Source organism: Macaca thibetana, chromosome 10, assembly GCF_024542745.1.
Source record: "Macaca thibetana thibetana isolate TM-01 chromosome 10, ASM2454274v1, whole genome shotgun sequence".
Classification (NCBI taxonomy): Eukaryota; Metazoa; Chordata; class Mammalia; order Primates; family Cercopithecidae; genus Macaca; species Macaca thibetana.
This window is the reverse complement of record NC_065587.1, coordinates 34835689-34906724: the sequence shown is the minus strand read 5'-3', so window position 1 is coordinate 34906724 and position 71036 is coordinate 34835689. Positions and strand designations below refer to the sequence as shown.

At 47.8% G+C, this 71036-nt stretch overlaps 1 protein-coding gene, 2 long non-coding RNA genes and 1 pseudogene across 3 annotated transcripts; 2 read left to right on the top strand and 2 right to left on the bottom strand.

Moving 5' to 3' along the window:
- The first annotated feature begins 21574 nt into the window (after positions 1-21574).
- LOC126929801 (uncharacterized) lies at positions 21575-26710 on the top strand. The gene is made up of 4 exons (XR_007717278.1): positions 21575-21681; positions 23578-23718; positions 24657-24744; positions 24986-26710. It is a non-coding gene; the product is annotated as an uncharacterized LOC126929801 (long non-coding RNA).
- Positions 26711-30346: 3636 nt separating this feature from the next.
- Positions 30347-49547, bottom strand: LOC126964084 (sphingomyelin phosphodiesterase 4-like; annotated as a pseudogene).
- A 1274-nt stretch (positions 49548-50821) lies between these two features.
- Positions 50822-59024, bottom strand: LOC126929646 (tubulin alpha-3 chain). Its single transcript, XM_050746202.1, has 5 exons — positions 58917-59024; positions 56431-56653; positions 55335-55483; positions 54000-54680; positions 50822-51204 (listed from the first exon to the last, which is right to left on the bottom strand). Exons 1-5 carry the CDS (start codon positions 58917-58919, stop codon positions 50908-50910), a joined length of 1353 nt encoding a protein of 450 aa, XP_050602159.1. The 5' UTR covers positions 58920-59024; the 3' UTR covers positions 50822-50907.
- Positions 59025-60714: 1690 nt separating this feature from the next.
- On the top strand, positions 60715-64582 carry LOC126929800 (uncharacterized). Its single transcript, XR_007717277.1, has 4 exons — positions 60715-61106; positions 62515-62632; positions 63487-63604; positions 64271-64582. It is a non-coding gene; the product is annotated as an uncharacterized LOC126929800 (long non-coding RNA).
- Positions 64583-71036: the final 6454 nt, after the last annotated feature.

The following is a 71036-nucleotide window of genomic DNA, read 5'->3' as shown; positions in this document are numbered from 1 at the left end:
GTTGCCCAGGCTGGTCTCAGACTCCTGGATCCAAAATACCTACCTGCCTTGGCCTCCCTAAGTGCTGGAATTACAGGTGTGAGGCACTTGCGCCCGGTCCTGAATATTTCATGTCACTTTTATGTGAACTTTTTTCCCCCCTTAACTGTTAACGGAATACTTGTTTTTCTAGTGGTTTTTGTATCTCTCACGTGAGAATTTTCGTACCTGCTTGGAGCTTAATAGATATTTACTAGTAGGATCTGGTTGGTTAGAATGTTCAATGAATTCATTTTAATGGTTCCCTGGAAGGCTAAATGTAGTTTTATGATTAATCACTGTGATTTTTTAAAAAGTGGTTTTTACATTGGAGCACTGATAGTTTTACAACCTTCACCAACTTTTTCCTTTATATTCAACTTTAGCTTGGAAATTGTGAACACTTTTGCTCCTCTGTATCTGAATATTATGGTTTCTTATTGCAGAGAGAGAACTTTGGGTGGATCTGTGAACTTTGTCTCTAGTGTGTAGGGTGTGTAGGGTAGCTCCAGTGTGTAGGGTAGCTGTCCACTACTGCAGTGCGCTTGAAGAGCAACTACTAGTATTTTCTTGCTGCACTGTATTTGAATTTCTATGGGAAGGTAGTACACATTACATTTTCCCCATTTGGATTTTTGTGAAGGCTGTCCACTTTATTGGCTTATTATTTAAATTTTATGCACAAATATTAAGGTGGGCTATGATCTTATTAGCATTGTTAAAATAACCTCACATTTTCGAGTTTATGATTTTTTTCTCATCAGAATAACAGACTTTCATAAAACAAGTGAAAAAACAAATCCTTTTCTTCAGGTCCAGGTACCACTACATCGACCTGTGTTAATACTGGCCCTAGGCAGAAGTCTGTTGTTAGCGCTACTTTTTGTTCATCCCATTCCCAACTCCTGGCAGAAACGAAAAATACCTTGTTGCTTCTTCACGTCTCCATTTCTGCCTTTTAACTGCCCTAATTCTCTTGGGACCTAGTACCCTCTTATTGTTTCATAGTATATGATCTGGACAGAACTATAGGTTGGTGGAAAAGTAATTGTGTTTTTTGCTATTGTTTTCAATGGCAAAAACTGCAATTACTTTTGCACCAACTTAATATTATCCATGAAGTGTCTGTTATAGTCTCCCGTTTCCCAGCTTCCTATCTCTACTAATACCTACATGTCTTGTGTTATGCATTTGCCTAGAGGCAAATAGGTTTAAAAAATAGTGATAATCTTTGAAGCCAGGGGATCAGATTTTTTTTTTAATTGATGTGACTGTTTGCTTGTGTGTGCACAGAATATTAGACTTCTCTGGTTGGAAAACTGATGGTCACTTCAAGCTAAATATGCCCCCAGCCAAACTCCTGAGGTTATCTTTGATTTGCTCCTTCCAAAATCTTTCTCATTTCAGGTACTGGTATCTATGTCTTTCCAGCGCTGTCCAGAGACTTTTAGCATCACTTTGGACTCTGCCTTCTCCGCCTACCCCTGCCTGCCGAACTCCATATTTAGTCAGCAAATGCTGTCTGCTCTATCTTCCAGATGTGTCCCATGTCCCATTACTTCTGTAAAGATGCTGAATGATTGGGTCCCCACTGCACCTACACACTCTGTGCCTACACCCTCTGCGCCTACCCCTTCTGCACCTACATCACTGCATCTACATCCACTGTACCTACACCCTCAGCACCTACAATCTCTACATCTACATCCACTGCACCTACACCGTCTACACCTCCACCATCTGCACCTACACCATCTGCACCTACACCCTCCGCACCTACAGCCTCTGAACCCACATCCACTGCATGTACGTCATCTGCACCTACTACCTGCTGCACCTGCATCCTCCGCACCTACACCCTCTGAACCTACATCTACTGCATGTACATCATCTGCACCTACTACTTACTACCTGCTGCACCTACATGCTCCGCACCTACACCCCCTGAACCTACATCAACTGCATGTACATCATCTGCACCTACTACCTACTACCTGCTGCACCTACACCCTCTGCATCTACCACACTGTCTTGTTTATGCCACTTAGCCACAGCTGGCTGGCTTACACACACCAAGCATGCTCCTCCTCAGATCCCTTATGCTGGAATATTGGACTCTGGATAACCACATGGCTGTTTCTCTCACTTGTTAAATGTCTCTGCTCAAATACCACCTTATCAGGCCAGGTGCCTGGCTCACACCTGTAATCCCAGCACTTTGGGAGGGCAAGGTGGGAGGATAGCTTGAAGCCAAGAGTTTGAGGCCTGCCTGGGCAACATAGTGAGACCCTACTGCTACAGAATTTTTTAAAAAAATATTAGCCACGCATAGTGGTTCACATTTGTAGTCTCAGATATTTGGAGGGCTAAGATGGGAGGATTGCTTGAGCCCAGGAGTTTAAGGCTGCAGTGAACTACAATCACACCACTGTACTCCAGCCTGGGCAGTAGAGTGAGACAGACCCTGTCTCAAAAAAAAAAAAAAAAAAAAAAATGGGCCAGGTACGGTGGCTCATGCCTATAATACCAGTACTTTGGGAGGCCAAAGCAGGAAAATCACTTGAAGCCAGGAGTTAAACACCAGCCTAGGCAACAAAGTGAGACTATCTCTACCGAAAAAAAATTCAAATCAGCTAGATGCTAGGTAGAAGCACTTGGCTTCTACAGGTAGAAGGATCTCTTCAGCCCAGGAGTCCAAGACTGTAGTGAGCTAGGATTGCAGCACTGCATTCCAGCCTGGTCAACAGAGCAAGACCCTGTCTCTTAAAGAAAGAAAAATCACCTTACCGGAAAGACCTTTCTGACCATTCTATATAAAAATTTTTTATAAAATAAAATCCTGTTCCTCCTTATCCTTTTTGCTCTGCTTTAGTTTTCTTCTTTCTACCCATCTATTTGTTTATTTATTGACTGTATCTCCTGCTTCGAATGTCAGCTCCAGCAGGGCAGGGATTTTTGTCTCCCTCTCTCTCTCTTTTTTTTTTTTTTGTTAATCTGAGGCGAGATTTTGCCGTGTTGCCCAGGCTAGCCTCGAAATCCTGAGCTCAAGTAGTCCTCCTGCATTTGCTTCCCAAAGTTCTGGGATTATAGGTGTGAGCCACCATGCCCTGCCAGTGCTAGAACAGCACCCAGTGCACAGCAGGTGCGTAGTGAATATTTGCTAAATAAATGAATGAATGAAACATCACAAGAAACTGGAAGCATTGGTTCCCCTGGGGAAGGGAACTGGCTGGGGCAAGACTTAACTTTCCACCAGTAATCTTTTTATATGTTTTTGAAGTTTAACAATGGGAATTTTATAAAAACTTTTAAAAAGTAACTTTTTAATAAAAAAGGGAGAACTTGTTAAACAGCATTGAATTCTGCTGGAGAAGTCAAGGTTCAGATTGAAAGAGGTATTTTGAATGTGTAATGTGGAGGCCACTGCACTGTTAACAAGAGCTGTTTCCGGGGAGTAATAGCAGTGACAGCCAGTTAGAGCTGGCTGAGGGTAAGGTGGGGAGGATAAGATGAAGAACAGATCTTTCTCCAGGGATTTGATGTGAAAGCAGGAGAGGAATTGGAGGGGCCTGATGGAGTGGACTGTGGGGACATTGAAATATTTTAATTTTATTTTTATAATTTAAGTTATTGAATAGATAATAAAGTCACCTATTTCCAAATTCACAAATTATAAGGCCTTAGCCATAGACCACCTGTGAATTGCCTGGGCCAAACCAGGCAAAACACTTTATGAAATAATGCTTCAAATGAAATGATTCATGGAGTTCTAGCCCTGAAATTCTCTACTGAGTCATGATTAATTTTGATTTCTAAGTAGTACAGATACTTGTTACATAGATGTGGTTAATAATAATTACTGGAAAGAATTCCATTTGCTTGGCATTATGATTTCACTCCAATACTTAGGTGTACTGATAAGTGCTTACTTCAGCAGCGCAGATATCAAAATTGGAATGAAACAGAAAAGATTAGCATGGCCTACATGAGCAGATTCAGTATATATTCTTTCAAAAATAGGTGACACACATATTTATTAGCCCCAGTGGTAACTTGCAGTGGCCAAAACTGATTTTTTAAATTATAATTTCTTATTACTATTTTGAGACAAAATATTGTTCTTTCACCCAGGCTGGAGTGATGTGGTGTGATCACAGCTCACTGCAGCCTCAAACTTCCCAGGCTCAAGCAATCCTCACAACTCTGCCTCCCTCATAGCTGGGATCACAGGTGCTGGCCGCCATGCCTGGCTAATTAAAAAAAATTTTTTTTCTAGAGTTGGTGTCTCGCCACGTTCCTCAGGCTAGTCTTGAACTCCTGGGCTCAAGCAGTCCTCCTGCCTCAGCCTCCCAAAGTTCTGGGATTACAGGCATGAGCAACTGTGCCCAGGCTATGATTGATTGATTGACTTACTTGAGACCAGGTCTCACTCTGTCATCCAGGCTGGAGTGCAGTGGCATGATCACGGCTCACTACCACCTCAACCTCCTGGGCTCAAGCGATCTTCCCACCTCAGCCTGCTGAGTAGCTGGGACTACAGGCACACGCCACCTTGCTGGGCTAATTGTGTGTGTGTGTGTGTGTGCGTGTGTGTGTGTGTGTGTGTAGAGATGGGGTTTCACCATATTGCATAGGTTGGTCTCAGACTCCTGAGCTCAAGTGATCCACCCGCCTCGGCCTCCCAAAGTGCTGGGATTGCAGGCGGGAGCCAACATGCCTGACCTGATTTAAATGCTAGAACTTAAAACATTAACTGATTAGCTCTTTTCAAAGATAAAATAATGATGGCTTTTCTTATTTATAGTTTTATTTTATTGCCCCAGATTTTCAAGAGTAACCATAGTTTTATCATTAGAAAAACAAAACAAACAAACAAAAAAACACCCTAAACATTAAAAAACTCCTTGGAACGCCATCTGTACTCCTCCATTATGTCATTTTTCTTTTTTTTTTTTTTAATTTATTATTATTATACTTTAAGTTCTAGGGTACATGTGCATAACGTGCAGGTTTGTTACCTATGTATACTTGTGCCATGTTGCTGTGCTGCACCCATCAACTCGTCAGCACCCATCAACTCGTCATTTACATCAGGTATAACTCCCAATGCAATCCCTCCCCCCTCCCCCCTCCCCATGATAGGCCCCGGTGTGTGATGTTCCCCTTCCCGAGTCCAAGTGATCTCATTGTTCAGTTCCCACCTATGAGTGAGAACATGCGGTGTTTGGTTTTCTGTTCTTGTGATAGTTTGCTAAGAATGATGGTTTCCAGCTGCATCCATGTCCCTACAAAGGACACAAACTCATCCTTTTTTATGGCTGCATAGTATTCCATGGTATATATGTGCCACATTTTCTTAATCCAATCTGTCACTGATGGACATTTGGGTTGATTCCAAGTCTTTGCTATTGTGAATAGTGCCGCAATAAACATACGTGTGCATGTGTCTTTATAGCAGCATAATTTATAATCCTTTGGGTATATACCCAGTAATGGGATGGCTGGGTCATATGGTACATCTAGTTCTAGATCCTTGAGGAATCGCCATACTGTTTTCCATAATGGTTGAACTAGTTTACAATCCCACCAACAGTGTAAAAGTCTTCCTATTTCTCCACATCCTCTCCAGCACCTGTTGTTTCCTGACTTTTTAATGATCACCATTCTAACTGGTGTGAGATGGTATCTCATTGTGGTTTTGATTTGCATTTCTCTGATGGCCAGTGACGATGAGCATTTTTTCATGTGTCTGTTGGCTGTATGAATGTCTTCTTTTGAGAAATGTCTGTTCATATCCTTTGCCCACTTTTTGATGGGGTTGTTTGTTTTTTTCTTGTAAATTTGTTTGAGTTCTTTTTAGGTTCTGGATATTAGCCCTTTGTCAGATGAGCAGATTGCAAAAATTTTCTCCCATTCTGTAGGTTGCCTGTTCACTCTGATGGTAGTTTCTTTTGCTGTGCAGAAGCTCTTTAGTTTAATGAGATCCCATTTGTCAATTTTGGCTTTTGCTGCCGTTGCTTTTGGTGTTTTAGACATGAAGTCTTTTCCCATGCCTATGTCCTGAATGGTACCACCTAGGTTTTCCTCTAGGATTTTTATGGTATTAGGTCTAACATTTAAGTCTCTAATCCATCTTGAATTAATTTTCGTATAAGGAGTAAGGAAAGGATCCAGTTTCAGCTTTCTACTTATGGCTAGCCAATTTTCCCAGCACCATTTATTAAATAGGGAATCCTTTCCCCATTTCTTGTTTCTCTCAGGTTTGTCAAAGATCAGATGGCTGTAGATGTGTGGTATTATTTCTGAGGACTCTGTTCTGTTCCATTGGTCTATATCTCTGTTTTGGTACCAGTACCATGCTGTTTTGGTTACTGTAGCCTTTTAGTATAGTTTGAAGTCAGGTAGCGTGATGCCTCCAGCTTTGTTCTTTTGACTTAGGATTGTCTTGGAGATGCGGGCTCTTTTTTGGTTCCATATGAACTTTAAAGCAGTTTTTTCCAATTCTGTGAAGAAACTCATTGGTAGCTTGATGGGGATGGCATTGAATCTATAAATTACCTTGGGCAGTATGGCCATTTGCACGATATTGATTCTTCCTATCCATGAGCATGGTATGTTCTTCCATTTGTTTGTGTCCTCTTTTATTTCACTGAGCAGTGGTTTGTAGTTCTCCTTGAAGAGGTCCTTTACATCCCTTGTAAGTTGGATTCCTAGGTGTTTTATTCTCTTTGAAGCAATTGTGAATGGAAGTTCCTTCATGATTTGGCTCTCTGTTTGTCTGTTACTGGTGTATAAGAATGCTTGTGATTTTTGCACATTAATTTTGTATCCTGAGACTTTGCTGAAGTTGCTTATCAGCTTAAGGAGATTTTGGGCTGAGACAATGGGGTTTTCTAAATATACAATCATGTCATCTGCAAAGAGGGACAATTTGACTTGTTCTTTTCCTAACTGAATACCCTTGATTTCTTTCTCTTGCCTAATTGCCCTAGCCAGAACTTCCAACACTATGTTGAATAGGAGTGGAGAGAGAGGGCATCCCTGTCTTGTGCCAGTTTTCAAAGGGAATTTTTCCAGTTTTTGCCCATTCAGTATGATATTGGCTGTGGGTTTGTCATAAATAGCTCTTATGATTTTGAGGTACGTTCCATCAATACTGAATTTATTGAGCGTTTTTAGCATGAAGGGCTGTTGAATTTTGTCAAAAGCCTTTTCTGCATCTATTGAGATAATCATGTGGTTCTTGTCTTTGGTTCTGTTTATATGCTGGATTATGTTTATTGATTTGCGAATGTCGAACCAGCCTTGCATCCCAGGGATAAAGCCCACTTGATCATGGTGGATAAGCTTTTTGATGTGTTGCTGAATCCGGTTTGCCAGTATTTTATTGAGGATTTTTGCATCGATGTTCATCAGGGATATTGGTCTAAAATTCTCTTTTTTTGTTGTGTCTCTGCCAGACTTTGGTGTCAGGATGATGTTGGCCTCATAAAATGAGTTAGGGAGGATTCCCTCTTTTTCTATTGATTGGAATAGTTTCAGAAGGAATGGTACCAACACCTCCTTGTACCTCTGGTAGAATTCAGCTGTGAATCCATCTGGTCCTGGACTTTTTTTGGTTGGTAGGCTATTAATTATTGCCTCAATTTCAGAGCCTGCTATTGGTCTATTCAGGGATTCAACTTCTTCCTGGTTTAGTCTTGGAAGAGTGTAAGTGTCCAGGAAATTATCCATTTCTTCTAGATTTTCCAGTTTATTTGCGTAGAGGTGTTTATAGTATTCTCTGATGGTAGTTTGTATTTCTGTGGGGTCGGTGGTGATATCCCCTTTATCATTTTTAATTGCGTCGATTTGATTCTTCTCTCTTTTCTTCTTTATTAGTCTTGCTAGTGGTCTGTCAATTTTGTTGATCTTTTCAAAAAACCAACTCCTGGATTCATTGATTTTTTGGAGGGTTTTTTGTGTCTCTATCTCCTTCAGTTCTGCTCTGATCTTAGTTATTTCTTGCCTTCTGCTAGCTTTCGAATGTGTTTGCTCTTGCTTCTCTAGTTCTTTTAATTGCGATGTTAGAGTGTCAATTTTAGATCTTTCCTGCTTTCTCTTGTGGGCATTTAGTGCTATAAATTTCCCTCTACACACTGCTTTAAATGTGTCCCAGAGATTCTGGTATGTTGTATCTTTGTTCTCATTGGTTTCAAAGAACATCTTTATTTCTGCCTTCATTTCGTTATGTACCCAGTAGTCATTCAGGAGCAGGTTGTTCAGTTTCCATGTAGTTGAGCGGTTTTGATTGAGTTTCTTAGTCCTGAGTTCTAGTTTGATTGCACTGTGGTCTGAGAGACAGTTTGTTATAATTTCTGTTCTTGTACATTTGCTGAGGAGTGCTTTACTTCCAATTACGTGGTCAATTTTGGAGTAAGTACGATGTGGTGCTGAGAAGAATGTATATTCTGTTGATTTGGGGTGGAGAGTTCTATAGATGTCTATTAGGTCTGCTTGCTGCAGAGATGAGTTCAATTCCTGGATATCCTTGTTAACTTTCTGTCTCGTTGATCTGTCTAATGTTGACAGTGGAGTGTTGAAGTCTCCCATTATTATTGTATGGGAGTCTAAGTCTCTTTGTAAGTCTCTAAGGACTTGCTTTATGAATCTGGGTGCTCCTGTATTGGGTGCATATATATTTAGGATAGTTAGCTCTTCCTGTTGAATTGATCCCTTTACCATTATGTAATGGCCTTCTTTGTCTCTTTTGATCTTTGATGGTTTAAAGTCTGTTTTATCAGAGACTAGTATTGCAACCCCTGCTTTTTTTTGTTCTTCATTTTCTTGTTAAATCTTCCTCCATCCCTTTATTTTGAGCCTATGTATGTCTCTGCGTGTGAGATGGGTCTCCTGAATACAGCAGACTGATGGGTCTTGACTCTTTATCCAGTTTGCCAGTCTATGTCTTTTAATTGGAGCATTTAGTCCATTTACATTTAAGGTTAATATTGTTATGTGTGAACTTGATCCTGCCATTATGATATTAACTGGTTATTTTGCTCGTTAGTTGATGCAGTTTCTTCCTAGCCTCCATGGTCTTTACATTTTGGCATGTTTTTGCAATGGCTGGTACCGGTTTTTCCTTTCCATGTTTAGTGCTTCCTTCAGGGTCTCTTGTAAGGCAGGCCTAGTGGTGACAAAATCTCTAAGCATTTGCTTATCTGTAAAGGATTTTATTTCTCCTTCACTTATGAAACTTAGTTTGGCTGGATATGAAATTCTGGGTTGAAAATTCTTTTCTTTAAGAATGTTGAATATTGGCCCCCACTCTCTTCTGGCTTGTAGAGTTTCTGCTGAGAGATCTGCTGTTAGTCTGATGGGCTTCCCTTTGTGGGTAACCCGACCTTTCTCTCTGGCTGCCCTTAAGATTTTTTCCTTCATTTCAACTTTGGTGAATCTGGCAAGTATGTGTCTTGGAGTTGCTCTTCTCGAGGAGTATCTTTGTGGCATTCTCTGTATTTCCTGGATTTGAATGTTGGCCTGCCCTACTAGGTTGGGGAAGTTCTCCTGGATGATATCCTGAAGAGTGTTTTCCAACTTGGTTCCATCTTCCCCCTCACTTTCAGGCACCCCAATCAGACGTAGATTTGGTCTTTTTACATAATCCCATACTTCTTGCAGGCTTTGTTCATTTCTTTTTCTTCTTTTTTCTTTTGGTTTCTCTTCTCGCTTCATTTCATTCATTTGATCCTCAATCGCTGATACTCTTTCTTCCAGTTGATCTAGTCGGTTACTGAAGCTTGTGCATTTGTCACGTATTTCTCGTGTCATGGTTTTCATCTCTTTCATTTCGTTTATGACCTTCTCTGCATTAATTACTCTAGGCATCAATTCTTCCACTTTTTTTTCAAGATTTTTAGTTTCTTTGCACTGGGTACGTAATTCCTCCTTTAGCTCTGAGAAGTTTGATGGACTGAAGCCTTCTTCTCTCATCTCGTCAAAGTCATTCTCCGTCCAGCTTTGATCCGTTGCTGGCGATGAGCTGCGCTCCTTTGCCGGGGAAGATGCGCTCTTATTTTTTGAATTTCCAGCTTCTCTGCCCTGCTTTTTTCCCATCTTTGTGGTTTTATCTGCCTCTGGTCTTTGATGATGGTGATGTACTGATGGGGTTTTGGTGTAGGTGTCCTTCCTGTTTGATAGTTTTCCTTCTAACAGTCAGGACCCTCAGCTGTAGGTCTGTTGCAGATTGCTTGAGGTCCACTCCAGACCCTGTTTGCCTCAGTTGAAAATGCAGAAATCACCGGTCTTCTGTGTCGCTCGCGCTGGGAGTTGGAGACTGGAGCTGTTCCTATTCGGCCATCTTGCTCCGCCCCCCCATTATGTCATTTTTCATACAACAATCAGCTGAGTTTAATCTACAAAATAGATCTCTTGGTACCTAAGACTCGGGGAAAACTAATGGATTGAAATGACTAAGATCAGAGAGCAAAGTCTAACTAGCTGAGCTTACCTCTCAAAATGATATTAACTAAGTGTGGAATTAGATAACTGATTGTTATAAAAAGTAGATTATAGAAATATATTTAGGCCAGCCTGGGCAACATAGTGAGACCCTGTCTCTACAAAAGATTTTTAAAAATTAGCCTGGCATGGTGGTGCACCCCTGTAGTCCCAGCTCCTAAGGAGCCTGAGGCGAGAGGATTGCTTGAGGTTGCAGTGAGCCATGATTGTGTCACTTCACGCTGTGCTCAGCCATACAGTGAGAGCCTGTCTCCAAAAAAAAAGAAAAGAAAAGAAATACATTTAGGAGCATGATGTAAATCAATGGAATGTGGAGATTATCCTGCTTCACGAACTTAAACTGTTATTAATATAAAATGATCTCTAGCACTTGAATCACAGAATTTCTCTGACTTTGAGGATATCTCAGTTATCTACTTCCACTCAGTGAAAACCCCCAAACTAAGTGGCTTCAAGCAACAATGAGTCCTACGTGGGTGGGGCTCAACTGGGTGATTCTTCTCTACACGGTGAAGCTGAAGTCACATCTGCAGCTTCATTCAACTGGAAGCCTAGCTTGGGCTGTGACCCTGAAGATGGCTTCTCATTCTGCAGGGTCTCTCTCCACTGGGAACCCATTATCCAGTAATCTAGGCTGAAGCTCTTGACATCATGGAAGCTGGTTTCCAGGAAGGAGCTTTTCAAGAGGACAAGGGAGTATCAGGCCTCTGCTTGCATCATGCTTGCTTTTTTTTTTTGAGATGGTGTGTCTCTGTGGCACTGACTGGAGTGCAGTGGTGCTATCTCAGCTCACTGCAGACTCCCACTCTGGGCTTAAGCATTCCTCCCACCTCAGCTTCCCGAGCAGCTAGGACTACAGGTGCATACCTGGCTACTTTTTGTAATTTTTGTGGAGGCTAGGTTTTCCCATGTTCTCCAGGCTGATCTCGAACTCCTAAGCTCAAGTGATTCACCTGCCTTGACCTCCAGTGCATGAGCCACTGCACCCAGCTGCATGTTGCTTTCTAACATGAAAAAAAAAAAAAAATCATATTACCAGGTCCAGACTCCATGTGGAACAGGAACTGAACAAGGGCGTGAACACAAGGATGCATCATCCATTAGGGGCCACCAGTGTGACACTCTACCCATGAGCAGTCACAGGCCTTTTGAAATTCTAGGCACTTGGATGTCTGGCCTTTCAGACGATTGAATAGCTAATAGCTGAGGCATGGAATCTTTCGGCCTGATTTGGTTACTTCTACACTGGACACATACGTGCTTGGGAATCTTCCATAACTCCTTTTTTAATTTTTTTAAAGAATGGGGTCTCACTATGTTGCCCAGTCTGGGCTCAAATTTCCGGGCTCAAGCTGTGCTCTTGCCTCTGCCTCTCCAAGTACTGGGGGATTACAGGTGTGAGCCACTGCATCCGGCCTTATAGCTCTTTTTCACCTTTTTGAGGCTTTTTTTTTTTTTTAACATCCTTGTGTTTTACTCTGAGTTGTCTTCTGCCCCCATTGCTCTATATAAACTGCTGTTTTAGAAGTGGTTAGATTCAGTGACAATTTTATTGCTTTTTTCCTGTTTATGTTACTTCCTAAAGATACTATCAGTGTAGTGATGGACACACTAGGTGACTTTCCTTCTTCCTCCCTTAAAGTTTTATTATTTCCTTCCAGTTATGATCCAGATGACTAAGCTACCCTTCCTTCATTCTGTATTAATTGAGTGCCTACTATATTGCCTTATTGGGGAGCAGAATAAATAAGCATTTGTTTTGCGGAGCCTATATTAGAGTGTGGGGAGTTGGACAGTAAGAAAATAACCAGAACAAAATAATTTCAGCCAGTGATAAGTGCTGGGGAGAATATAAAACAGGATAACATGATAGGGAGTGCGCCTGGGGTGGAGGTGGGAGCTCTTTTAGTTTGGGGGGCAGGTAAGACCTTTCTGGGGAAAGACACTTGAGCTGAGATCTGAAAGATAAGCCCTCTATCCTGAGAAGGTAACCAGCTATCCCAGTTTGCTTGGGGCTGAGGGATTTCTCAGGACATGGGACTTTCAGTGCTAAAAGTCCCAGGCAAACTGGAATAGATGGGTAGTCCAAGAAGAGAGGGAACAGCAAGTGCCAAGACCCAACATGAAGAAGCAGCATGGTATTTTGGAGGTGTGACAGAAGGCCAGTGTGGCTGAAAATGTAGTGAGAGAGGGTTGAGTTGAGGCAGATGATGCTGAGGAGGTCAGCAGATACTGGCCCTTTTGAGGCCCTGTCAGTAATTTGGATTTTATTGTAACTGTCTTGGAAAATAGCTCCAGGGTTTTAAACAAGGGAAGATAAGGTTTTATTTACTTTTTGGGGGTTGGGGCTGCGGATACGATCTTCCTCTGTTGCCAAGGCTGGAATGCAGTGGTACAATCATGGCTCACTGCAGCCTTGACTTCTGGGGCTCAAGTGATCCTCCCACCTCAGCCTCCCTTGTAGCAGAGACTACAGCTGCATGCTACTGGACGTGGCTTTTTTTGTTGTTGTTGGTAGAGACGGGCTGGTTTCAAACTCCCAGGCTCAAGTGATCTTCCCTCCTTGGCACCCACAAAGTGATGGGATTACAGGAGTGAGCCACTGTGCCTGGCTTTATTTACATTTTCAAATGATCACTGGCTACACAGAGAGGAAACCATTGAGATGCCCGTGGAAGTGGGGAGACAGGTTGGGACGCTGGTCCAATCATCTGTCTTGAGATGATATTGACTTGGCCCAGAGTGGTTGGCAGGAAGAAAGCCCCTTGTGATGACAAACTCCTTCTCACTCCTCCCAGCTCTTCCTCTCCTTCCTGAATCAGCAGCTTCTTTCCCTGAAGAGCGTCTTTGCTGAAGCAGGGATTCCCAGCAGATTTACCATTTTGGAGCAATCCTCAGCCCTACTTGTGTTGCACAGGTGCTTTATCAGCTTTTCTTTGCAGTCTTTTCAAAGTATGCAATTACAATAATACAGCATTTTGTTTGTCTTTAAGGTATCCATTGATTTTCTCAGAGGACCGGATTGATAATGCTTCTGAATGCCAAGCTTAAAATCATTGATTTTTATCTTGGATGCCTTTGAAGAGGTATATTTAGAATTGTGTGACATAAATGGAGCTATACGTGCTAAAGGTTAACCTAGCAGGAGCGTTGAGGTAAGACAGTGAAGTAAGAGGTGGACGTGTTGAGTTTTAGGTGACAGGAGGCTGTTCAAGTTGAAATTGTCAGTGTGGAGGCTAAATGAAGCTGAATTCCAAGATTGTTGAGTTGGAAGAGACATGAGTGGGATAAGCTTATGGTAAGTGGTCTGGATCTTTTTAGCAATACAGAAAGTCAGTTGGAAAAAAAAAAAAAAGCAAGCCACGATGCTGCTGAAAGTCAAGCTTAATTGCTGCAGCAGTTTTGGAGTTACTACTCCAAAGGTTTTTCTGGGGACTAACCAAGTGAAGAATGAAGAAACTGCCAAGCACCAGCAAAGATCCACTTGAAGTTGACATGTGTTTTTAGCAAAGTCAGCCTTTGATCAGGCTTACTCTGCCAGGGGCCGAGCAACTGGTGCTAATGTTAACTACTGTTCAGAGAGTTTGGATTTTAGTCACTGATACTTTGAGAAGACGTTACTCTCATGTTTGTTCTTAACAGTAAATAAAAGACTGGTTTGTTGTTTTCCTCTCTTTTCACTTTGACCTGTCAGGGGCCTGTAAGTAATAAGCATTGCCTGTGGAATCCAGTATAAGGAATTTTAATCAACAATTTTTCATAGACCTATTAAACTTGGCTTGTTACATTTAGAATCTGAGCTGTTAGGAAAAATGAAAGCTCTCAAACTTAGCATAATCGCTTTTGTTTGTAGTAGTTTCTATAGCATATTGAAGTTTTAAGGTATATGTCTACTCAGGTGCAGTTTTTGAAATATTTTTGAGGAACTACTACTCACAATAATATCCTGAAGTAGAAATTTGCTAACTGAATGGAAACAGACACCATTTTAGGACCTCCTTTTTTATATATATTAGGTTGAAAATGGTGTATTTGTAGCCAATCCAGTTCAGGAACGTACAATACTAATGAGAAAAGAGGGCGAGTGTGCAAAAAGCATTAATGAGATGCTTCCAACTAAGTAGACTTTCTCGATAGTCTCCCCGTCAGCAGCACTCACTGCCATGGCTGGTCCCACCATCTCCAACACTCTGAAACAGGATCAAACAGCTATGTTGCTCTGAGCTTCCCAGACTTGTTCCCCTGTATAGCCCTGTTCATCTATGTTTTATTGAGCACTTACTCTGTGCTTTACAAAGCCCTTACCTATGCATACTTGACCGTCTTTTTTCTTCCAGTCATTGTCCAGATTTTTATTCCAGTCAATACACGTTGCAAGCTATGGACATAAATTTGCATGAACCTATAAGAATGCAAAACGGCCCCATTTTTAACTATAAACACTTTATCATCATCACTGTTAGTATAAATTAGTTGATTTCCTGTTTTGCATATGCTTTGTGAATGTGGAAACCTGATACTTAGCATCATCTTTGCTAAATACAGTCTTGACCAAGCAAGTAAAAGCTTTCTATAGGAGATACTTTGTTTTTAGAATTTACCATTATTTTTGTAGTTTAATGTTTTAAAATAGATGTACAGAGTGTGAAAGTCAAAACAGTGTACAAAGGTTTATGCAGAGAAGTGTTATTCCCACACTGTTGATGAATTCTATATTCTGCCCCCACAGGTAACCACATTTGTTTTCACTTATTCTTCCAGGGTTTCTTCATGCAAATATAATCACATTATATATGTTCTTAATTTCTACCTTAATAGAAGGTAGCAAACTATATATGCCGTTGCGTACCTTTTTTTTTTTTTTTTTGAGATGGAGTTTGACCCTGTCACCCAGGCTGGAGTGCAGTGGCGTGATCTCAGCTCACTGCAACCTCCGCCTCCCGGGTTCAAGCAATTCTGCCTAAACCTCCCGAGTGGCTGGGATTACAGGCGCTCACCACCACGCTTGGCTAATTTGGTGTATCTTTAGTAGAGATGGGGTTTCATCATGTTGGCCAGGCTGGTCTCAAACTCCTGACCTGGTGACCCACCTGCCTCGGCCTCCCAAAGTGCTGGGATTACAGGCGTGAGCCACTGTGCCCGGCCCACTGCACTTTTTTTAAAGTAGGAGGAGTTCTTAACCAGCATAAACCTTTAAGGGATTGTGAAACACACTCCCTCAAAGTTTTAAATACCATTTTATATGTTTCTGGTCATAACTTTCATCAGATTTTCAAAGTCATCTGTGACCCCCCCAAAAGATTAAAAATCATTCCATAAGAGTTTACACATAACATACGAAAATACCTGGATTTGTAACAAACCATGAGCTGTAGTAAAAAGACAAGGCTAGAAAAAGATGCCATTTGTAGAAAAATGCATCTGAATTAATATGTATTTAATGAATTCAGTGTAAGTTTATGCTTTACTTTTATAGTTGGAAATGCTAGAAACGGAAAATATTTATGATTAATTCATTATGAGACTACGAAGTTAAATACTTACACCAAATGAAATACTTATTAGTCCACACTAGAATTTAAGAACAGTATTTTATTTTCATAGGCCTCTATTGTATCAAATATAAATGATAAAATGGTTAATAGTGGTTATAATTTGCATAATTGGATACTTTGAACTGTAGAAAATACTTTTTAGAGGACAATTTGTTTGTTTTACCTGAATAAACATTGTCATGACAAGTTGAAGGCTTGATCTGGGCTTGTCCCATGGGAGAAAATTAAATCTTACTCTAAAAAATGGAAATACTAAAGGAATGCTTGTTGAAAATGTGTGCAATAAAAAAAAAAAAAAAGCCTTCAGAAGGCAAGGGTATATTTAGAACTTGGTAGAAATTGGTTTGTAAACATTTAATTTCAGTGTATTTTTTTTTTCTTTTTGAAAGACGAGCTCTTGCTCTGTTACTCAGGCTGGTCTCGAACTCCAGGGCCCAAGTGAGGATTGTACTTTTATATGCATTCTCTGTTTATTAATAACATGATGTCACTACATTGAAATTCACCAGTTATAAACTGAATAAAGTTTTGAAAATTAGGTGAACATTCAGGAGGTCTGTAAGTTTTTATTCCTTTATAAATTACTACCTATTACTATGTTAATAAGAGTGTGCCTGTTAAAAACATCTTGGTAAAAATGTTATGCTAACAAAGTTGCTAATTTTTCAGTTATTCTCCTTTTTGGGTTTCTTACCAGTGGAAATTTATCCTCTTGGATTTATGTCCTGAATGAAGAATATACATCTTGGGGCATGCAGCTTAAAAAAATGAAGCTTTTTAGAAGCACAGGCATTCAAAACAAATACCAGACAGATTCATTTTTACTTACTTTTCTAATCTAAACCATTTAAAAATGAATTTTCATCTATCTAGGCTACTTTTTTTTCTTCTGAAGATGGAATCTTGCTTTTGTCACTCAGGCTGGAGTGCAGTGGCATGATCTCAATCTCAGCTCACTGCAACATCTGCCTCCTGGGTTCAGGTGATTCTCCTGCCTCAGCCTCCTGAGTAGCTGGGATTACAGGCATGCACCACCACAGCCGGCTGATTTTTGTATTTTTAGTAGAGATGGGGTTTCACCATGTTGGCCAGGCTGGTCTCGAACTCCTGACCTCATGATCTGCCCACCTCGGATTCCCAAAGTGCTGGGATTACAGGTGTGAGCCACCGCGCCCAGCCATTAAGTTATATTTTGTAGCCTGACAACTTTCTAAGTGAACCACTCTGATTTTCTGTTGACATCATCAGTTCTCACTAGGCTTGTGTATGGAAAATCCATAAACTCACTCCATGTTTTAGATATGCCAGTAAGGGAGATTAAAGTACATTTTGCGCCTCTTCACTAGAAACAATAATTATTTTCCTAATGATAGTTTATTTCATTGAGTCTTTATAAAAGAAAAATAAAATATATATAAAGGGTTATAATAAGTTACACAGGTATAAAACTGTTATGTAATATTTGAAAGCTTTCATTGGGGTGAAACTTTTGGCTGATTTTATGTTGCAAGCTGTTAATGAGTGTAGTATCACAAACCTGTCAAGAATTTGTGCTGTATAAAATGGAAAAAAAAGCCCAAGATCTTGATTGGAATACAGGTTGTTCATCCCAAAGCAAAAAATCCAAAGTGCTCTGAAATCTGAAACGTTTTGAGTGCTGACGTGATGCTCAAAGGAAATAATTTCACTAATCTCAGATGTAATAAGTAAAAATAAATAAAAATAAAGGAAATGTTCATAGGAGTATTGTGGATTTTTGATTTTTCAATTAGGAATGTTCAACTCTTCTTTTTTGTGATGGAGCCTTGCTCTGTCGCCCAGCCTGGAGAGCAGTGGCGCCATCTCGGCTCACTGCAAGCTACGCTTCCCAGGTTCGTGCCATTCTCCTGCTTCAGCCTCCCGAGTAGCTGGGACTACAGATGCCCACCACCACGCCTGGGTAATTTTTTGTATTTTTAGGAGAGACGGGGTTTCACTGTGTTAGCCAGGATGGTCTCAATCTCCTGACTTTGTGATCCGCCCGCCTCGGCCTCCCAAAGTGCTGGGATTACAAGCATGAGCCACTGTACCTGGCCAAGGAATGCTCAACTCTTAAGTGTAATGCAAATATTTCAAAATCTGAAAAAATCTGAAATCCAAACACTTCTGGTCCCAAGCATTTCAGATAAGTGTATTCAACCTATATCGGTTTTTTAGGGGAAACACAAATAGAAGAAGAATCTCTTATTTTGAGATTTAGTCCATGTGATAATTTTTTTGGAATAATTTGTAGAGAGGCATGAGGGCATATTGAGGATTGGGAACACCTTCAAGAAATGTTCAGATCATATCATAGGAGGCCATATAATAATAGGCCATATAATTGGGGTCAGGCTGTGGAGTCAGAAGATAATTATTTTTTTTTCCTTATCTATTACTTCTTGCTCAGTTTTCCTAATCTGGATTTATATTAGTTTCAGTTTGGGGCTCCCTCATTATACCCAAATCTGTTTTGGTAATCAAATTTCTGTGTCAAATATTTGGACTTAGCGTTTTCATTCCTTTCTCCAGCAAATACTGACTGTGGGCTGCCTTTAAAAATGCTGCAGAAGACGCATACCTATGGCACCAGCTTGGTGATGCTGGTGCCTCCTCCAGGGGGATCAGGCAGCTCTGCCACTTGCTGTCCTTTTGGTGGAACAGATGGTTTGTGATCTTTGAAAAGTAAGTGATTTTCACTTGTGGCTCATTCCTTGATTTATCTCAAATTCTGAAATTTAAGGCTTTCCTGTTATTTTAAACTTACTTTGTTAAACAGTTGTTTGTGGCCGGGCATGGTGGCTCATGCCTGTAGTCCCAGCACTTTGGGAGGCCAAGGCGGGTGAATCACCTGAGGTCAGGAGTTCAAGACCAGCCTGGCCAACATGGTGAAACCTCATCTCTACAAAAATACAAAAATTACTTGGGTGCCTGTAATACCCGCTACTTGGGAGACTGAGGCAGGAGAATCACTTGAATCCAGGAAGCAGAGGTTGCAGTGGGCTGAGATCGCACTGTTGCACTCCAGCCTAGGTGACCAAGTAAGACTGTCTCCAAAAAAAAAAAAAAAAAAGTGTGCAATAGCTCTGATTACAAATAGTACCAATTATCAATATAAGGTAGGAAGATTTAAAAATATAATTTTTGTGGTTGACATAATAGTATAGTTTTGAAAACTCTCATCCTGTAAAATTAGTCGAGATAATAATCAGTTCAACAAAGTTTTAGAAAATAAAGTATTTTCACACATTATTTTCGGATGACAGCAAGAACTCTACTCACTATGATAGAATTTCAGGCCGGGAGCGGTGGCTCAAGCCTGTAATCCCAGCACTTTGGGAGGCCAAGACGGGTGGATCACTAGGTCAGGAGATCAAGACCATCCTGGCTAACACGGTGAAACCCCGTCTCTACTAAAAAATACAAAAAACTAGCCGGGCGAGGTGGCGGGCGCCTGTAGTCCCAGCTACTCAGGAGGCTGAGACAGGAGAATGGCCCGAACCCGGGAGGCGGAGCTTGCAGTGAGCTGAGATCCGGCCACTACACTCCAGCCTGGGCGACAGAGCGAGACTCCGTCTCAAAAAAAAAAAAAAAAAAAAAAATAGAATTTCAAAGCTATTAAAATAAGCATGTAAAACACCTGTTTTAGGACACATACAAACTATTAAGCACACAATATAGAAAAAATGTATAGAAACATTTTTTTGTTTTTTTTTTTTTGGTTTTTAACTTGGAGATATAATTTTAATAACTAGATAAGAAATATAGGAGATTTTTATTGGTCAAACTCTAAGTAACACAGGACAATGCTGGAGAGAAGCAGATATTTTAAAAATTGGACTCAAGCGGCATGTATATTCACGTCTTTACTCTTAAACCTGTCTGAAAAACACTTAGAGAAATAGCATTCTTGGTATTATGTTGGTCCAGTGAGGATGAGAAGGTATTTTGACCCAAACATATGGATACAGGCTTCAAGGACACAGTGAGTTTTACCATCTGAAGAAACAGGAAACGAAAAGCTGTGTGGCTGGGAATCGGCAGTTTGTAACAACAGCTGGTGCTGTGGGCAGCAGTCTAATAGGGAAACTACTCAGCAGCAAGCCTTGCACACAGACAAAACAAAATCCACACCTGTGGTTGTTTACAAAGGGCAGAAGGGGCCACGGAAGACACATCCTTAATATGGTGGAGAGCACCATTAGCGGTTCTAGCAAAATAAAAAAGAACATGACATACTTTGAAATTCAGAGCCTGACATTAACAAGCTACAGTTTTGACAACTCGTAGAAAGAGATGGTCTCTACAATTTTGAATCTCCAGCACATTTCACAATGCCTGCCTGGCACATACTATGTACCAGGTAAATGTGTGTGGAATTGAAATCAACATTATGTCATATGCACAAATGTTTATACCTCGTTCCAAAAAGGGATAGGGAGGTATTTTGTGGCTATAAGGGAAGAATTGATAAAAACATAAATGTTGATCATGGAGATTTGGAGGAGAAAGACCTCCTGGATTTAAAGCCTGGCTCCTTAACTGTATGACCTAGATAAGTTATTTTTCCTCTTGGAATTCTTAATTTTTGTAAAATGTTCATAATGATGCTTATCTACTGGAGTTGTTAAAAAGATCGGATGCATTTTGTAGACAAAGGGTCTTGCAAAAGGTCTAGCACATAGAAGAGTCTCCATAAGATTAGGTCCTCTTCTTTACATGCTTCAATTGTGTGTCACTCTTTTTTACCTTTATTAGATTAGTCTAAAGCAGGAGTCAGCAAACCATCCCTCTCTGGCCAATTTCAGCCTATTTTGGAAGTAAAATTTTATTGTAACATTGGCGTGTCCATTTGTTTATGTGTTGTCTGTGGCAGCTTTATGTATGTAACAGTGGAGTTGAGTAGTTGCAGCAGCATCCTTACGGCTTGCAAAGCCTAAAATACTGACTTATTTTTAAATGTACGTATATTTTTATAAGGAGACACACTATAGTAATTAAAGCAGTGTATTTTTGGTTTCAGAATGGGCACATAGTTAAACGGAATAATGTATAGAAAAAAAATGTTCCTCAGGCCGGGCTCAGTGGCTCACTCCTATAATCCCAGCACTTTGGGAGGCCGAGGTGGCTGGATCACCTGAGGTCAAGAGTTTGATACCAGCCTGGTCAACAGGACAAAAGCATCTCTACTAAAAATACAAAAATTACCCAGGCGTGGTGGCTCGCCTGTAGTCCCAGCTACTCGGGAGAAACAAACTCAAGAGACACAGTGCTAAAGTTATGTTTGAAAGTGGCAAATGGAATAAGATCAATGATCAAAACTTGTGTGTGTGTGTGTGTGTGTGTGTGTGTGTGTGTGTGTGTGTGTGTGTGTGTATGCATGCTGGTGTGGATCGTTAATTATTGACACATTCAACTCATGTAGTCTTCACAATAACTGTATAAGGTAGGTATGTACTTTTATTATTTCCACTCTACAAATGAGAAAACAGATACTCCATGACTTTCCCAGGGCCACCCAAAAGTGTTAGAGCCGGAATTCAACCTCTGGAGCCTGAAGTCCATGCTATCGCTGCACTGTCCTGTGGTAAGGGAAAAGGCCAAGGTGTCTCCTGGTTTTAGAGCTAGTATTTGGAAGGATTGCAGCTGAGCTATGTTTGCATGTATACCAAACCTTATTGAGCACTGACAAACTACAAAGTGTTTCTTACAAACATTTTTACCTTGTGATGTTAATGATCGTAACCCCTCTTGCAGTTACCCTTTTGATAATTCATGTATATCGGGGAAAAGCCTTCATGCAAAAGTTGCCATTTTGGAAACACTTTGAAAACTCTGGTTCAGTGTTAAATTTAGGAAGATGTGTGGTGACAGTTTTCTTTCTGTGGTCTTATGCGTATATTTTCCATCTCTTTACCACTAATTACCACTAATATGCAACAACAACAAAAGAGTGTGATTGTTAGAAAAATCTTGTAAAGAGCCTAAAACTTAAAAACTTTGAAAATAATCTCCAAACTCATTAAACAGCTTAATATTTGTTTCCAAAGTCCTAGCCTCTGGCTTGGTGTATCATATTTTGGATGGTCAGTTTACAAGTCATGTAGACCTCATTGCTGCTGAGAGCTCACTGGGCCTTAGTGTTCTTGTACCAGGATTGCATAAGAAATAAACACGTTTCTTTGGAAAATTGAAAATTTTAGCAAATTTTTCCTGAAATATCTTGCCAATTCTCTATGGCATTCTAGTTTCCTTGAAAAGAAAGAAATTTTGTTTTGTTCTGTTTTAAGACAGAATGTGTCCTGTCACCTAGGCTGGAGTGAAGTGGCATGATCTTGGCTCACAGCAGCCTCCACCTCCGGGGCTCCCCGCTCAGCCACCTGAGTAGTTCGAACTGTAGGCACGCACCAACATGCCCAGTTAATGTTGTTTATTTTGTATAGGGCCAAGGTCCCACTATGTCCCCCAGCCTGGTCTCAAACTCCTGGGTTCAAGCAGTGCTCTTGCCTTCACCTCCCAAAGTGCAGGGATTACAGGCATGAGCCATCGCACCCAGCCAGAAAGAATTTTTTGTACTATTTAAGTTTGGGACCCAGTATAAGAAATTTCCATATGCGAAATCACTCTGAATAAACTGCAGTTGAAGATACTGTTCATTAGGTTGTGTGATGGCGCCTGTAACAAATTATCAAGGTTTATACCATAAAAAGGTTTATTTCCTGTAAGGAACTGGTACATTTGTTATTCTGAGAAAGGGAACACTATGTAATACATTGGATTTTCTATTTGCCCTGGCTGGTAGGAAGCTTATGTCTAAGTGTTGGGCTCAGTTACTAGGGCTTTTTGTTGTGTATTAATGTTAATTGGTCTTCTTTTATCTGGATTTTTTTTTTTTTTTTTTTGAGATGGAGTCTCCCTCTGTCACCTAGGCTGGAGTGCAGTGGCACAATCTCGGCTCACTGCAAGCTCCGCCTCCCGGGTTCATGCCATTCTCCTGCCTCAGCCTCCCTAGTGGCTGGGACTACAGGTACCTGCCAGCTCACCCAGCTAATTTTTTATATTTTTGGTAGAGACAAAGTTTCACCATGTTAGCCAGGATGGTGTCAATCTCCTGACCTCATGATCTGCCTGCCTCAGCCTCCCAAAGTGCTGGGATTACAGGCGTGAGCCAATGCCCCTGGCCTTACCTGGATTTTTAATGTAAATTTCTTATATCCTTTTTGGAATTAGGTCACACATAAATCAATTACTATCTATTTCTGTGAGACTTAACTCCTTCTCACATAGGAGTTAAACCACATTAAAAATTAAATCCTGGCTTTTTCCAAGTCCCAGCCTAGGGCTTTGCCATGTAAATCTGTGGGAGTAGGGATGTGGGTTTTCAACATTAAACAGCCCTTGTATCTTTGAGCAGTGCTTGTGTGCAATGTGTGTACAGGTAGCTAGTGGCATCACAATTGAATAAAGTATGCTGTTTTTGCAGGCACGTGTTAGGACTCAGTGAACAACATGTTATGGACATGCTCGAATGAATCTATCAATCAGTGGTGTAACCCTGGGAATCAAGCCTTCCATTATGTCTGCCAGAGACTTGGAGTCTGTCACATCATCACTGAGCCCAAAGGTGAGGTGCACTCATGGTCTTGCACCACCATGGTCATCCCATCACCTCAAAGCTATTGCAGGGAGGCCAGGCAGGAAAGAGACCCTGCCTACTGGGAAGAAGGCAGGCGTGAGCAGACCAGGCAGTCAGTTCCCAGGAGCCACAGGCCAGGCCTTCCTAAAAGATACACAGTTGTTTCTGTCTTGCCCTGTATGAATGCTGGGGGCAGCGTGTGCTGCAATCAAGGGAGCTCCGGCTTGACTGACCCACATGGCTCGCTCTCCCTGCGGAGCAGCAGTGTGATGAAAAACCTTTCACAGGATTCCATCTCTTAGTACGGAATTTTTAGATATTGTTCACATTTCTGTGGTCTTTCTCCTCTTGTCCCCAGCTTGAAGTTGTTGAAGTTGGGGCTTGTCTCTTTGATCCCACATATGAAACCTGCATTGTCCCACACAGGGACAGACCCTTGCCTTGGGAGGGACTGAGTGATGACTTCATGTAGCCCCTTCATTTTACAGAGGAGGAATCTGGGTCGTACCATGCTGGCAGAGTTGGTGCAGACCACTCAGAGAGCAGGAACTAGGAACTAAAGGCCAGCTGCTGCCCAGTAATCTAATGCGTACTTCCTTCAACTTGAATGGGTTGTGAGCCATCCCTAGGGGCTAGCCCCCCACCTCCTCATGCCAGGGGTTTTTCTTTGCTCCATGGCAACCATCTTTCCTGTCCCTTCTTTCTCATCACCCTGCTCGCTTTCTCCCTGCCTCAGTGGCCTGTCATTGCTCTCTATTGAGTGCCCCTTCCTTCATGGCTCTCCTGGACCTCAGCCAGGCTGGTGTGCTGGGTGGGGACAGCACCTTGTCACCAGGGACAGCTACTTTGCAGGGCCTGTTGGCCAAGGTCCCGCAGCATTGGACTCAGTGGTGTGTGCAAATCTCTCTTCTCCTTTTGTGTTGCAGCGAGGATGCCGTGAGGAAAGCTGGCATGGCGCACAGTAAATCCAGCAATGATACGGAGAGCCATGTGTTCCTGAAGGCCAAGCCCCGGGTAAGTCCATAGCGGGTGAGTCCCTCTGGCAGAGAGGCTGGGAAAGGAGAGTGTCACAGGCTCTGGAACCTCTCTGTGGGGGGTTCTAGGGAGACGGAGTGGTGTGGTTGCTCGTTGATTGATCACAGGGAGTCGGGATGGGGTGGTTGCTCATTGATGACTGGGAGTCTGGGTGGGGTGGTTGCTCATTGATTGATTATAGGGAATCGGGTTGGGGTGACTATTCATTTATTGATCACAGGGAGTCGGGGCAGGGCCTGTTGGCCAAGGTCCCGCAGCATTGGACTCAGCGGTGTGTGCAAACCTCTCCTTTTGTGTTGTAGCGAGGATGGCAAGAAGAAAGCTGGCGTGGCGCACAGTAAATCCAGCAACGATAAGGAGAGCCATGTGTTCTGTATCTATCTCTGTGTCCATGGCTTTGGCCTCTGACCGCATGGCTCTGCCCTGATGGTCATCTTTCTTTTCTTAAAGGGTAGCACATGTTTGAGGTTGAGTAGTTCTATCAGCCTATTTCCTGCCTCTCTAGTTTTGGGAGTTCTTTGATTTTGTCTAGTCTCTAAACTTTCTGGTCCAAGCTGGCAGTGTTTCTGCTGGGAGAACATTCTAAAATCCTTGTGGAACTTCTCCGTATGTGATGGAATTCATGGCATCAGATGAGGTTTCTCCACAGATCTTTCCTGGATAATTCTGTCTCTCTTCCTCACTTCTGTGAGATGATTGAGGGGATTCAGGAGTCTCATGTGTAATCTCTTTGGCACTAGGGAAATTTGCAAGACATGCCACACCCTTGGCATTCCTCTACAGAACACACTTTCCTAACAGTGAATCTCCTAGTTTTAGGATTTTGGTTTTTTCCAATCTAAGTAGTCTGAGAATTTCCCAAATAATCAAGTCTAGGTTCCTTTGGCATAACAATTCTTCCCTCAGTTTATCTATTTTTTTGTACTTTTAAATTCTTTATATTTTTTATTATACCCTCTATTCTCTTTCCTCTTGCATTTACTATAAGCAGGAAAAAGAAACCAAGCTGAGTCGTGAATGCTTTGATTGGAAGTCTGCTGAGCTGAATGTGCAAGCTCATTACTTATGATTCTGCCTTCCACACAGCTATAGGACACAATCCAACTAAATTTTTGCCATTATATAACAAAGATCATCTTTGGTCTAGTGTCCAATAACATGTTCCTTGTTTCCTCTGTGCCCTTAGCATCACCTTTAATGTCCATGTGTCTCAGCATTCAGTTTATGATAATGTGTGTGTTCTTGAAGAGAACACAGACTTTCTGTATGAAGTTCCTCGTTTCCTTTAAGGCAGAGTCTGGGTGACAGAGTCTTTAACATCCACATTTCTATAAACAGTGTGTTGGAAGGCAACCTAGGCCTTTTCTGTCATGCTTCTCACAAGTCTACCATCGCTCCTTCATTATCCAGTTCCAAAGTCACTGCCACATTTTTAGGCACCCCACTCCTGGTAACAAAATTCGTGTTTCCTGTGGCTGCTATAACAAGTTACTACAAACTTAGTGGCTTAAAAGAACAGAAATTTAATCTCTCACAATTTCCAAGACCAGAAGTTCAAAGTCAGTACCATGGGCAAAAAAATCACAGTGGCAACAGGGAGGCTACAGGAGAGGAACCTGTTCCTCACATCTTTCAGCTTCTGGTGACTGCCTGTACTCCTTGGCTTGTGGCTGTATCACTCCTGTCTTCAGGGCCAACATCACAGAGTAAATAAATTCTCCTTATGTTCCATCTTCACATTGCCTTTTCCTCTGTGTGTGAATTTCTGCCTCCCTCTTAGGAGGATACATGCAATTGCACTTAGGGGCCACATATAACCCAGGATAACCCTCCATTTCAAGATCTTTAACTTCATCACACCTGTAAAGAACCTTTTCCCAAATAAGGTAACATTTACAGGTTTCAGGAAATAGGACCTGATTTCTTTAAGGACTGTTATTTAGCCTCCCACAGATAGAAAGTTAGTGATTGTCAAGGGCCAAGGATGCTGTTGGGGGAAATGGAATTTTCATTTGGAATGATGAAAATATTCTAAAATTGGACTGTACATGGTGGCTCATGCCTGTAATCCTAGCACTTCGGGAGGCCTAGGCAGGCGGATCACTTGAGGTCAGGAGTTTGAGACCAGTCTGGCCAGTATAGTGAAACCCCGCCTCTACTAAAAATACAAAAATTAGGAGTCGTGGTGCACATCTGTAGTCCCAGTTACTCAAGAGGCTGAGGCAGGAGAATCGCTTGAACCTGGAAGCGGAGGTTGCAGTGACCTGAGATCATGCCACTGCACTCTAGCCTGAGTGACAGAGGGAGACTCTATCTCATAAAAAAAAAGGAAGAGAAAAATGTTCTAAAATAGATTTTGATAATACTGCACAACTCTGAATGTAGTACCAGAAACCACTGAATGGCATGCTTTAAATGGGTGAATTGTATCTCAGCCAACCTATTACATAGAGATTTGTAATGGAACCAGTAAAGGTGATGGATAACAGGTCTGTCCTTCCTTGGTGGCCAGGTCAGGACAGCATGATCTCCTTGGGTAGGGGGCACTGCTGTGGCTGCCCAGTCCCTTAATAATGAAATCTCACACTTGGACAGAACTGGGACAGAAGCAGTGGAGCAGGCTGTCTGGGGGCATTGGCCATCTTAGAGAAGGCCCTCCATGTGGCTTCCTCCAGGAATCCAGATCTTTGGGCTGCCTTTTTTTTTTTTTTTTTTTTAATTTAATTGCAAGATTTAATAGAGTGAAAACAGAGCTTCCATGCAAAGGGAGGGGACCCAAAGGGGGCTGCCGCTGCCTGCTCGAATGTCTGGGTTTATATCCTGATCATTGTCCCTCCCCCTGTGCTCTTAGGCGATATACATGATTTGACTATTTCTTTACCTCCTGCTTTAGCCTTATTTGTATTTTACTGAGTCCTCTTTACTACCTGATTGGGTGTGAGCTGAGCTACAAGCCCCATGTTTAAAGGTGGGTGCGGTCTCCTTCCACAGCTAGGCTTAGGAATTCTTAATCGGGATCCTTGGGCTGCTCTTGCTGCAGCCTGTCCATGGTCCGGGTCCATCTCAGCTATGTGAGGGCACACTCGGTGGTGTTAGAGTGTCTTGTGTGTGCTTGACACACCCCTAGTCACTTCTATAGGAGAACACAGAGGACATAGGAAACCTTTAAAGCATACATGTGATTTTCTGGTCACAGTTTTGGGTTCAGGCTGAGCTGCTTGGGGCAAGTGGGGCACCCCCCAACCCCCGGGGGAAGCCCAAGTCCAGGACACAGGCTGCCCCTCAGAGGGAGGGCTGGCTTGTGGGGGCTGCCGGCTTCCCAGCACCAGCTGGGCCTCAGCCCTCCCGGCATTCCTGCTGAGCACTGTGGGGCACCTGTGCTCAGCAGGGCACAAGGGCATCAGGGATCCTGCTGCAGGCACCCCTGTGCCGCTCGCATGAGGACCATGTCCTCACCGTGAAGGATGAAGAGCAAGACCCTCAGGACCTGCGTCCTCAGAATACCATGCACTGCACCACCCATTGAGAGGTGACCTGACAGCTGGCGGGGCCATGCAGTGAGTGCCTCCCTGTGCTGCCCGCCACTCTGGGCAATGGCCTGCAGCCCTCTGGTGATAAGAGGGCTCCCCTTTTTCATGTGTACTACCCCATCATTTGTGATTGTTATGATAAAGTCATGATTCCTGTGTGCATCAGGAGTTGTCACTGTGTACCCTTCTCCATGAACCTGGGCCTGCTGTCCTGTCAGGAAGCTGTCAGCCTTGGGGCCAGCCCTGACCTCAGCCCTCCTTTTCTGACATACTGTCCCATTACTTGGCTTGTGGTTCATCCTCCAGCTTCCTGGCAAAGTTCCCGCCCCCTGAAGCAGGAAGAGGCTGAGATTAATGCCAAGGAAATGGGGCTGTGGGCCTGGGAGGACTGTGCTGCCGGGCGAGGGTGGCACTGAGCTGGCCCCTTCCAGATAGTGGACACAGCTGTGCTGTGGTGGGAGGGGCGGCGCAGGTGTGGCCACGGCACTCTGGAGACAGCCTTCTGAGGCCTGTCAGCGATATTGTCAGGGCGGGAGGGGACAGCGTCTTGCCCCCAGGAGAATACAGTCTGGGCAGGAGACCCAGAGTGATCGTGTGTTTGGAAGGCAGCTCCAGCCCAGCTAGGGGACCAGGAAAACCCTCCTGCTTCCAGGGGGGTGTGTGCGGCTCTGCCTATGCCTGTCTTCCAGGGCAGTTGGCAGGTCCCAGGATAAGCAAGACTCCTTGCTGGCCCAGGAAGGTCCCTGAAGGCAGCAGGGGCTATGAAGAAACACCTGATAGCCAGTGAGGAACAAGGCACATGACTAGGAAAGAAAGAGCTTTATTTTCAGTCTTCAAAAGGTAGGGCAATACTTCTTTTTTCTTTTTTTTTCCTTTGAAACAGAGTCTCGCTGTGTCGTCCAGGCTCGAGTGCAGTGGCGCGATCTCGGCTCACTGCAAGCTCCGCCTCCCAGGTTCACACCATTCTCCTGTGTCAGCCTCCCGAGTAGCTGGGACTACAGGCGCCCGCCACCATGCCTGGCTAATACTTTTTGTATTTTTTTTTTTTAGTAGAGACAGGATTTCCCCATGTTAGTTAGCCAGGATGGTCTCAATCTCCTGACCTCGTGATCTGCCCGCCTCTGCCTCCCAAAGTGCTGGGATTACAGGTGTGAGCCACCGCGCCCGGCCAAGGTAGGGCGATACTTAACTTCGTCGTGTGCTTTTGTGTAAATACCAAATAGCAAAATACTAGAACACAAAACAGTTTGTCAGTTTGGAGATCAAGTACTTTTTCTATATTGAGTGTCATTTATCTTGGAATTTAGCTGGGTTGAAAAGTAGTGGAATTAATCAGGAAATGCTATGGAGAGCCAGTCTCCAGCTGCAGGTACGTGTGCTTGGCACTGACCAGCTGCAGACACAGATGCAGGCGGCTCAAAGCACCAAGCGGGGCAGGTGCCAGTTCTGCAGTGCCTGCAGCCTCTCCTGCCACTTGGCAAAGTTATTACTCAGGGTCTGCTTCAGTTCCGGGCAGGAGGGCACGTACTGTCACAGGTGTGGGGCTCAGAAGCAGGCTGGGGATGGGTGGAGGGACTGTCACCTTGAGCATCCCCAGGAGTGGAGTGTGCTGGGAATAGGGCCTGCATGGTCCTCACTGGGACCCAGTGAGACCACAGCCGCCTCTGTTTCTGTGCTGCCACCCCTCCTTCCCCACTCCCTCCCTGGGGCCCAGGCTACAGGGCTGCCCTGCTGTCTCCATGCCAGGGGACTCACCATTTCTTGAAGAGGCTCTTGGTGGAGACCTTGGGGAACTGCACAGCTTCCTGGTCCCTGGGTGTAGGAATAGCAGTGAGCCCCAAACAGGCCCCAGGGATGGGGCAGGGGTGACCAGACACTCACCTGGGAGAGCTAGACCCAGCCTCCTCTGGGGCCACCGGGGCTTCTGGCCCTTTTCCAGGAGGGACTTGAGGTACGCAGCCAAAAGACAGGGACGTCAGCATGGTGGGGCCCGCGGCAGCGCCAGGCTGCCCAGGCCCACCCCCACCACCCAGGGCCTCACCTCTTGGGCCTGCAAGATGTTGACATATCACAGCTGGCAGATGAGCGCACGGTGCGGAAGTGTGGTGGGCTTTTGCAGGTGTGGGCGCAGGGTCTTTGGGGGGTGTGCACCCATCATCTCCCAAGCCCAAGGGTGGAGCTGTGTAGCAAATGCCCCCAGCCTTCTCTGAAGACAGCAGCTGACATCGTCAGGGCTGCTGCAGCTTCCCCACTCAGTTAGAGGCAGAGAGGACATAGCCCAGGGCAAGCAGCAGTGCCAGGGAGGGCCAACTCAGAACAGAGAGGCCTCAAAGAAGGCCAGCAGCAGCCAAAACAGAATCTGGTAGCTACTGAGGCTGAGCCTGGGGCCATGGGTGTGGCCAGCTGCCTGCTTCTGCCCATGAGGCTTAGCAGGTGCCTGCTGGCCACCGCAGGCTAGTGAAACGACAAGAGACAGAAGCTGCCAAGGAAGTTGTCCCAGGAACACAGAGTTGACCGCAATCTGGCCTGCAAAGTGATGCACAGACAGAGGCAGGAGGGCATGGGGTGGTGGCACCACAGACCTCAGGACAGCAGCACCCCACCCCCACAGGCCACCTTGGGCAGGAGCATTGAGAACACTTTCTGAAGAGGCCAGGTTGTCCCTCCTGCCCATTCTCTGTGGTTGATGGCAGGCGACCACTGGAAGAGCACGCAGACCAAGATGGCAATCTTGTAGCTCCAGATGGGCTGCAGCTCTGGGTGCCCCTGGTACTCAATGTCAAACATTTGCAGCGCATTGATGATCTAGAAACTCAGGCCACAGGGACAGGTCAGAAGACACAGCCTGGACACAACTCAGAGGAGTGGAGCTGCATCTGCTCATAGGGGAGGAAGGAGCTGGGGACAGTTAAGGGCCCAGCCTGCACCTCTGGGACAGGGGCTTCTCACCTGGTACCGACCCGGAAACAAGAGGGTGAGTCTGTCCTCACCCCCGATGCAGTCAAGGAGCTGCTGCTTTCTGTTCCCATCCTGGGTGGTGCCCAAGGCAAGTGAACTGTGTGAGCTGTGCTCCGCTGAGTTGCCAGAAAGAAGCACCAAGGAGAAGGGTGGGGACTGGTCTTCACCCCACCAGCCACTTAACAGTGAGACATGACGCTCAGGGTGTGGGCCTACCTCCCACAACACTGGCTCCATCTGAGTGGGGCCCGGGACTGACCACAGGCTGAGGGGGAGTGGATCCTTTGAGGAAGGAGACCCTGATGGCCTGAGGCAGGCTCCATAGTTCGTACCAGGAATATCTGGCGCAGGTACTCCAGGGCCGCCCCCAGGTACTTGTCTGTCTCTGGACACTGTCCTGCCCTGTCTTGTCCAGGTCGTTGGCTGGGTAGGAGCCGTTGGTGTCGTGGGGCCAAAGCCCGGCCATGACAGGAAGGAGTAGCCAGGGGGCTGTCTACACACTGGTCTGAGATGGACATGAGGATCAAGCAGGGGATGAGGGGAAGGCAGCCCCTGCTCTGCTCTGTGCTGGTGAGGGTCAACGGATAGTTTGGGGGTCACCGAACATATGTCTGGGCCAGAAGGGAGAGGAGACAGGGCCAGATAGGTCACCCACTGCTTCCATGAGAAACCGATTCTAGGGTGTGGCAAAGTTGAGTCTAGGAAGGGGCTGGTCTGTGCTCCACAAAGCAGGGCCTGGGAGAGGAACCCAGGAGGCCACCTGGGCCAGGGCCAGGCTGACCCCAGCACAGGCCGCTGACTTGGTCTCCAACCACTGGAGCAATGTCCATGCTGGGGAGCCAGTGGCATGGCTGTGAGGAGAGGGGCCGAGACTCACCATTTCTCCAACACACACTGGGACTGGGAGTCGCTACCTGGAGCCTGCTTGTCAGGCGCATACCGCCATGGCTGCAGGTAGCTCAGTCACATTTCCAGGACCTGTGGGAGGCGTGAGCTGAGGGCCCAGTGGCTGGGGGCCAAATCCTCCGTTGGCCCGGAGTCTGGTCCCAGGCGGCAGCTGGGTGGGACTGGCTCTTCCCATGTCCCCCAGAGGGCTCAGGAGAGACTCAGCCCTGTGAGGTGTGGGTCTCTTGCCGGCTCTTCAGAAGCCAGGGCCTCGGGTGGGCTTTCCCAGCCCAGGGGGCCCAATGCTCCCTGGTGGGGTAAGGGCTACAAACTTGCCTGACACTAGAGAGGTGGGACAGGGCAGGGCTTTCCTATACCTGAGGGTTGGCTTTGGAAACTGAAACGGAACCATGTGGCCCTCCAAGAGCTCCCTCTTCTCCAAGGATCCCTCCTCTCCAAGGCCTCATAACAACACTTGTTCTCCTCCGCATCCGCTCCAGGGGACCTCCCTCATTAGGGTACACAGACTGGGACACAGGCACCCGTTTGACAGGGCCAGTACAGCTCTGAACAATGCGCCCAGTGGCCAAAGCAATGCTGCAGGAAGAGGTAGCGTTTCTGCTGGACGAACCTCGGGACGGCGTTCGTCCCTGCAGGGAATAGGGTGGGTCACCTGCTGCTTGCCCAGTAAGGAGGCCCTGCTCATAGATGAGTCCAGAACTCATCAACGAGGGTTGGATCTGCTGGGGGAGAGCGTGCATCTCTGAGGTATGCTGGCCTAAGCTTCACTCCTCAGAGGAAGAAACCAAGGTTCAGAGAGGTCAGGGAACATCCCAAAAACACACAGCACGCAGGCGGCCAAGCCAGTGCAGCTCCTGCACACACCTCACCTCAGTCCCACACAAATAGCCCAGTCTGCTGGCCCTGGTGGGGCTGGGAGTCAGGGTCACTCCAGACCTTCTCCAGACAGGGGGGGAGGAGCAAGAGATGGCAGCACAGTGGGGCCTCTCTGGCCAGTCTGGAGAGAGGCTCTGGGAGCTAGAGATCAGCTGGCAGCCCCACCAGGCCATCTGGGCAGGATGAAAAAGCACCTTCCTAGCCCTCCAGAGGCCTCTATGCTCTGTGAGCAGGAAGGGATTCCTCCTCACCCTGCCCCCCACCATGCCCTGGGGTGAGGTTGCTGTGGGCAACACCTGAGGAGGGTAAGAGGAGGAGACGGCAGCTGAGGGAAGCCGCAAGGGCCAGCCACCATTTCAACTCCTCCAGGGCGCTGGTGGCATGGAAGTGGGAGGAGAGCGAGGCCTGCTCTGGCTTCAGGCTGTTGGCAAAGGCAAGCAGGTGCTTCAGCAGCAGGCACACCACCAGCACGTGTTCCCCAGTGGGCCTGAACCACTGCTAGGTGGAGAAGGAGGGGTCAGAGATGGGAAGGACTGTGGCACCCACAGCACTCAGCCTCCAGGTCTGACCACATCCTGCTCTGGGCCATTTGCTCTACTTTCCCACAGGAGGCACAAACCAGGCCGGGAGTGGGGCGACTGTGCCCTGGGACACCACTGTGCCTGGTACCCAGCGGATCTACCTTGCACTGCTTGGCCTAGACGGCAGCCAGCTCATGGTAGGGAAACACTTGGCCCAACACCCACACAGCCCACCCTGGGCAGGGCTCACTAAGAGAGATACATCTGTGGGGGCCCTCCCACCCCTGACCTCTCCCCTCCCCACTGCTGTCCACCTGCAGTGGGTGGCACAGGATAGGGCTCACCAGGCTGTGCCCGCAGGCACTGCTTGATCCTCAGGGCAGGAGAAGGCCGGCATCACCCCCAAGTTCTGAATCCGGGGTCTCCCACCTGCCGCCCAAGTGTGTGCAGAAAGCACATGGAACTCAGGCGCGGTGCCTCAGACCTGGAATTCCAGCACTTTGGAGGCTGAGGCAGGAAGATCGCTAAGGCCAGGAGTTTGAGATTAGCCTGGGCAGCACAGGGAGACCCTGTCTCCAAGAAAGATTTTTAAAAGTTAGCTGTAGTGACTCAGGAAGCAGGGGTGGGAGGATCACTTGACCCCAGGAGTTTGAGAGTGCAGTGAGCTAGGATCATGCCACTGCACTCCAGCCTGGGTGACATAGTAAGACCCTTTTCAAAAAATAAAATCCCATGGCTTCACTTTCCTCCCTGACTCCTTCCATCTGCTCCTCATCCCGGACACAGCCAGACTAGGGATCAGCCCAGGAGAGGCTCCAGGCATCACTTCCTCTGTTGCCTGTGGACCTGTGGTCAGGAAAACCCCAAGATGAGCACAGTCGAGTGTACAAGCCAAACCTTTGATTTGCAGCACACAAGCAGGATCCTGGAGACCCAGTCTGAGAGGAAAGCCTTTTTGCTGGCTGTGGGCTTCCTCTGTTTGCTCGGCATTGGGAGGGCAGGTGGGAGCATCCAGTGGATGAGGACACCGAGGGCGGGACCCTGAGTCTGAGTGGACATGCTCGCCTCTCCACACTTGCCCTCCAGCCCTTTGCACCTCAACACATCGTGCTGCTGAGGCTGGTACAGGGCATGGCCTCTAGGTATATCCTGGGATGCTGCAGACCCCGCAGGGGCCACTGCCCACATCACCATCCACTCAAGTCTCCCTGTCAGAAAAATGTCCCACAGGTCCAGGTGACACACCCCACAGATCAGTGTCTGAGTCTGAGGATCGAGCTGTGGGGTGAGGGGTATTTTCTTCTTTTTTGAGACAAGGTCTCACTCTTGTCACCCAGGCTGGAATGCAGTGGCGTGATCTTGGCTCACCATAGCCTCTGCCTCCTGGGCTCAAGGGATTCTTCAACTTCAGCCTTCTGAGTAGCTGGGACCACAGGTACACACCACCACACCTGGTTAATTTTTGTTTTTTTTTTTTTGTAGACACGGGGGTCTTGTCATGCTACCCAGGCTGGTCTCCAAGCAGTCTGCCTGCCTCAGCCTCCCAAAGTGCTGGGATTTTAGGCATGGGCCACCGTGCCCAGCTATTTACTTCTATTTATCTGTACTGTTAAGCCTTTGGGCAGTAAATTTGCGTCGTTTTGGAAGGAAGGCCTATGCATGGTGGCTCATGCCTGTAATCCCAGCACTTTGGGAGGCTGAGGCAGGCAGATCACCTGAGGTTAGGAGTTTGAGACCAGCCTGGCCAACATGGTGAAACCCCGTCTCTACTAAAAATACAAAAATTAGCCGGGCATGGTGGTGTGCACCTGTAATCCCAGCTGCTAAGGAGACTGAGGCAAGAGAATGGCTTGAATCCAGGAGATGGAGGCTTCTGTGAGCCGAGATCATATCACTGCACTCCAGCCTGGGCAACAGAGGGTGACTCCATCTCAAAAAAAAAGAAAAAACAAAAAGAAAAAAGTATGAGATACCTGTATCTATAGTACCCGACCAGAAGGGCACCAGCAGGGTGGGTCTAGGGTCCATCTCCTCCAGTCTCAGCCCTGGCCCTGCCTCCGATCCCGACCTGGGATCCTGAGTCATGACATCCTCCTTATCCTCCTTACAGCTCAGGGGAGCGGATGATCTCCACATGGGAACTGGAAACCCGCCTTCCCCCACTGGTGCACTCAACCCATCTCACCTGGTCCTTCCAAAGGGTCTGGAGGGCTCACTGCCCATGTCCCCAGCTGTCACATGGAACCCTCTCATGCTATTTTCCTACAGGTTTGCTGACCCAAACTTCTCCCTCAGCTTTGCACCCCTCCTGGGCCACGTGCCCACATGGAGTCCCTGGTGACAGTTGCACCTGCTTGCTGCTTAAGGATATGTCCTCAAAGCCCCACGTTTCCCACTGGGCCCAGCCTTGTAGTACCTCAGCTCACCCCGTGTGGGCTTCAGTAGTCACCACTCCCACCATAGGGTTTGCCAGATGCTTCCTGGAAGCTGTCGTCCTCACCTGGTGGCCCAAGCCCTCTAGTCCCTCCTCTGCAGTGGCTCCTGCAGAATGGGGTGCCCCCGTGTGCTGTGGCTGGCATCCCAGGCCACCAGCACTCAGGGCCCAACACGTTTTCTCACCTTGTCCTCAAATTCCCGTTCACTCATGTGCTCCTTCCCAGGTGAACAGGACAGACCCCTGGCTGTGAACACAGGTCGTCTCCCCAACTCTCACAGATTCATTAACTCTGCCATCCCTGAAATCCCCTACAGGTCTGAACTCTGCTTCACTGACCCCAAATCCATGCACACACTTGTCATTTCTGCCTAGATAGCTGCAACCTCTATGAGGTCACCACTTACACTCATCCACCTCTGGAGGTGTGTGTGAGTGGCCAGAGCTCCCCAGGTGAAGGCCGGGCCGTGTCTGGGCTGTCAAAGACTGACAGCCTCTGTGGGCTACAGGGTCAAGCCCCAAGTTCTTCCCACCCCCCTGCCTCACACGCAGGCTGTGGGTCACAGCACCTCCAGGCGGGGTGACAGACACTTCTGAAGAAGGCAGAAACCACACCACCCGGGAGTCCCAGGCCTCTGTATCTTCCCAAGTGCCAAGCCCTGCAAAGTGGGGGTGAACCTTGCCACTGCAGAGGCCTGACGATTCCAGCTCTTCACACCAGCACCAAGCACGGGGCCCCCAACAGCAGAGTGCTGGTGACACCTCCACTGGCTGGGAGCCTTGCCAGCCAGGGCCATGCACCTCATTCTTCCTCATAGCCACACTTCCGCCCACACCAGGCTACTCTGCAAAGCCAGGGGCCGGGCCAGGCTGGAGGCTGACCCCCACCTCCCCAACACAGGGATTTCATTCTGCCTGGAGCTAAACTCTTGAGTCACCCACAGCTGACCCCTTGCTTTGCCAGGCATGGACATGCACTCTGGGCAAGGGGAAGGGAACAAAGAACCACAGCCGGTACTTGGTAGGCTGTGAAGAGCCTGGAGGCTAAGTTGGGCAGGGCTGTGGAGGGTGCTGGAGACACAGTAGTGCAGAATCTCCAGCTGAGATAACCAACAGAAGCCGGAAGACAGAAGAGCAGAGGACAAGAGGTTGGGTTGGGGAATAGGAGAGATGGGACCAGACATGGGAAGGCAAAGCAGAGAGAGCAATGAGAATGAGACCAGAAGTGAGAAACACCACAGCGACAATCCAAACAGTCTCAACAACCACAGGTCAGTGTAGCACCCCCGCTCCACAGCCAGGCCAGGGCTGTGGCCATGCACTCATCAGCCTTGGAGGCCCAGGCAGACACCCTCCAGGCCACCTGGGTGGCCACTCAATGTTGCTGGGGCCTAAAGACCTCCCCAGCCCATTGGAAGGGCCCAACTTGCTACCATTCCAGATTAGATCCACCCTCCCCAGTGAGGCCATACTGTCACACACATCAGAGTTCTCCAAGAGCCCAGGGCCCTCACTGGGACATGCTGCCAGCCACCAAGACCTCGAGATCCTGAGGCTCAGAAAAGAAACCAGTGGAGCGTGTTCCAGGAGGTGAACTCTGCCCAGAAAAGACACACGAAATTGACTGGATTTCCCTGGGTTGTCTTGAGAAATTTACCAAACTGGTATAAGACATGATTAATTCCTATGTGTCTAAAACCCAATCAATGTCCCCTCCATGAGTGGGCTCTCTGAGAACTAAGGACGAACACAGGTCCCTCGGCACCAGGTCCTTCCCTCCACCCCTACAGTCTGGAGGTCAGCTGAGGTACGGTGTGCACATCAGCTCTAAATCTAGGAGGCAACCTCTCCTGTAGCACCAGGAACTTTCACCCTCCAGATAAGGTGGGCTTCCAAGGGCAGGAGCTCCCAAGGATCTGGCCAGAACCACACACACCCAGAGGGAGCAGGAATCTGAGGCTGAGCTGGCTCCCAGCCAAGACCCTCCAATTTCCTCCACGCCCTGCAGCACCGTGGCCTGCCAAAGCACACACAGCCTAGCACAGCCAGAGCGACGCGCACATCCTGCTCTGACAGCAGTATGCCTCCTGCCTGAGCAGTGCACCCACTGGGGTCCACATCAGGAGAGATCAGAACACACCTACTAGACATCAAGACAGGCAGAGCAGGGTGGTGGTGCCCTCCACACCCTTCCTCTGTGCCAGATCTGGGTCTCAGGCAGGAATCAGACATACAGGTCCCCAGCGTGGTGTCTCCTCACTTGCAGGGACACAGTGGCCTGCAGCACCATGGCTGTCCTTACTGCCCACAGTGCCACCAAGGAGCAAGCATACACCCTGGACTCAACCAGGGTGAGGGCGATGACCCCAGGAGCCTCACTTCTTGCGTCTGGAGACACGGGCTAGCAGGGATGGGCAGTGATTTCTGTATGGCAGGTGCGGCACAGGCCCAGGCAAGTGGCAAGGGACCTTAGAGGACACAGACATCCGTAGCTGCCTTTCTCTCGTTCCCACCCACCCAGTTTTCTCACTTTTTTTTTTTTTTTTTTTAACCTCAGTTGGAAGAAGCAAAGAGTGGATTATTTCTGGGTACTTGGTACCAGCACTGCAAGTCATTCTGAGCAGGGCCCACCCACCCCTAGGTCTGGCCAAGAGTACGTGAGTGTGGACAAGGGAAAGGCACCTCTTGCCTTCTCCAGGGACAGCCACCTGCTTTTCTGTCTGGCCCGTGAGGACACAATCTTCACAGGTGACAGCCCAGAAGAGCCTTTCTGGCTGGCCTTTGAAAGTAGGTGTGTTTCCACTCAGAAGGCAGAAAGAGCCACAGGAACACAATGCAGTGTAGCAGCCCCTGCTCCTGCCAGGCCAGAACCACATGCAGGAACATTGAGGGTCCCAGAGCCGCATGGGAGGAATGGGCCCTGGGAACAACCAGGCCCCCAGGCGCACGCAGCTAGTCTGCTCTGGGAGCAGGAAGGGCACTCCATTTGGCTCTTGGTGACTCAGGAGGCCCCAGGAGGGGTCCTCCGCTTTTCCCCGTTCTCCCATGCGATGCGGAGGGTAAGGATTTGGGGACCCTATGCTTTTAAGACAGCCTCCACACTGCAAAGCCTGGGGCCGTAGAACTGGCTGCAGAGACTGTGGCAGAAGCAGATCCACAGCTCTTCCTCGGAAGCAGAGGAGTGACAGGATGCTCTTCTGAACTCCATCACCCACAGAGCCTTTATTCTAGAGGAAGCCCTCAAGAATGGTGTTAGTGACACAGCCAAAGTCTCCGAAGCACACTGATGCACAGACACTGTGGGCACCAGACTACGTGACTGATGCCACCTCAGGCAGAATCCTGGATCTGTGTGAGCCAGGCTGCTCCACGGAGGGTGACCGACAGGGGATCTACCGCTTTCTCACTCTTGACTAGTCCGGGGGATGTTAGCTCCATGGACAGCAACAGCAGGAGTGACCCGGGGTCTCCGCCACCTCCATGCATCTGTGACTAGTGTGCTCCCCAGAGAGGGAACAGGAAGAGGTAAAGTGAAGGGAGAGAAGGCAGGCCAGGCCTCATGCAGGAGGGCGCCAGGCCCCACACACCGTGAGAGCGGCTGCTTGTTCATGCTCTGGAGGAAGTGGGGGAGTAGGGGGGACAGCAAAAGGAGGCTCCAGGTCACCACCGTGGGCAGACGTCTGCCCCAGGCAGCCACTTCATGAGAAAACACCAAGTTGCTGCTAATGGTCAAGGAGACGAGAACGTGGCTCCCAGAGACATCACAGTTCCGCCACACCCAGAGCAAAAGCACCACAGCTTCATCTGTTCCCCTGCCAGGGAGGGGGCTCCAGAGAGGCCAGGCCTCAAGTGTCCACACAACAGGGTGCAACGCCCCCTGCCCCCCATCAGGGACTAGAGAACTATGCCCACCTCTTGTTTGGCTTCTGAGTGAGGGGTGGGTGGTGAGTTTCTATTCCCACCATCCAGCCTGGGCAAACTCAGGCAGGATAAGAAGCAACAGGCTGAGCAGGGTCAGAAGAAGGAGGAGGGAACAAAAACTGTGGAAACATACCTTGGCGTAAGGGGACTGCATATTTTGGCACATCTCCGAGGAATACTAGCGAAGCAACATTTCAACAAAAACCTGCAAAAAAGCATTAGTCAAATTATTCTCAACAATGGTGCCAAGACCATTCAGTGGGGAAAGGACAGTGCCTCCAACGTAGAGCTGGGAACACGGAATATCCACATGCAGAACAGTGAAGCTGGGCCCTTCCTTCACACCATTGCCAAAAACTAAAAGTCAGTAAGCAACCCAAGGATAAGAACTAAAACCATAAACTCAGAAGAAAACATGGGAGAACGTTACACTGGATTTCACAATGATTAATTAGATATGACACCCAAAGTGCAGGCAACAAAAGAAAAAGACAACCAGGCTTTATCAAAGTCAACACTCTCTTATTAAAAGATACTACTGATAGAGTCAAAAGGCAACCAGCAGATGTGGTGGCTGATGCCTGTCATCCCAGCACTTTGAGAGACTGAGGCAGGTGGATAGCTTGAGGCAGGTGTTCAAGATCAGCCTGGCCAACATAGTGAAAATCTGTCTCTACAAAAAATACAAAAATGAGCTGGGTGTGATGGGGCACACCTATAGTCTCAGCTACTTGGGAGTCTGAGGTGGCAGGATCAGTTCCCAGTAGTTTGAGGCTGCAGTGAGCTGAGATTGTGACACTGCACTCCAGCCTGGGCAACACAGAGTGAGACCTTGTCTCAAACAAAAAAGAAAAGCAGAAGTAACTCAAGTGTCCACTGGGAGATGAATGGATACACATAATGTGGTACATCCACACAATAGAACACTATTCAGCCTTAAAAAGGAAGGACATTTCTGACAATCTGTAACGTGGATTAATCTTGAGTCCATTATGCAATATGAGATCTAGGAGTCAAATCCATAGAAAGAAAGCAGAATAGTGATTGCCAGGGGCTGGGTGGGGAATTGTTTAATGGTTTAGTTTCTTTTTTGTTAAAAGAGGTGGGGTTTCACTATGTTTGCCAGGCTGGTCTTGAACTTCTGGCTTTGAGCAATGCTTCCCTCCTTGGCCTCCCAAAGTGCTAGGATTACAGGTGTGAGGCCCCCGTTCCCAGGCCAATTCAGTTTCAGTTTTGCAAGGTGAAAAGCATTCTGGAGATGGGATGCACAGCAACGTGAATGTACTTAACACTACTGACTGTACACTTGGAAGTGGTTAAGACAGTACATTTTATGTATATTTTAAAATTAAAATTTTTTTTATTAATTAAAAAGCAAAAAGAGCCAGGTGTGGTGGCTTACACCTGTAATCCCAGCACTTTGGGAGGCTGAGGCAGGTGGATTGCCTGAGGTTAGGAGTTCGAGATCAGCCTGGACCAACATGGTAAAACCCTGTCTCTACTAAAAATGCAAAAATTAGCTGGGCATGGCAGCGTATTGGGGGAACCAGCCCCCAATATTTCAATGTAGATTCTTTTCTATTTTCCCTAAGTGTCAGCCGGTCTGAGAAATAAAGGGAAAGAGTCCAAAAGAGAGAAATTTTAAAGCTGGGTGTCCGGGGGAGACATCACATGTCGGCAGATTCCATGATGCCCCCTGAGCCACAAAACCAGCAAGTTTTTATTATGGATTTCAAAAGGGGAGGGGTGTACAAATAGGGTGTGGGTCACAGAGGTCACATGCTTCAAGGGCAATAAAATATCACAAAGCAAATGGGGGTGGAGCAAGATCACAGGACCAAGGTGAAATTAGAGTTGCTGATGAAGTTTCATGTCCCACTGGGATGCATTGTCCTTGATAACATCTTGTCAGGAGACAGGGTTTGAGAGCAGACAACCGGTCTGACTAAAATTTACTAGGCAGAAATTTTCTAATCCTAATAAGCCTGGGGGCGCTACAGGAGACGGGGCTTATTTCATCCCTTACCTACAACTGTATAAGACAGACACTCCTAGAGCGGCCATTTTAGAGACCTCCCCCTAGGGATGATTCTCTTTCTCAGGGCTGTTCCTCACTGAGAAAAAGAAGTCAACAATATTTCTCCCATTCGCTTTTGTAAGAAGAGAAGTATAACTGTTCTGTCTGGCCCCTCAGGCAGTCAGGCCCAATGGTTATCTCCCTTGTTCCCTGAAAATCGCAGCCATCCTGTTCCTTTTGGATGCCCAGATTTCATATTGTTCAAACACACATGCTCTATAAACAATTTGTGCAGATAACGCAATCATCACAGGATCCTCAGCTTATGAAGATGACAGGATTAAGAGATTGAAGACAGGCATAGGAAATTATAAGTATTGATTGGGGAAGTGATAAATGTCCATGAAATCTTCACAATTTATGTTCTTCTGCCAAGAACACAGAGCCAGTCCCTCCATTTGGGGTCCCTGACTTCCTGCAACAGCAGCGGGTGCCTGTAATCCCAGCCACTCAGAGGCTGAGGCAGGAGAATTACTTGAACCCAGGTGGAGGTTGCAGTGAGCCAAGATCTCACCATTGCACTCCAGCCTGGGTGACAGAGACTCCATCTAGAATAATAATAATAATAATGCTTTGGTCTGGAAAACAGCAGAACCTTCCAGTTCTGTCCTGTAAGCTTGCCCTGCCCACTTCACAGCCAGCACAGCCCACAGTCCACATACCCGAGAGCCATCGGGGCACGGTGGTCCCCTCTGAACAGGAATGATGGTTCCTACCATTCCACCCCTGGAGGAAGCTGTGAAATGGCATGGAGGCTTCAAAAAATGCAGCACCCCAGATACTAGGAGTTATGTACAAGGTGGGAAAAAGAATCCTATCTTATCTACATTCCAGACTGTCAACAGTGAGGCTGAGGCTACCAGGTCAGCCCTAGGATCCAGTGTCAGAAGCAGCACCTGCCGATTCTCTGAGGTGTGCCAAGAACACACAGCCAGGACCTGAGAGGTGGCCAGCACTCAGGAAGTGAGCCGGCCCATACCATCCTGAGAGGCTGGATCGCCTCTGGGCAGACAAGGGACTCTGTCACCTACTACTCAAATCCTCTGAATCAGTTGAAGGCCTGTGGAGGCTGCACAGACCCCTCACCATTCAGTGTCATAAAAATGCTACTGGGGCAGGGCTTAATATCCACATGGTGGTAATCACAGGAAACATCTCCAACAACACAGGAAATGGAAACTAAAAGACGGAAACAATTATATCACCACGGGCAAACCGAAACAACTCCCGTGGACAGGAGATCCTGGGATGAAAAACATTGTCAATGACATATAAGCTAGATTGGTGGGCAGATTTATTTTCATGTTTTCTAAATGTCATAGCAGGAAAATATCAACAATTTAGAATCAGCCCCTGGCTGAGGGGCCGTCTCTGGGACACTCTTCCACATAGTGGAAGGTGGCTGAACAGTTTCTTTTCTTTCTTTCTTTTTTTTTTTTTTTTTTTTTTTTTTTTTTGAGATGGAGTCTAGCTCTGTCACCCAAGCTAAAGTGCAGTGGTGTGATCTCAGCTCACTGCAGCCTCTGCCTCGTCTGGTTCAAGCAATTCTCAGCCTCCTGAGTAGCTGGGACTACAGGCGGCTGCCAGCATGCCTGGCTAATTTTTGTGTTTTTAGTAGAGACAGGGTTTTACCATGTTGGACAGGCTGGTCTCAAACTCCTGACCTCACATGATCCACCCACCTCAGCCTCCCAAAGTGCTGGGATTACTGGCATGAGCCACGGCGCCTGCTGGCTAAACAGTTTCTTTTGAAACAGAAGCTGAGACCAGCTGGGCTCTCACCTGGAGCAGTTTCTGACCTCCAGATCTTGTGGGAGGTGGGGTCCGCATTCACAGACGTCTGATGAGAGATGTCTGGCTTCGGGAGGCTAGTGTGGTGGAGGCTGTAGGAAGCAAAGGGCATGGCTGGTGTCCTGAGGGAGACACAGAAACAGGTCCAAGTTACAGGCTCCCACTGGCGTAGCCAGGGACAATCTGGACATCAAAATCTGTGGCAGTAGGGACTGATTACAACTTGTTCAATAACACAATGCTCCCCGCCGCCCGGTGACCCACACTGACATCCCTGAATAAATAGCAAAGAGAGAAGTGTTCCTTACCACAGAGTGACCACTGACCCACCAATCAATGTAGAAGGGATGAAGTTAGAGAACCACCATTTGGCAGCCACCCTATTAAGAGCTGATTTGGTCCAGAATCAACACTGAGGTCAGGCATGGAGGCTCACACCTGTCATCTCGGCACTTTGGGAGGCCAAGGTAGGAGGATTTCTTGAGACCAGGCATTTGAGACCAGCCTGGGCAACAAAGTGAGACCCTGTCTCTACAAAAACATTAAACCATAAAATAGCTGGGCATGGTGGCATGTGCCTGTAGTCCTAGCTGCTTACAAGGCTGAGGAAGGAGAATGGCTTGGGTCCAGGAGTTGAGGCTACAGTGATGCATGATCATGCCAACTTCACTCCAGCTTGCGGTGACAGAGCAATACCCTGTTTCTAAGAAAATAAGAAATTTCCAGCCTGGGCAACATGGCAAAACCCTGTCTCTACAAAAATACAAAAATTAGCCAGGTGTGATGGTGCCTGCCTATAGTCCCAGATACTTGGGCTCAGGCAGGAAGATCACTTGAGCCCAGGAAGTTAAGGCTGCCGTGAGCCGAGATCACAGCACTTCACTCCAGCCTGGGGTGAGAGAACAAGAACCTGTCTCAAAATAAAATGAATTTGAAAAAAGGAGAGAATCAACAGCAGATGCTAATACTAGTGAAATTACAAAGTCCTCATACATCTTCCTGATAAATCCTCATTACCAATTTTTTTTTCTTTATTTTTTGAGACAGTGTCTCATTCTGTTGCCCAGGCTGGAGTGCAATGACGCAGTCACAGCTCACTGCAACTTCAACCTCCTAGACTTAGGCCTCCCAAGTTGTTGGGACCACAGGTGCACACCACCATGCCTGGCTAATGTTTTTAACAGGAACAAAATCGTGTTATGTTGTCCAGGCACTCATTACTAATTTTTATTGTTGAGATAAGGTCTCGCTCTGTAGCCCAGGCTGGAGTACAGTGGCACGATCTTGGCTCACTGCCGCCTCTGCCTCCAGGGTGAAAATGATCCTTTCGCCTCAGCCTTCCACATAACTGGAATTACAGGTGCACACCACCATGCCTGACGTAAATTTTGGGTAGAGATGGGGTTTTTCTATGTTGTCCGGGCTGGTCTCGCACTCCTGAACTCCAGTGATCCTCTAACCTTGGCCTCCCGAAGTGCTGGGATTACAGGCATGAGCCACAGCGCCTGGCTTCATTACTATTTAATCTAGGCACAAAGTACTGATTTTACAGGGACAAACCTGGCCGACATTCTTTCTGCCCAGTGATAACGCTAGCATCATCAGCAATGGGGTAAAGACGCACTGCAGCCCTCCTGGTGAGACACTTGGCAAGGACCAGATGTCCCACTGCGGTGCCACTGCCAACAAAGCCCAAGCTGATATCAGCCCAAGGGGCAGCCCTCAGCAAGCCCCAGCAAATATCAGACAGCCCAAAGGGCAGCCCTCTCCCTGAGCCGGGAGAATCACTTGAACCCGAGGCGGAGGTTGCAGTGAGCTGAGATTTTGCCATTGCACTCCAGCCTGGGAAAGAGAGCGAGACCCTGTCTCCAAAACATACCAAAAAACAAACATGATGGCTGAATTTGGTGGCTCATGCCCATAATCCCTGCACTTTGGGAGGCTGAGGCAAGAGGATCACTTGAGCCCAGGAGTTCTAGACCAGCCTGGGCAGCATAACTAGACACATCTTACAAAAAGTAAAGGCTGGGTGTGGGGGTGCAGCATGCCTACAGTACCAGCTACTTGGGATGCCAAAGGAGGAGGATCACTTGAGCTCAGGAGGTCGACGTTGCACTGCACTTCGGCCTAGGTGACCAAGCTAGACCCTGTCTCAAAAAAAAAAAAAAAAAAAAAAAAAAAAAAAAAAGCCAGCGTGCAGTGGCTCACTGGCTCACGCCTATAATCCCAGCATTTTGGGAGGCTGAGGTGGGCAGATCAGTTGAGGTCAGGAGTTCAAGACCAGCCTGGCCAACATGGTGAAACCCTGTCTCTACTGAAAATACAAAAATTAGCTGAGGGTGGTAACACATGCCTGTAATCGCAGCTACTCAGGAAGCTGAGGTGGGAGAATTGCTTGAACCTGGGACACTGAGGTTGCAGTGAGCCAAGATTGTGCCACTGCACTGCAGGCTAGGTGACAGAGTGAGACTCCATCTCAAAAATATATATATGTAATATATAAAATATGTATATTTAAATATATGAATTAATATGTTATAATTATATATTATATATTTATTATGTACAATTTATGTATTTATATATACATATATATATAATTTCTAAAAGAAAGAAGTAAAAAGACCCAAAATGTTAAAACAGGCAAAAAAAAAAAAAAAATCAGGCATAAACCGCTTGGCAGCTGGACTGTGCATCTGAGAGGTGTGAATCCGCCTCGCCTCCGAGTCCTCCACAGGATCAGCCACATTTTAGGGCCACTGATCACTGCCGCCACCCGGGCAGCATCTCCTCCTGCTGCCCCCTTTCTCCCTGCCACTCTCTGGGGGCACCTGTTCAACATATGAATTGTAGGTAGAGGCCCGGCCTGGTCTGCACGTGCCAGCAGATCTGGGATGGGCCAGCATCTGCAGGGAGGGGCCTGCATGCAGCCTCCCGGGAAAGGTGATAGGCCAGAGAGACTGAGGAGAGTCGGAGGTGCACAGGCAGCTGCTGCTGGAGCAAAGGGGTCTCCTGGGAAGTCAGCCAAGAGGCCCTGGGTTAGGGCCCACGGAGGCCCTAGCATAGCCAGACATGAGAGCCCCTGGTTCACACTCCCCACCTGTGCAGTCCGGCATCAGGCCCAGCCTCTTTGGACTGGTATAACAGACTCTTTGACCCAGAGCCTCCCTATCAAGACCTGCTGGTAACAATCAGGGCAGCTTTACCTGGGAGCTGGTGAGGGTCTGGCCCCCCTGGGCTGGAGGAGAGTGTGGGGTGGGGGCACATTGCCTTCAGTGGGCAGGAACCACAACAGGTACCTGTCCACCAGGATGAAGTAGGTACGCCTGAAGTACAGACGTGGAGGGACACGGAGTGGCTGGAAAACCAAGCTATGTGTTAGTGTGGGCTCTGGACACCGCCTGGCCACCAAGCACCGGCAAGTGCAGGGAAGCCCAGGGCCCGGCCCCGCCCCTCCCAGCAAGAGGCATCTCTTCCCTACTTTTTGAGTGATGAGGCTCAAGGCAAAGGAGAATATGTAATACTCCAACAGATCTGACAGCAGCGTCAGGGGTAAACACACAGGGTTGCTGAGTCACCCACAGCCTCCCTACCTCAGGGCCACCAAAGGATACTCAGGACTAGGTTCAGGCCAAAGCCCCCAGTGAGGGGGAACTGGACCTCATTGTGGTACAGGGGACTGTTGAGGAGGACGTGCTCCTGGATGGACGGCTTCAGAGAGATGCAGCGAGGCTGTGGGCAGGTGCTGGTACGTAGTGCCTGATACCTGGTGCCCCACACACAGCAGCCTTTGGGAAGGCTGCTGGGGAAGACGTGCACACAGAACCAACCTGTGGGGACAGTGCCCTGTCTCTGAGCAGTGCCTGAACAAGAGTCTTTGCTCAGAACTTCTCCTACCATCTCATAAAAAGCTGCAGACAGCAAGGGTAGCAGCCATGCAATACCCATGTCCTTTCCCTCTCATATCCCCCGAGCAAATCACCCCTCAATTTGTCCTTGGAGGACTGGAGGAGACTGCCCGTCACCGCAGAGCTGTGCAAGGTCCACTGTCCCGAGCACCACTCTCACCACTGTGGTTTACTTACAGGCAGAAAGGAGATGGGAAAGTCAGCCTTACAGTCTTCGGCTTGAAGCTTATAAACCAACTTCATCATTGGGCCACTGAACATTAAATTGACCAAACAAACAAAAACAGGGCAAATAAACTGCAAATTATCTTGCTTTGATTGTTTCTTAAGAAATCGAGAGAGTGATTTAAAGGTGGAATCACCATGAGAAAGCACCCAGCCTCTCTCAGGTGACAAACCTCCCTACCCAGGATTGAGAAACTCCACGATGCTGTACTCCACAGGATCCAGGTGCCCCTGTAAGAAGCAGAGGTTCCAGCCAACGAGGACACCATCCAGGCTGCCGAAAATGCTCTCTACCAGCCATGGAAGATGGTATGCCGATCCTGAAACCGTGTGCGGCGAGGCTGCAGGCAGGCCCAGCACCCGGCTCTAGTCCTGCACTGCCTGCTGCCCAGCTCCCTCCGAGGAGGCCACTCCCTGGCTGAGACCCACGGGATCAGCCCTGCGCCCAAAGGAACCCTGGTGTGATGGTGCCAATGAGAAGAGAAGCTTTGGATTCTTCCAGTGTGGTTGAATGGCATACCAAGCAGCGTTGCTTTAGATTTGGGCCAGTTAAGTAAGTCAGTCTCTTAACAAAATACATTTTTTTGTGTGTATGACAGAAGACTAAGGAAAAATAAAATAACAATGAAGAGAACAAAAAAAAATAAAATTAAAATTAAAATAAACAAACTACATATTTTTTGAGACAGGGTCTCACTCTGTTGCCCTGGCTGGAGTGCAGTGGTGCAATCACGGCTTACTGCAGCCTTGACCTCAGTGTCTGGAAGATGCAAGACCCCAGTCAGGGTTTGAGCCTGCAGGGGGAACATGCAGCTAACCAAGTCACAGGGTGGTCAAGGTACTGTCTCAGTCAGGACGAAGGAAAAGCTGGGGGGAGGAAATGGGGGATCAAATACTGTGAATCAAGCAGGGGACACATGCCCTGGTTAGAGCCCACAGGACTGACCCTGCCAGCCTGCAGCAGAAGAGAGTCCTGGCCAAGGCACTCCACATGGGGGGCTGTGACCCCACAGGCAAGCCTGCTACCCGGGCACATTTTTCTCCTGGTGGGTCCCCTCACTCGGTCTTGCTAATGCTATCAACACCCTGAGCCCAGGGAAATATATTCAAGTAAAGCTCTGGCCCAAGTGTGGTTGCAGATCTTTCTTGGCTATCTTCACACAAAAGAGTAAAGTAAGCAAATTACAAATCAAAGAAATTCTGAACCCGTGGCCTTCATCTGAGTGAGACTCTGGCGGTCAGAAGGAAAGTCTCAAGCATTCAGACTGTGGCAGGAACCCAGTCGTTAAACCCAAGCAGCTAAACCCAAGAGCAAGAGGCTTGACCACTATTTGCAGAACTCTCGGGTAGGTAGGAAACAACGTAAGAGTTTCCAAAATCGGAATCAGAAACCCAATTCCAGGACTTGGTACTGCAGTACTTCCTGCCTGTCACTGTCTGGGGCAGCTCAGATGTACGGTCCAGCATGAACACACCTAGAGGATGAGGCGGCAAGTCCCTGCTGCTGCTGCCACTGCTGGCACCGTCAGGGCAGACCAGGTCCAGGCCAGGTGTGGACTGGCTGTGCCTACCTTCCCCTAAATGGACCTGTGATGTGTGTCCTTTCAAAACGTTCCCATGGCAGTGTGCTTGCATGGCTTTGCTCCTGGGATACATCCTAAAGGATCCCCTGCACACTGCCAAGGGCTTCCGGAGCATGACCTGTCTTGACTGGTTCTGAGCCTCAGGACTCAGGGCTGATGCAGGGCCTCTAGCTGAAGCGGCCTTGATGGAAGTATGTAGACACAAATGTTGCTCAAGGAGCATGAGTACAGTAGATGCTACAGTTACGGGGCTCGCCCATTCCTAATAATTGTGATTTGTGCCTCCTCAGAGAGAAACACAGGCAGCACTGCCCTCGGGGGAGTGCTGGCCCTGGCGGAATGCAGCAGCCACAAAGGATCCAGCCAGAGGATGCCCCACCTGCCCATCACTACCAGGCTGCCCAAGGGGTGCAAGCGTGGGAAGAGCCCAACACGGAGCAGCACCTCGGATGGGGCAGAGACTTGACACATCACTGTCCCCAGCAAAGGCTACATGTTGTCTCCTTCAGTTGATGATACACCTTTCCGAGATGCAGAGCATCCAGGTCAGACAATCTCTACCATTTTTTTATTATATTAAGGCACTAACTTAGAATGAGGTTTTTGTGCCATTCCTGGTCATGCCACAGCTGAATTAACCAGGCCCCTTCACCATGGGTCAACTTCCTGGCCCTGATTTGGGTTCTGAGAAAAGGCATCTGGATTGGCAAGTCTTTTATAAAGACGTCAGCAAAGCTTCACTTGAAGTGAAAGTGGGAGGTTTTCTACCAAGACCATTGACTGACGGTCAGGGAAGAGGGGCCGGGTGGCCATGTGTGTGCACAGAGGGCAAATACTGTCTTCCAGGTTTCTGTGGAAGGCTGGGTGTGTTGTGACCTTCTGTGGGTCACGAATGCTGTGCAAGACACAGTAACGCTTTTTCCCCCTTATAAAATGTCCTGACCTTACACATCTGACCCACAGCTTTAGGGATTTCATGGACAAGCCCCATCCACAGACCTCAGATTTAAACACTCCACTTCTAGGCTCTTTTTTTTAGCCAGCATCACCCATCAATAGAGAAGCCCTCAAAATTGCAAATTCAGTTGAAAACCCTGACTCTGCTTTCCTAGAATTTAGGAAATCTATACACTGAACACTTGGCTTTGAAGAAACAGTTTTCTCTGTGTCAAGTTACTTCTGTGGCAGCTCCTTAAGTATGTACCATCCCGCTGCACCCAACCCCACGCCAGCAGGGCAGGCTGGCACCCCACCGCTGTCCATGCAGGCTCTGGGGGTCCCACGTGCTCTTGTAGGCAGAGCTAAGCAGCATGACATACAGAGGCATTGGTTTTATACAGAACCTTTAATTGCAAAGAACTTGAAAGCAGCCATGCTGGGGGTGGCAGTGGAGAAACCAACACACCCTCCCCTCAGTATTCTTCACCTTCTTCAGCCTCAGCTTCCACGGAATCCACGCCCACCTCTTCATAATCCTTCTCCAGAGCTGCCAGATCCTCACGGGCCTCAGAGAACTCCCCCTCCTCCATGCCTTCTCCCACGTACCAGTGCACAAAGGCCCGCTTGGCATACATGAGATCGAACTTATGGTCCAGGCGAGCCCAGGCCTCCGCGATGGCCGTGGTGTTGCTCAGCATGCACACAGCCCGCTGCACCTTGGCCAGGTCTCCCCCAGGGACCACCGTAGGGGGCTGGTAGTTAATGCCCACCTGCCGGAGAAGGGGAAGAAAGCAGTCTGTGAAGCTTATATCAAACCTAGAAATGGTGGCTACTTTTCCTCAAACAGAAGACGCCCTGTAGGTGAACAGGAGAATTCTCAGTTCACCGCACAAATGTCACTAAGCCCTTCTCTGTGCCAGGCAGGGTGACAGTTTCAGACAACATATGTTTCCCAGGCTGGCCTCAAACTCCTGGGCTCAATCGATCCACCCGCCCCAGCCTCCCAAAGTGCTAGGATTACAGGCATGATGCAGCATACCCAGCTGTTTTTTTTTTTTTTTTTTTTTTTTAGAATAAAGTATTTTCTAAAGGATTTCTGTGCCCCTTTCTTAGGTGGTAGAATTCATGTGGAAAAGGCAGGTTGAACTTAGTAGGACTTTCATGGGCATTTTGGGGAATCTTGTAGGTGGTGTATATATTTACTTTAACTTGGGCATTACTATAAACTGCTTCACTACATCCTCCATTCCACTGTCTCATGAAGGGTTTGATTTAAAAAAGAATGATTTTTTTGTGATGAAAACAGCAACAGTTACAGTGGCTCACACCCATTATCCCAGCTCTTTGGGAGGCCAAGATCATCCACTGCTTGAACTCAGGAGTTCAAGACCAGCCTGGGCAACATGGCATGACCCTGTCTCTACCAAAAATACAAAAAATTAGCTGAGCATGATCTCATGCACCTGTGGTCCCAGATACTCAGGAGGCTGAGGTGGGAGGATCGCCTGAGCCTGGAGGGCAGAGGTTCCAATGAGCTGAGATCTCACCACTGCCTGGGTGACAGAGCAAGACCCTGTCTCCAAAAAAAAAAAAAAAAAAAAGGCCAGGCATGGTGGATCACGCCTGTAATCCCAACACTTTGGGAGGCTGAGGTGGGCAGATCACAAGGTCAGGAGATCGAGACCATACTGGCTAACACGGTGAAACCCCATCTCTACTAAAAATACAAAAATAAAATTAGCCAGGCGTGGTGGTGGGCGCCTGTAGTCCCAGCTACTCGGGAGGCTGAGGTGGGAGAATGGCGTGAACCCAGGAGGAGGAGCTTGCAGTGAACCAAGATCGCTTCACTGCACTCCAACCTGGGTGACAGAGTGAGACTCCGTCTCAAAAAAAAAACCAAAAAACAAAAAACAAAAAAACCAGCAATGTCTTTATTTCTCTTCTGGGAAGTCTAGTAATTTTGGCCTGGGTTTGCCTCAGACACAAAATCTGTCCCCACTTTCCACTGACACAAAAGTAACCTTGCTGTCCTCTTTCAGCTTTATCAGTAGTTGGTTACTAAATCTTGTGGCATTTCTCTGTTGAGCCTGTGCGTCCTTGTGCTGTGCTTTCCCTGCTGCCTCTGGCTTAGACCTCCACCACCTCTGTCGGGAGAGACCACTGCAGTCAGCTCTGACTGGGATTTCCTACTGTGAGTATCTCTTCCTCTCCTTCAGGGGTTAGCACAGCTGCTGGACTAGCCACCTAATTTTGGAAGTTCTTGTCTGAACATAGCCACCATAGCCACCACACTCCTTCATTTGTAGATTGATTTTGCTATCCAACAGCAGAGTGGGGTAGGCATGACAGTGGTCGTGTGACCTGTAAGGCCTAGAATTTTTACGATCTTGTCTTTTTTTTTTTTTTTTTTTTTGAGACAGAGTCTTGTACTGTCACCTATGTTGGAGTACAGTCAGGTGATATCTTCTCACTGCAACCTCCACCTCCTGGGTCCCAGTGATTCTCCTGCCTCAGCCTCCTGAGTAGCTGGAATTACAGGTGCCCACCACCATACTTGGCTAATTTTTGTATTTTTAGTAGAGATGGGGTTTTGCCCTGTTGGCCAGGCTGGTGTCAAACTCCTGACCTCAGGTGATCCGCCTGCCTCGGCCTCCCAAAGTGCTGGATTAAAGGCATGGGTCACCATGCCCAACCAATTTTTGTATTTTTATTGGAGAGCTGTGATCACCACACTGCACTTCAACCTGGTTGACAGAGTGGGATTCTGTCTCAAAAAAGTAAATAAATAGGTTCAAGCACAGTGGCTCATGCCCATAATCCCAGCATTTTGGGAGCTAAGGCGATCAGATCACTTAAGGCCAGGAATTTGAGACCAGTCTGGCCAACATGGTGAAATCCCTTTACTAAATACACAAAAATTAGCTGGGTGCGGTGGTGCATGCCTGTGGTCCCAGCTACTCAGGAGGCTGAGGTGAGAGAATCACTTGAGCCTGGGAGGCAGAGGTTGCAGTGAGCCGAGATCACACCACTGCACTCCAGCCTTCTCAACAACAACAACAAAATAAGTAAGTAAAGCTCATCACAGATATGTAGTATAATGACTCAGAGAGTTCAAAAGACATTGCTGGGCCAGGCGCAGTGGCTCACGCCTCTAACCCCAGCACTTTGGGTGGCCGAGGTGGGTGGATCACCTGAGGTCAGGAGTTCAAGACCAGCCTGGCCAACATGGCAAAATCCTGTTTCTACTAAAAACATAAAAAGTAACCAGGCGTGGTGGTGGGTGCCTGTAATTCCAGCTACTTGGGAAGCCGATGGAGACTGCAATGGGTTCAAATCACACCACTGCACTCCAGTCTGGGACACAAAGCTAGACTCTACCTCAAAAAAAAAAAAAAAAAGACATCACTGAATTAATTATCACTCTGGTTCACTAATTTATGCCCATGCGCCTAGCCCATGGAACGGGGGTAGTTTCCTCAAAGGATGCGGGCCTTCAGGGGCAGCCTTACTCTGTGTGTCTGTTGCTTGCTGAAAGATACAAGAATTCCACACTACCCAGTCATACCTTAAATCCAGTTGGGCACCAATCCACAAACTGGATGGTGCGCTTGGTCTTGATGGTGGCGATGGCCGCGTTGACATCTTTGGGGACCACATCCCCCCTGTACAACATGCAGCATGCCATGTACTTGCCATGGCGAGGGTCACACTTGACCATCTGATTGGCTGGCTCGAAGCAGGCATTGGTGATCTCGGCCACGGACAGCTGCTCATGGTAGGCCTTCTCGGCTGAGATGACTGGGGCGTAGGTGGCCAGGGGGAAGTGGATGCGGGGATACGGCACTAGGTTGGTCTGGAATTCCGTCAAGTCCACATTCAAGGCCCCATCAAATCGCAGAGAGGCCGTGATGGAGGACACGATCTGCCCAATCAGACGATTAAGGTTGGTGTACGTGGGACGCTCAATGTCCAGGTTGCGCCGACATATGTCATAGATGGCTTCATTGTCGACCATGAAGGCGCAGTCAGAATGTTCTAGGGTCGTGTGGGTGGTCAGGATGGAGTTGTAGGGTTCCACCACGGCCGTGGAGACCTGGGGGGCTGGGTAAATGGCAAACTCTAGCTTGGACTTCTTCCCGTAGTCCACCGAGAGCCGCTCCATGAGCAGAGATGCAAACCCAGAGCCAGTGCCGCCCCCGAAGCTGTGGAAGATGAGGAAGCCCTGCAGTCCTGTGCACAGATCCGCCTGAGAGAAACCAGACAACGTGAGCCAATGCCCGTGGGAGCCACACCACCAACCTCCACCAAGCCAGGGCCACTTCTCTTTGCCTCTGAAGACTTGATATGGATTCAAATCATCCATAATAAACACGCAGTACACTCTGAAGCAAAGAAAAGCAGACAAAGATCTACAGACAAATCACCATGCATGCTTCAGACTAAGACCACTGCAGACTCAATCGGACTCAAGATGCTGGTCTAAGTTTTTTTTTTTTTCTTTTTCTTTTTTTTTTTTTTTGAGATAGAGTCTCACTCTGTTGCCCCGGCTGGAGTGCAATGCCATGAGCTTGGCTCAGTGCAACCTCTGTCTCCTGGGCTCAAGCCATTCTCCTGCCTCAGCTTCCTGAGTAGCTGGGACTACAGGCAGGTACCACCATGCCTGACTAATCTGTGTATTTTTAGTAAAGATAGGGTTTCACCATGTTGGCCAGGCTGGTCTCAAACTCTTGACTTCAGGTGACTGCCCACCTTGGTCTCCCAAAGTGTTGGGATTACAGGCGTGAGTCACCAGATCCGGCCAAAGTGCTGGTCTAAGTTGTGACAAAATGACCTCCCCTTCACAATCCAAGATCTACCCTCCTGTGCAGGACAATGGTCACAGGAAGCCTTCTCTTCTTACCAGTTTGCGGATCCGGTCCAGGACCAGGTCGACAATCTCCTTGCCAATGGTGTAATGGCCTCTGGCGTAATTATTGGCCGCATCTTCCTTCCCGGTAATCAGCTGCTCTGGGTGGAAGAGCTGCCTGTAGGTTCCTGTGCGCACTTCATCTACAAGAGACCGAATGTACTGTGAATCTTTAAGGCCTGTACTCACCAAGATGAACACATTCCAGGACTGTTCACTTCTACAACGTACATGCTGTTCAAAGTACATGACCTACATGTTGTAGCTCAACAGTGGCAGTGTCTGGTAGGAAATGTCTCTGTGTGATAACCAAAGTGCAAATGTGTGATAATCAAACTGCAATTTATGCCTCTAGGAAGTTAAACTCAGCTTGCAGTACAAATGTCAGCACTACCAGTTCCCAGTGAAGGGAAATAAGCTGTAACACCCACACACAGGTAATTGTACAGGTACATAATTCTTTCCTACATGTAGCTACATCAAAAGCTGTAAGTTAAAACTCTTACAAACTGGGAAGTCACCAGGTCAATGTGACTTCTGCAGCAGTCCCATCAGGGCACCCTGTGTGGCCTGGGCCCCACAGGCTTTCAGGTGACACTGTCATCTCATATGGGGCCACTGAAAGGGGCTGTCTCTTTGCAGTTCTTCTTGGAAACTACCTTGGGCTGCTAATCTGGAGGAAGCAAATGACTGTGCTGTACTTAACCTCCTATGCCTATGATGCAGGTCAAGACTCTTGTGCACCAGCATAAGAGAGTGCACAGCATTTAGGATGGAACCAATGCCACTGTGCCCTGCAGGCAGAGCCACTTGAGCAGGGCTGAGGCAGCCAGAGGGAATGTCTCCACAGCCCATCTTATTGCTGCCAAAGCAGCTTTTCCCTGTAGGTCAGGTTTTCCTAAATGAGGAGCCGAGTCTCACAGACACTTTAATCATGAACCTTTCCGTTTCTCTCTTAACAACACCATGGGCATATGCTTGTCTATCTCATACCTTCTGCAGGAGGATTCAAAGGAGCCCACATGGGGCTTTACCGATGATGCTCTCCCACCCTCCCAGGAAAGCTGCCATCCAGGGCCCGAGCACCCACCAACCACAGTGGGCTCCAGGTCCACAAACACTGCTCTGGGCACGTGCTTGCCAGCCCCAGTCTCACTGAAGAACGTGTTGAAGGAGTCGTCCCCGCCACCAATGGTTTTATCACTTGGCATCTGACCATCAGGCTGAATTCCATGTTCAAGGCAGTACAGTTCCCAGCAGGCATTGCCGATCTGGACACCTGCCTGCCCCACGTGGATAGAGATACACTCGCGCTGTGAACCGGAACATAAATGTAGACCCGTTCATTTCAAGGCAACTTGAAGCTATATGGCATGCAAAATATTCTAATTTAATATTTGTATAGTGCTTCAGTATCTAGTGCTTTCACAATTGATATTTCCTAGGAGGGTTAGGTGACTGACCCCTTAATCCCTGTGAAAACTTACTTGCTCTAAACCATCCTAGCTGCTAAGTTCCAGAGGTAGCCCTAGAACCTAACGTTTGCCACTACACAAAAATTCGATTATTTTAAAACTTGGAAGCCATGCAATGCCAATAATCAACCCCACATTATGGCCAGTCACAGTAATGCTCTGAAGAGTACACAGCAGTTTTTGATTATGTCCTGATCAAAGGATAATTGGGTTGGGTAAAGAAATAGAGACTAGGTCCCAGGTCACTGTGGTCCAAGCCCAGGTGTTCAGTATGTGTCCTCTCTCTGCCCCCCCCAGATCTACCCTCCATCATTCACCACCTGCTCTTTGCTCCCAGAGGCTGACCCATGAGGACAGTGTCAGAGGCCTATCTTGCCCTCTAGCTTCGTGCTGGTTTGTTCAATGACAGGCAGCAGCAGGAGACCAGAAGGCTGGAGGAGGCATCAGGGTACTCTCCCCTTGGCCCCTTCCTGCTCAACTTTCATGGGTGATCCAAATCCCTCCATCAAGGCCACACTTTTGGCAGGTGGCCCTCTTCATAAAGTTACCCTCTCAAGTTTTTGTAAGCACTCCCTCCTCTCCATCCTTTGAGGCCTAGGAGTGTAATGGCTCCCAGACGTCATCAGTGCTGGGACACTGCACTGTCCTTTGGTGGTTTCTTTAAACCCTGCCAAGCCGGGTGTGGTGGCTCATGCCTGTAATTCCAGCACCCTGGGAGGCTGAGCTGAGATCGCTTGGGACCAGTTTGAGACTAGCCTGGGCAACTATGAAAAAAAAATTATTATTTTTTTGAAACAAGAGTCTCACTCTGTCACCCAGGCTGGAGTGTAGTAGCACAATCTCAGCTCACTGCAGCCTCTGCCTCCCAGGTTCAAGCAATTCTCCTGCCTCAGCCTCCCAAGTAGCTGGGACTACGGACCACTACGCCCAGCTAATTTTTTGTATTTTTAGTAGAGACGGGGTTTCACCGTGTTAGCCAGGATAGTCTTGAGCTCCTGACCTTGTGATATGCTCGCCTCGGCCTCCCAAAGTGCTGGGATTACAGGCATGAGCCACTGCACCCAGCTGAAAAATTTAAACATTAGCCAGGTGTGGTGGCACACACCTGTAGTCCCAGTTATTCAGGAGGCTGAGGCAGGAGGATCACTGGAGCTCAGGGGTTCAAGATTGCAGTGAGCCGTGATCCTGCAACTGTGCTCCAGCCTGGGCAACAGAGCTGTTGAGCCGTCTCAAAAAAAAAAAAACAACAGATACTTGACAGACCACGGCCATAGCTATTCAGACTTGGGACTTACAAATCTGTTCTTTATGTGAATGTGTTGGTGGTTTTTTTTTTTTTTTTTTTTTTTTTTTTGAGGCAGGGTGTCTCTCTTGTCACCCAAGCTGGAGTGCAGTGGCACCACCGTGACTCACTGCAGCCTGGAAGTCAGTCCTGGGCTCAGCTGACCTTCCCACCTCAGCCTCCCGAGTAGCTGGAACCACAGATCCAGGCCCCCACCCTGGGAATTTTTGTATTTTTAGTAGAGAAGGGTTTTCGCCATATTGGCCAGGCTGGTGCAGAGCCCCTGACCTCAGGGGATCCTCCGCCTCCACCTCGCCAAGGGCTGGGATTCCAGGCGTGAGCCACCGCGCCCACCCACCGTGTTGCTTTTAGGTGAATGAGGCAATGTTTTAGCAGCGTCTGAGCTTTAATTCCTGATCTGACCAATGTCCACAGCCCCAGCCTCCATCAGCTAAGGCTCCTGGGGTTCCTCAGTGGTTTCCAGTAGCACTGAGACGTTTGGAGACCGGAAAGCGGGAGCAGCGCCCTCTTGTGTTCAGGAGGTGACCCCACTGTTTGCTCTCTGGGGGACGGGACACCGTCAATGCTCCCCGTCCACCGACTCAAGGCCGGCAGCTTCCTCTAAAACAAAAGCTGCCGTCCCTGCCCTGGAGCCTGCAGACCCAGTAGACGACCCCGTGTCCCGCCCTGGGCCCCGCGTCCTTCTCTGGCCTCCTCTCTGCACCCGCAACAGCATCCCTCCGTCCAGCCACCTCAAGAGGCCAACTTCGTCTACCCTCCAGCCTGGACGTCTGCGGGTCAGGAGTGACCAGGCCTTACCATGTTGAGCTCCGCCGCTGCTGCAGTCCAACGCTACTACCCGACAGAAACGGCCGCTGCAGCTGCACACGTCCAACTACAGCCTCCCACCGCACGCTGTCTGGGATTGGCCCGCTGGTGCCAGGCCACCATTGGTCCAGAGCTCTGGGGAGGCGGGCCAAGGCTTCGATCCCAGTTTCAATTGGCTGTTGCTCAATAAACGTAGTGGGGACGCCCTCTGATTGGATGCAGGGTTGGCGGGAAGGCAGCAGGCTCAGAGGGGGCCCTCTGATTGGATGCAGGAGTGGCGGGAAGGTCGCGCGGTCAGAGGGCAGTGCATGGGCTGAGACGTTTCTGGGGGTCCCCTGAGCTGGGTTGGAGCAGCTACTGCGCCTTTGTGGGTCGAGGAACATTGCTTTGTAAGTAAGCTCTCAGCCTGGCAGTGGCTTGACCACGAACTTGTGCCGCTGCCTCCTCCCCAGTTGCCCCAGGCTGGCTCCTCTGGAGGTGCCTTATTCAGATCTTTGCAAACAGGGCCGCCTTTGAGAGGCCTTCCGGGCATCTACCCAACTCTCAGCAGCACTGCAATCACCCCACCTTCCCACCCGGCACCCGGGAAGTGGCGGGATTCGATCATTTTTGTGATCTGAAAGGAAAAAGTGGGTGGGTCTCGGTGGCTCACGCCTGTAATCCCATCACTTAGGAGGCAGAGGCGGGTAGATCACCTGAGGTCATGAGTTCGAGACCAGCCTGGCCAAAGTGGTGAAATCCCATCTCTACTAAAAATACAAAAACTAGCCGGGCATGGTGGGCGCGCCTGTAATCCCAGCTACTCGCGAGGCTGGGGCAGGGGAATTGCGTGAACCCGGGAGGCAGAGGTTGCAGTGAGCTGAGATCGCACTGCATCCTGGGCGAGCCTCCGTCTCAAAAAAACAAAAAAACAAACAAACAAAAAATTATAAAAAAGGAAGAAGCAGAGGTAAAATTAATATAGGTGGAGAGGTTGGGCCAGGTGCAGTGGCTTAGGCCTGTAATTCCAGTGCTTTGGGAGGCCTCCGCGGGAGGATTGCTTGAGGTCAGGAGTTTGCAACCAGCCTGGTCTAGGTGGTGAGACCCGCCCTGCCCCCGTTTCTACAAAAAATAAAAACATAATAAAATTAGCCGGGCATGTTGGTGGGTTCCTGTAATCCCAGCTACTTGGGAGGCTGAGGCACAAGAATCGCTTGAATCTGGGAGATGGAGGCTGCACTGAGCCGAGATTGTGCCACTGCACTCCAGCCTGGGTGACAGAGGGAGACTCCGTCTCAAAAAAAAAAAAAAAACAAAAAACAGTTTATTTGGGCCAAGTTTGAGAATTGCAACCCTGGAGATGCAAGTTGCCTTAATATACACTCTAATTAGCAGCAGTTACAAATGGGTTTTTAAAGGAAAAGAAGGGGCAGTTTCTAAATTGTTTACCAAGAATTTTAAAAATAGAGATGGAGTCTTGCTGTGTTGCCCAGCCTGGTCTTGAACTCCTGGCCTGAAGGCTGGTCTTGAACTCCAGACGGAGTCTTGCTGTGTTGCCCAGCCTGGTCTTGAACTCCTGGCCTGAGGCTGGTCTTGAACTCTAGCCTCCCACCTTGGCTGGCCTGGCCAGAGGAATGTATATTAAAATAACATAAACTGTTTATTGGCTCTGTATTGTCTTTCGTATCACAAATTCCAGTAGCAGGAAGATAAAGCTAATCAGGAACAAAATGCCTTTAAACAATCGCTGGGGCATGGGTATGCAGTGTGCTCCTGAAGTCACACACTGACTGAATATGTGAAGTCCCACGTTCCTGTCTCTCTCGGCCTGATGCATTCTGCACACCTCGCGTAACTCAAAGTGCTTTGAACACTTTTTCTTTTCTCTTTTCTTTAGTGAGAAGGACTGGGTTTACAGCCACCGGGAAAGGGGAAGGCACAGCCCTGTCCTGGGAAGAGCAGAATGGGGACACAATACTCATATCGAAGGAGTCTGGAACAGTCACCTGATTCTTCCTTATTTATTTATTTATTGTTGATTCATTTATTTTTTGGACAGTGGTTCTCACCATGTTGACCAGGCAGGACTCAAAACCCCCGGACTCAAGTGATCCTCTTGCCTCAGCCTTCCTTGCAGGCTGGGACTACAGGCATGTGATTCTTCCCAGTTTGATTCTTCCATTCCTAAAGATCATCTTAACAGTATGTATTCAGTTCTGGGAACGGCACCAGAAGAGACGTGCTGGCTTTCCCCCAGCTCATCACCAGGGTTCAGCACCCCATCATGGCATCTCCCTAGAGGGTGGTCAAGGAGGCCTTTAACTTTCCCTCCTGAGAGGAGAGCAGAGAAGAGAGAGGGAGCTCCCCCAGTGCGATGGGACTCTTGAGGTCCGGGAATTGAGACTTTTCTGTGGGCTTTGGGGACCTCTGAACAGTGCGATCAGGTCTGCACTTAGAAGGATGTTTTGGTACAAGGAGGAGGGACAGGGAGTTCGTTCTGTGGAGAGCCAGGGAAACTTAAGGAGGCCTCTAGCCCCCTCCTCTTCTCCCCAGGAGGGTAAATCCTTCCATCTTAGTTGGCTCCGGGTGCCCTAAAAAAAAATACCATTGACTGAGTGGCTTAAACAACAGAGTTTTAGTTTCTCACAGTTCTGGAGGCTAAAAGTCCCAGAGGCCTCTTGTCCTGGCTTGCACACAGCTACCTTCTCACTATGTCCTCCCACAGGGTGGGGGAAGGCAGCACTCAAGCTCCCTGGTCTCTTATAAGGACACAAATCCTATTGGATCAGGGCCCACCCTTATGACCTCACATAATCTTCACCATCTCCTTATAGTCCCTGTCCCCAAATACAGTCACATTGGGGACTGGAGCTTCAGTGTCTAATAATGGGGGGAACACAGTTCAGTCCACAGCTCTCCCCTTCCTCAGGGCTCCAACCACGTCATGCACAGAACTCAGCTGTAGCCCGTATCACACGGTGCTCTTCAGTACAGTCATGCGTCCCTCAGAGGCTGGGGTACGTTCTCGGAAATCATCAGGCAATTTCGTTGATGTGAGAACATCATAGAGTGTCTAACTTAGACCAACCTAGATGGAGCGGCCTACTGCACACCTAGGCCACATGGTACAGCCTATTGCCCCTCAGCTACAGACCTATACAGTAATGATTTGTGTATCCAAACACAGAAAAGCTACAAGAAAAATATGGTATTATAATCTTATGGGACCACTGTTATATATGCTGTCTGATGTTGTCCGAAACATCATTATATGCCACACGACTGCAATATTTATTTTTCCGATCATAAAAGTAACATATTCCCAGAGAGAGTGTGGAAAATTAGCAACAAAATATTTATTCGACTGTAAATGACAAAAGAAAAATTGAGTCTTGGATGTGCCCATTTTTACTGTAAGTTATGATTCCATAACTGACTTGTAGTAAACAGTATTTCTGGCCCCTAAGTATTGCTACCTTGTGTATTTTATTTAGTATACAGTACTAAAAAAAACTTGTCAATTATTAAATCCTTGCAGTAAGTCAGCTAACAAAGTTTACATATAGTCACAACACAGAAAGGAGCACAAATGATTTCCTCTTTTGCTCAGATTCAAACAGGCTTGAGTGACAACTTGAGGACAAGGACACTTTGCCAAGATTTTATGCAGCAGCTGGTGGGTCCAGAGGGGCAGCATGGTGCGACAGGAGAATGAGGACCTGCGCAAGGTAGGTGACTCGGTTCTGGGTCAGAAAGGCTTACGAGCCTTTGCAGAGTTTTGTGAGGTTGAGTTCATACAGATGTTTAAAGACCTCTTTGGGACTCCTGCTCATGGGCTGTCCCTGCTGCATGCCGGACACCAGGGCCAAGCCTGGTTCTAGGGTCCAGCTGGTTGCTGCATAGCTCGCGTCAGCTGGCTGAGCTTGGCTCCCAGTCATGGCTGCCTACTAGCGTCCTGCCTGCGGCAGGCACCCACTTCACAGTCATCTGTCTTCTCCAGTTCAACCCCACAAAGTAAGCAGCAACTCCTCCACCCCTGCCAATTTTGATGAGGAACCATGTCTGTGATATCTGCAGTGACACGCTGTGCCTGACACCAATGACTCCCCCTTCTCTCTCCACCATGCCCCCCTGCTCTTAGAAGGGGTGTCTTTGTGATGACAGGGAGCTGCAAAAGAGACCATTGGTTAAAATGTGGGTAACTCCCCCATAACTCCTTCATACATTTGGTTTTTAGTAAGATATGTGAAACTTTATGTTCAAATGCCAGTATAGTAATAACACAATTAGGTTCTGTTTTCTAAAATACATTCATTTATTCACTTAAGTCCTTGGACCTATAGTTTGTGATCTGTCCTCTAAAACGTGCCAGATTTTAAACCCAAATTGCTTCTTAAGATCATCTGTGGTGTCATTCCCCTGCAGGACTTGTCTGGGACTGCAGCGTGGGCTGTGTGGCGTCTCATTGCTTAACGTAGTCACAGTAACTCTGAGCCGGGCAGAGAGGCCTGGGAAGGCCTTTCCTCCCCGTGGGGGGGCTGCCCTGCCAGCTTGCTCCACGTCTCCTCACTTCCAGTCTTAGTCCAGCAGGTGTGACCGCGACTAAACAGCCAGATTGCTGAGTAGATCGGCTGCAGGGAGGTCAGGGCCATCAGGGCAGCAAGTGGTAAGGTTGGGCTGTCAGTGCAGCTGATCTCACGGTAAGTCCAGCTATGGCTCTCCACCCGAGGGAGACTTGGATTTAAATCTTTTTCTTCTTAATTTTCTTTTCTTTCTTTCCTTTTTATTTTTTTTAAGAGATGAGGTCTCACCATTTTGCCCAGGCACTGGTCTTGAACTCTTGGGCTCAAGTGAGCCTCTCTCCTAAGCCTCCCAAAGTCTTGGGATTACAAGCATGACCCACCGTGCCTGGCCTGATTTAAATCTTAAGTACTTTGTGTGTGTGTGTGTGTGTGTGTGTGTGTGTGTGTGTGTGTGTTTCTGTTTCCGCTTATGTTTAAGTAACTAGATTGAGTGCCCAAATACTTTATTCACCTTTGCACTTGTGTAGAGGACATCAGGCAGAGGTTGGCGTTCCAGAGCGAGCTGTCCTGCTGGAAGCAACTCCATGCAGTTGCAGGGTCTTGCTTGGTGTGGGGTTGGTGCTCGGCACCTGAGCCCAGGTGGTCTTCCCATTGCCTGTCTGGCTGGGGTGAGGTGAGCACAGGGCTTTTTCCAAGCAGGGGATTTCTCCAATCTTTGACTTTAATGTGTAACCAGCATTGGCTGTCACTTGTAACTCTTTAATATAGTGTAAGACTAAACCTTCCAGGCCTTTGTTAAGCAAACATAAAACATCTATAATTGTGATTTTTTTTTTTTTTCAGCAATTGGTTGAAGCCTCAGAGTTATTGAAATCCCAGGCCAAAGAACTCAAAGATGCCCATCAGCAGCAAAAGCTGGCCCAGCAGGACTTGTTGGAGCTCAGTGAGCTGGTGGTAGAGTTCTGCTCCCAGAAGCAGAAGGTGTGGGACAAGGAGGAGGAGATGGAGGTGTCCATGCAGAAAGTCAACACGATGTGGCAGGAGATCTGAAGATCCACAAAGCTCAGAAAGAGGAAGCTGTTTAGATGTTTCAGCGATGGTATTGACTGAGCTCTTTTTCATTTTTTTATTGTTATACTTTAAGCTCTGGGGTATATTGTATGACCTTAATAAAACGTCTTTGAAAACTTGAACTGCATTATGTAAATTACTTTAAAATGGATCTTAATAATGTTTTAAGCAATGCTTAGTTTAAAGCAATGCTTAGTTTAAAATTGGATTAAAGGCCAGGGGCAGTGGCTCACACCTCTAATCCCAGCACTTTAGGAGGCCAAGGTGGGCAGGTGGCTTGAGATCAGGAGTTTGAGACCAGCCTGGGCAACATAATGAAACCCCATCTCTACTAAAAGTACAAAAAACTGGCTGTGGCCAGGTGCAGGGGCTCACACTTGTAATCCCAGCACTTTGAGAGGCTGAGGTGGGCAGATCACCTGAGGTCGGGAGTTTGAGACCAGCCTAATATGGTGAAACCCCGCCTATACTAAAAACAAAAATTAGCCAGCCTGTAGTGGCACATGCCTGTAGTCCCAGCTACTCAGGAAACTGAAGCAAGAGAATCTCCTGAACTCAAGAGGCAGAGGTTGCAGTGAGCCGAAATCACGCCACAGAACTCTAGCCTGGGCCACAGAGGGAAACCCTGTCAAAAAAAAAAAAAAAAAAAAAAAAAAAACAAGAAAGAAGAAAAAAAGGAGTAACTGGGGTTGTGGCATGCACCTGTGGTACAAGATACTCAGGGGTCGGCCGGGCACAGTGGCTCAGGCCTGTAATCCCAGCACTTTGGGAGGTTGAGGCACGTGGATCACAAGGTCAGGAGATTGAGACCATCCTGGCTAACAGGGTGAAACCCCGTCTCTACTAAAAATACAAAAAAAAAAAAAAAAAATAGCTGGACATGGTGGCGGGTGCCTGTAGTCCCAGCTACTCAGGAGGCTGAGGCAGGAGAATGGCGGGAACCTGGGAGGTGGAGCTCGCAGTGAGCCGAGATCGCGCCACTGCACTCCAGCCTGGGCAACAGAGCAAGACTCTGTCTCAAAAAAAAAAGAAAAAAGAAAGATACTCAGGAGTCTGAGGTGGGAGGATCACTTAAGCCTGGGAGGTGGAGGTCGCAGTGAGCTGAGATCGCACCACTGTACTCCAGCCTGGGCGACAGAAGTAGACTCTGTCTCAAAAAAATTATATTAAAATTTACTTAATGAACTCCACGAATGAGAAGGCCTGGAAGCATATGCTCATGTTCCTTTCAGGTTCAGGGCTTTTTGCCCTTTAGCCACAGAATACCTATTTGTTTTCTTAGACGGTTTATTTTGGAACCCAAATATATTTATTGTTGTAGCCAGTTGCCACTTGAGTTAACGAAACCCCTAACTAAGGATTACCGTTCCACATATGGATGCAATGATACATTGCCTGGGATTTGCTCTCTAATGGTTTGGGTGTAGGCAGAGGTGAAGCAGGCTCAGCTGAGTTGCTCACTGTCAAAGCTGGGTGCCAGGCACACGGGGTTCATTACCCTCTCTTCTGTGTGCATTTGAAATCGTGCATTTAAAAAGTGAATCAGTGTTTTGCAGATATCAGAAGTACTTGTTTTCACAAATCAATCTCCTTTCTTGAAATCTAATCTCAAGTATCAAATTAAATTAAAATTTGAACTTGCTTTATTACTAACGGACCATTTCAGCTGAGCCCTGAAGTGTATTTCGGAAACTTTAATTTGTGATAAGATTTGATGAAGGATGGAAAAATACAAAGGTCTTTCAAGGTCTTGTTCTCTTAGAGGTCCTTTGGGTGAAGATCTAATTGGTGAGGCTGTGCTTCCTTTGTGTTAATGAAAAGCGCACCTTCCTTTTGCAGCTGGAAGCTCAGCTCAAGGACTCTGTTGCTGAGGCCTCAAAGCAATGCAAAGTTCATGAGCACAGTGCAGACTGAGCAAGAAGGAAGTGAGGCCCTCGAGGTGGGTCTGGGTTAGGGTTTTTACTCCTTTTTTTTTTTTTTTTTTTTTTTTTTGAGATGGAGTCTCACTCTGTCACCCAGGCTGGAGTGCAGTGGTGCAATCTCGACTCACTGCAAGCTCCACCTCCTGTGTTCACGTCATTCTCCTGCCTCAGCCTCCCAAGTAGCTGGGACTATAGGCACCCACCACGCCCAGCTAATTTTTTGTATTTTTAGTAGAGACAGTGTTTCACCATGTTAGCCAGGATGGTTTCGATCTCCTGACCTTATGATCCTTCCGCCTCGGCCTCCCAAAGTGCTGGGATTACAGGCGTGAGCCTCCACGCCCGGCCAGGGTCTTTACTCTTAACTGAGACAGAAAGCTCATCCTTGCTGATGCCATCACGTGGGCATCACCTTGTGTAATGTGCTGGTCCCAGCGGGGCATTATCCAAGGCAGTTCCAGACAAGACAGAGATGTGGAGAGGTGGGGCAGGCCCCTGCCTTCTTGACTGCTTTCATGTTTGAAAGCCAAGGGGATTAATCCATTCTCCCCCAGCTATGAAGATTTACCTTAGCCGGGCATGATGGCACACACCTGTAATCCCACCTACTCAGGAGGCTGAGGCAGGAGAATTGCTGCAACCCGGGAGGTGGAGGTTTCAGTGAGCCAAAGTCGCAACATTGCACTCCAGCCTGGGTGACAGAGTGAGACTCCATCTCAAAAAAAAAAAAAAAAAAAAAGGAATTACCTAATTACCTGACGCCAGGTGTGGTGGCTCATGGCTGTAATCCCAGCACTTTGGGAGGCTGAGACAAGTGGATCCCCTAAGGTCAGGAGGTCAAGACCAGCCTGACCAACATGGTGAAACTCCATCTCTACTAAAAGTATCAAAAATTAGCTGGGCATGGTGGCGGGCACCTGTAATCTCAGCTACTCGGGAGGCTGAGGCAGGAAAATTGCTTGAACCTGGAAGGCAGAGGTTGCAGTAAGCCGAGATTCCACCCTTGCACTCCCACCTGGGTGACAGGGTGAGATTCTGTCTCAAAAAACAAACAAACAAAAAGGAATTACCGGAGACTGGATAATGTATAAAGAAAAGAGGCTTAATTGGCTCACAGTTCTGCAGGCTATCCAGGCTTCTGCTTCTCGGGAGGCCTCGGGAAACTTACAATCATGGCGGAAAGGGACATAGGCACATCTTAGGTGGCCAGAGCAGGAGGAGAGAGAGAGCAGGGAGATGCTACACACCTTCAAACAACCAGATCTCATGAGAACCCACTCACTGTCACAAACACAGCAAGGGGGAGATCTCCCATAATCCAGTCATCTCCTACGAGGTCCCTCCTCCCACACTGGGGATTACAATTTCACATGAGATTTGAAATGATATCACCAAGTTTTTTTTTTTTTTTTCTACATAAAAATTTCAGGCAGTTCACAATAAGTCCTAGTAAACTAACATCTAATCAACTCCTATCCTGGTTCAGTCCAATCAATTCATATCCTTCTTCATATCCTGGTTTTCGAAATTCAGTGCAGTTCAGTTTTAGAAAAGCTCCTTAAAACCCATGACCTGCTGCTGACCAGAGAAAAGACAGGCTGGCCATCGTCAGGGCCAGTTGGTGGGACCAAAGGGTGCCATGGAGGCCAAGGAGGGACTGAGCACAGAAGGCCACAGTGGCTGAGCCTGGGCAAGAGCTCAGTGGGCAGGTCTCCTGGCAGCATAGCTCGGCCTGGGTCGGTGGATGGGTCTCCTGGCAGTGTAGTGTGGCCTGGGTCGGTGGACCAGCCTCCTGGCAGTGTCGTGCGGCCTGGGTCAGTGGATGGGTCTCCTGGCAGCGTAGCTCAGCCTGGGTCAGTGGATGGGTCTCCTGGCAGTGTAGTGTGGCCTGGGTCAGTGGACCAGCCTCCTGGCAGTGTCGTGCGGCCTGGGTCGGTGGATGGGTCTCCTGGCAGCTTAGCGTGGCCTGGGTCAGTGGACCGGTCTTCTGGCAGTGCAGTGCGGCCTGGGTCTCCTCCTATGTGAGGCGGGTGTGATGGGTCTCCCCTCTCCCTCCTGCCTCAGTAATCTGTCAACTCTTCCTCTAGCATATGTACCTGAGATATCTGTTCCTCTCCATCGTCTTTGCTCCTGCCTGATCCAACCACCAGCGGCTCAGCTTGGCTGGACCTCAGCATGCTGGTACCTGCGCCTCCCTGCCCCTTTCTCGGCCCTTGAGTCTCCTCTCCACATGGCAATCAGGGTGAGCTTGGCAGGCTGAAGTCAGAACACATCACTTTCACAGCCAGGGCCCCCGTCACTCCACAGCTCTCCAGCAGCCTGGAAGCACCTCTCCCGCACCTTCCCCACCACCACCCCAGGCACGCTGGCCTCTCTCTGTGCCATGAGCACCTGCAGTGCATTCCCACCTCACCCCCTCACCCAGGCCTTGTTCTTTGCCCCTGGCCTGATACTCACTTAATAGGTCACCACCTCCTAGATGCTGTCCATAACCACCAGGCATGCTCTCCATTCCTTATGACCCAGCCTGTGCTTGTGTCTCATCTGCTCCTTTACTGGTTGGCTGTCAGTACCCCCACCCATGAGAGCAGACACCCCAATGTCACCTCAGTCACCAGAAGAGGGCTGGGCACAGAGTCAGCCCTCAAAAGAATGTTGCATGGATGAATGAACAGAGGGGGGGCAAAGCTTCTGGGGTCCCAGGAAGATCTGGACACATCTCCCTGCAAGGCAGCCCCTAGAGTTTGGATCACATTTTGCAGGTCAGCAACATCATTCGGGGTAGTCCGGCATGCAAATGGTCCTTGGGAAGGTGTCAGCACTTGCCGGGATGAAAGGACAGTGTGAGCCTCGAAGACACACACATTCATCACTTTATGTGAACCTTCCTCTGCAGGTGAAGCAAGGAGGCCAGGGACCAGGTGCCCCTTTAGAGCATCCGCAAGAGATTTCCAAAATAAAATGCAAGCTTGAGATGAACATCTTATTTTGTGAAGAGGAATTGGTCAGACATGAGGCCTCCCGTGTGCTAGCAGTGAAAAACCTGAAGGAGGTGCATGATTCAGAAAGTCGGCAGCTGGTTGTGAAGAGAGAAATCTTGATGTTAAAAGATAAATTAGAAACGTCAAAACGAGAGCAGTAGGTTTTCATGTGCTCCTCAGTGCAGAAAATAATAGCTTATGCCCACGCCATAGATATGAATATTAGTGAAGTTATGAGCCCCTAAAACTGTTTATCTCATTCACCTTCGCAGGCATAGTAAGATGGAGGAGGCAGTAGATACAAGAAAAGATAAATATGCACAAGAAAGAGCAGAGCTGTTGGAAAACAAGAAACTGATGCTGAAAATGAGAAAGTAATTAAGGCCAGGCACGGTGGCTCATGCCTGTAATCCCAGCACTTTGGGAGGCTGAGGAGGGTGGATCACTTGAGGTCAGGAATTTGAGACCAGCTTGACCAATATGGAAAAACTGTCTCTACAAAAAAAATAGCTGGGTGTGGTGGCACAGGCCTATAATCCCAGCTACTCAGGAGACTAAGGCAGGAGAATTGCTTGAACCCAGGAGGCAGAGGCTGCAGTAAGCCAAGATCGTGCCACTGCACCCCAGCCTGGGTGACAGAGACTCAAAAAAAAAAAAAAAGTAATTAAAAATATCTCGCTGGGCGCAGTGGCTCATGCCTGTAATCCCAGCACTTTGGGAGGCCGAGGTGGGTGAATCACCTCAGGTCAGGAGTTCAAGACCAGCCTGGCCAACATGGTGAAACCCCATATCTACCAAAAATATAAAACTTAGCCAGGTGTGGTGGCGGGTGCCTGTAATCCCAGCTACTCAGGAGGCTGAGGCAGGAGAATCGCTTGAACCCGGGAGGCAGAGGTTGCAGTGAGCCAAGATCACGCCACTACCCTCCAACCTGGGTGAAAAAAGCAAAATTCCATCTAAAAAAAAAAATTTTTATTTACAATTTCCCAGCTAATTTTTTGTATTTTTAATAGAGTCGGGGTTTCACCATGTTAGTGAGGATGGTCTCGATCTCCTGACCTCACGATCCGCCCCCCTTGGCCTCCCAAAGTGCTGGGATTACAGGCATGAGCCACCGCACCTGGGCAATTTTTTCATTCTTGAATCTTTTTTTTTTTTTTTTTTTTTTTTTGAGACGGAGTCTCGCTCTGTCGCCCAGGCTGGAGTGCAGTGGCGTGAACTCGGCTCACTGCAAGCTCCGCCTCCCGGGTTCACGCCATTCTCCTGCCTCAGCCTCCCGAGTAGCTGGGACTACAGGCGCCCGCCCCTGCGCCCGGCTAATTTTTTCTATTTTTAGTAGAGACGGGGTTTCACCATGGTCTCGATCTCCTGACCTTGTGATCCGCCCACCTCGGCCTCCCAAAGTGCTGGGATTACAGGCGTGAGCCACCACGCCCGGCCTCATTCTTGAATCTTGGAAGTTTAGTTTCTTTTTGAAATTCAGTCACGTACTGCATAAGGATGTTTCAGTCAAGGACAGACTGCATATACAGCAGGGGTCCCACACAATTATAATACAGTTTATTTATCTATCTATTTATTCATTTATTGAGATGGAGTCTTGCTCTGTTGCCCAGGCTGGCATGCAACGGCATG

Excerpts from the sequence above, each read along its gene's own strand:
- LOC126929646 (XM_050746202.1), bottom strand. Across the intron at positions 55,484-56,430 it reads CCTGGAGCCCACTGTGGTTG|ATGAAGTGCGCACAGGAACC; the intron begins GTGGGTGCTCGG and ends GGTCTCTTGTAG. Across the intron at positions 51,205-53,999 it reads GGTGCCCAACTGGATTTAAG|GTGGGCATTAACTACCAGCC; the intron begins GTATGACTGGGT and ends CTTCTCCGGCAG.